Below are 72,089 nucleotides of genomic sequence, written 5' to 3'. Positions count from 1 at the left end.
TCGTTTATCGAAATTCAGCCCCGAAGTGCCCCTAAAAATAAATTCACAATTTCAAACAAGTGTTTCGTCCGAAAATATTTAAATAGGTTATTGCGCCATTAAATCCTAAATAATCAATTGAGTCTAATAACGTAGACTATAATATATTTTGACACTTCTAACTACCTTAAATAATAAAAACTGCACTTCTGATACCATATTGAGTGATAACACTAATTATGTAATCAGATTAAAACTTATGTGATTAGTTGATTCATGAAAATGAAAACTTAATAAGCCTATCAGATCTAAAACCTCAAATTTTATAGTCTGCAAAACCTGAAACCTAGTTTTGATGCTAGCTGTAATACCCCGATCCTAAATAGGTCAGAGAGTTACTTCTTGTCCCTTTAAATCATATCTCATCATATAGATATAAATTCTAAATTTCCAATTACACATAGATCTCAATGTTTTAAACTAACTATTCTAAAATAATTAACTAATAACACCACAAAATCTTAATATAAATGTCAACCTCTCAACATACCATGTCATCAAAACACGACAAAATTACTTAATAAAATTTACTAATACTTATAGAAACCTTCCATGCTTAATCCACCATGCTTATATCATCTTACCCACATTTTCTAATCTTGATCCTCAGTTGAAATATTCAGATTATCTAAAAAATATTGTGGAGATAAGGCATTAGTTATCAACAACTCAATAATCAAGGAACATATGCTAGTATGTAAATATGAGCATTTATAGAATTTAGAATGTAGAACAAAATATTTTAGTTTCAAAATGCAAATAAAACAAAAATGTTGTAAGGATATCATAGCAACATTTCAAAACTTTCATATTCAAAAGTGTCATTTAGCATAACATGACTCAACATCATCATCTTATCATATAATATCAAGGCATTATATCATAACATAGACTATATTTCACCCCCGTGATAGGGTTGTGCATTATGTGGAAAGCCAAATATTACATAAATCACTATGATACCAAAGTAATTGCACTCAAAACAGATGTCACTATTATATCACATGGCATAGCCAGAGGTCACTATTATATCCCGTAACAAGGCTAGAGTCACTATTATCACCTTTGACAGGGCCATAGGCCACTATTATCACCAGTGATAGGGTCATATATCAAAGGAAAACATAATCAAAATCATTAGATCATGACCAAAAACATAATCCGAAAGTCAAGCGAAAGGTTTTTTTTAGTTGCCACATCATATCAAAACAAAGTACTGAACAATTTCATATCATTTTCACATATTCAAAAAACGTTCAAAGCATCTTCACATAACATGTACAAATTTCCAGATTTCATATTCGCTCATTTTGCATAATCAGAAACAGAATGCAAAAATTTGTTCATGTGTAGACATGAATAAATTTTTGGATGCCACATCATATCAAAATAGAGTACTGAACAATTTCATATCATTTTCACATATTCAAAATAGGTTCAGACCATCTTCATATGACATGTACAAATTTTCAGATTGCATATTTGCTCTTTTTGCATAGTCAAAAACAGAATGCTAAAAATTTGCTCATGTCTACATTAGTCATGACAAAAATACTTTCGTCCATTATACAGATTTCATGAGTAATGCAGAATCAATAACTGGGGTTGTTTTAAATTTCTTTTCATAATAAAACATGCATATTTTTCAAAATCAACTTCGTTTCATTTTACTTTTTATATAAAGTCTAGTATAGGAATCCCGCTTACTTAGACTTCTTATATGAATTATCACCTACAGAAAAGTCATGTAACAACAAGTTTTTAATTGAATAGTTACTTCGTAATTGTACCTGAAATACTTAAATAACTTATTGTAAGTCTTCTAAAACCTAAAATTCTCATAATCCTAAAAGACCATCACTTTCTAAATTCATCAGTATCCACTAATTTATCCGACTAAAATAGTAAATTATAAATTATTTACTACTAAAATCTAACTATAAAAATTTAACACTAGATAATATAATTATATCAAAATCTATTAAAGCAAACAATAAAAGTTCATTTAATAAAATTAGACTAGTTCAAATTTAAAGCGTCCAAAATAAAATTACACAGTTATCATTTCTTTCTCATATTAAATAGTAAAGATCTATACCTAATAACTTAATTTAAATCCTTTAAATATTTTCTGTTAAAAAAATAAAGTTTGTGAACTATTATGAATTAAAATAAAACCCACTTATAAATATTAAGCTCAATCTACTTAAATATTATAACAGTGTAACTAAGATACTACAGGCCAAAATGATTTACGACCAAAGTCCAATAACACGAGAGCTGAGTTTAGAAGAGAAATGCTTGGGATCTTGAGTGGGTATTTTTATTTTTTTATTAAGTGATTAAGAAAGTTTTTTTTTTTTATTGATGTTGTGAAATTTTTTAAAAAAATATTTAAGAATATCAAAAAAATAAACGAAAAAAATAAGAAAAAATTAAAAAAAAAATATTTCACCAGTTGATTCTCGGGCTATATCCCCGATGTGTAGGGATGTGAAAAAAATCGATAAACCGGCAAACCGGACCGGACAAAACCGGTGGAATCGGTCCGGTCTCGACTTTGGTTCGGTCCGGTACCGGTTTTATGTTTCTTAAAACCAATCAAATTCAATCTGATTCTATTTTTTTAAAAAAAAAAAAAAACTAGACCTCACTAGTTTATATATATATTTTAATTTTTTATATTATATATAATATTATTATATAGTACATATTAATAGTTATACTAATACTATATCACTATATATTATAATATATTAAAATATATCATTATATTATAGACTATAATCATATTTATATTATATATTATTATAGTCTATAATATAATTATAATATATTATATTATATATATTAATATGTAATATATTACATTAAAATCAAAAAATCAGTACGTAATCAATTTTAAAAAATATAAATTTAGTATATATTAATTTAATTTTAAATTTTTTATAAAATTAAATCAAACTGTACCAAGATTAATGTGACACTACGCGGACTTAGAAATACCCATCCGAGATCAAAGCTGGCCCACTAGAAGAAATAAGCCCAACTTAGTAGACACGGTTTACACCGAGACACCGAAGAAAACGAAAAGAAAGGGTAGCTGCTCACCGATCGAGGAAGCGGAGAGGCTGGGGTAGACGGCGACGGAGAGTAAAAAGGAATCGGCGCCGTTAAAAGAAGAAAATGCTAGGAAGGGGAGAGGGGATCGGAGGGAAACTCGGGCTTACCAAGAGAGAGTACTCTTGCGACCGATCTGGCCTGGTGGGAGGCTTCCGGCGTCACTTCCTGTTGTTGATTCAGGCGGGGTGGTGGTTTGTGGCCCACGGTGGGGGAAGCAGGTGCTGTGTTTTGAAGAGCAAAAACAGAGCCTGCCATGTGTGGCAGTTGTTGGCGTGGAGGAAGGGGCTGTGCGACGGTAGTTTTCTTGGCTTCGGGGTGCTAGTGCTCGGTTAGTGGTGTGGGCTAGTGGTGCAGGGCAGTGCGGTGGAGGATTATGGGTCGATGGATGTGGGGCTGGGGGGTTGGTTCCGTGCGTTTGGGTGGCTACAGTTTGTGGAAGAGAGTCAAGGTGGCTGCCGGTTTCACGTGGGGCGGGCAATGGCTAGTGGCTTCCGTCGTGCAGGGGGAAATCTCCGCACTAGGGGTGGTTTCCGTTCGGCAATTGCTGCGTTGGACGGGAGACTGAGCCGTGGGTTGCCTCCTTTTTTCTCGGTCCGTCCAGGTGAAGCGACGGAGGGGTTAACCGCAACTTGTGGCTGGTGGTTTGTGCAGGTGCAGGAAGGAAGAGGTGGGGAAGTGGCTGGCGACAGTGGGCGGTTTCTGAAATATATGAGAGGGATATGTGTATTTATAGATGAGGGAAGGAGCCAAGACTATGTAGCTCAGATTTCATGAGATTTGGTCTCAGAGGTCTTAGATTCCCTCCCCAATTCTTAATATTAAAAAAAAAGAAATAGATGAGAGAAGGAGAAACGTGCATGTGCATTGGGTGGAGTGTCGTGCGTGGTGGGCGGTTTCTAAAAGTTTTGGACGTTGGGTCTGATTAGAGCACGGGGGTCTCGGTTTTAAAAATGAGTTTTGCTATTTATCTTATTTTATATATATATATATATTATATATCATATTTATTTTTATTTTTTTAAATTAATTAGATTCTTTTACTCAACATTTATAATCTACATATTTAATAAAAGAAAAAAAAATATGATTTGTAATATATAGAAATGATAAATAAAATTTTCAAAAATAATCTTGGATCGATTAAAATAGTCCACGTAATCAATTGCTAAAATTACCCAACTAATCCCATAAATTTTTCAAATCAAGTTTTAAATAAAAAATCTCACCTGGTCCATTAAAAATTCTAGCCTAAATTATCAATCTCAATAAAAATCTATATTCCTTGCCCAATTTTCTTTTTTGCTCCTAGCTTATATAGAAATATTCTCTAAATTCAGTTTTCCAAATATATTAACCTAAATTGAAAAGTAAATATATTGGAACGTAATCTTCGTGCCGGACCCGGGTGTTACATATCTCCTCTCCATCAGTTTTTTTCTCGCCATTAATACTTTTTCTCTATAAGCCAAGCATAGTTGTTGTACAATGACCTGCACCACCAGCACATAGCCAATGGCAGAGCCACATTATAATCATATAAATTATAATTCTGTAAATTTTGTAAATATAGAAAATGGCACCCCAAAAAATTATAATCTGCATATGTTTTCTATTTTTTTTTTTAATTTTAATATGCCTAGAAATATTTCTTTACTTTTTTTATAGTCCTAAAATTTTATTTAATTTTTATATATTATCTGTTTATATATATTTAATTTTATTTAATTTTAAAAAAATAATAAAAAATATTTTCTAATAGTCTAACTCCAGTTTTCATTTTTAAAAAAAAGTGTGCATAGAGCTTAAAACTATTTAGTATTTTACCTTTTACGTAAATATCAGTAGAAAATTTGGCTCCTTCAGCATAATTGGGGGTTGCGCCACTGACGATAGCCGCACCGCTTCAACCCTTCGGTTCCCCCACCAATGCCAACACTCAACCCCCATCTCGCAGAACAACAGCCCCGTAGGAAACCAGCGCAACACTCAACCCCACCCACACGACCGTAAACCAATAAAACCAGCCCCACGAGTTACCAACGCAACCTCTGCTATTGCCCTCCTGAAATAGAGCACGACTCTTCCTCCAAGCACGCTAAACAGAAAACGACCTGAATAAACCTCCACCGCCACACGTTTTCCACACCAACTGCGTTCCTACACCCATAACACGAACACGGAAGCCTCTGTTTTTAAGCATGAAGAACACAGCATGGCCCACTGTCGACTACACCCATGGGCCATGCCCACGTACACCGTCCTTGATTCTGCCATCGCCACACCGTGGAAGCTAGCCTCACCTTGTATGCTTCAACACTACCGCTCCTAGCACCCGTCCTGGTCGGTAACCACCATACTCAACCACAAGGAAGTCCCCTGTAAAGCCCAGGCCCGAGGCCAGTTTAGAGTAGCCCAGCCATTAAGACCATATTTTGGCATCGTTTTGGTAAGATTTATTTTTATTTTTTTCACTTTTAAAGTTTCTTCTCCCCCGATTTTTCCTCCCTGATATGATTGATGTACGGTTTCCCCTGTCTTCTTTCAGTTCTCTCTCTCTCTCTCTCTCTCTCTCTCTCTCTCTCTCTCTGTGCTTTTGGCTTCCGCACTTCACTCTCCCGTCTCCTCGTTTTCTCAACGGCATCCCCTTTTGTTTTCCCTCATTTTTTTTTTCAGATTTTTCACTCTCATCAGACTCTCTCTCTCCCTCTCTTGCGCTTTCATTTCCCCTGCATTTTTTTTACCTTGCTGCGATTCTGAGAGTTTCCTACTTTCAAAGTTTGGTTTCGTCATCCACTACACACGTTGGTAATCTCTCTGAATCTGGTTTTTTTTTTCTTTTCTTTTTTCTTTCCTCTCTCATCTTTTCAGTTACCACTCGGTTTCATCTTTCCCTTGTATTTTTTTTTTTTCTATAAAGTTATATTTTTTTTATTTATGTGCAACCAGTGATTCTGTTGTGTTTTTCCTTGAGCTTTGAGTGCTGCAATTTGGATGGATTTTTCATTTGAGTAGCTGGTTTTTGTTTGGGTATAAACAATAGAGAATATTCAATAGGTGTGGAGTAGAATTTAAGAAGTTTTGGACATTTTCTGTGGAGTTGTAAATGAAGAAAAACTTGACGTGTGTTTTGCTTATTTGGTTGAAATGGTGGTTGCGTTGAGATATGGGCTGCTGTGTTGGTGTGGATATGTTGATTAATTGAGTTCGACGTTGGTTGGTGGATATATAGGATAGTTTTGAAATTGGTTTATTTGAAGCGTGGGTTGACCAGGTTTTTATGTGGTTATTTGAGTTGTGTTAATGTACTGAAATATGATTTGAAATTATGGATTTTAATTAATTAGATTGAAGTGGTGATTTTTGGTCTTTAACACTTAGTGTATATTTATTATGAATAGGTGACGAGACTAATAGAGGTCGAATTCAAGGCATAGATAATATGCTGTAGGAGTCAAGTAAGCGGGGTTGCTATGCTAGATTTGCATAAAAATAAATAAATGAACTGAGGTTGGTTTGTAAAAATGTGCATGTTATATTTTGAAAAAAATAAACGTCAAAACAACCTCGGTTATATGTTTTGCATTCACCCATGAAATCTATATGAAAGAGAAAATATTTTTTGACATGAAAAGTGTAAACATGAGCAATATTTGACATGTTTATAAAACGCGCAAAAGAGCTAATATGAAAATTGAGATTTTTATACATGTTATATGGAATGTGTTGGATATGTTGTTGATCATTAGAAAATGATATGAATGTGTTCATTACGTGCTTTGATTTAATATAAATATGTAAAACCTTTGGCATATTTATCTATTTTTATTCTGATTCTGAATATAGTTCTAATATGATGATACTGGTTCACGTGATATGGTTGGTACCAATATGATATGATATGAGTGCAACCACTTTGGAAACAAAGTGGTCTTTTATTTGTTCTTCCCTGTATGCAGACTCAGGGCTCCAAGATTGAAAAAGGGAAATTTTCACAATATGATACTGCCTGGTTTGGTAACGGGGGATAACACAATCCTACCACGGGGGTTAAACATGGTATATGATATGATACGATTCGATATGTTATGACAAGTTGAGAATGCTCAGTTATGTTATGCCAAAGTATTTTTTTTATTTATTTATGAATTGTTGTTTTATTCTGAAAATGAAAAAATTGAAATATCGTTTCGTTTTTCTTTCCTGAAAGCAAGCTTTGAGTTTTGCATTTGAAAATGAAATGATTCTTTATCCTGCATATGAAACTTTATGAAAATGCTCATGTTGTACACACTAGTATATGCGCTTTGCTTACTAAGTTTTTGATAACTCACCCTCTTATCTCCAAATATTTTTCAGATCATGAGGATGGTTGAGCTGAGGATCAAGAATAGAAATTTGTGAATGTGGATGTGGATGATTCAGATGATGGGAATAGAGTATTGGATACTTTAGGGTACTGTTAATAGAAGGACGTTCTGTTGTTTCTTAGATTTGTTATTGTTTTTTGGACTTAGTAAGACTGAAGGATGTTTCAATTATTTTTGTTGGGACTAATGGGAAATTGTGGACCCTTTGATTTATGTTATTCATGGAAATGACTATATGGACATCATTATTCGTTAATTGTGGAAAATATGATATTGTTTATTGTTTTCAAAGTCGTGAAGATTTTAGATTTGATGAGAGACAAGTTTATAAGTGGAAGGTAGAAATTCTCCGACCCCTACGGGACCGGAGCGTTACATCCCCTATTTCACTTCACGAAAATAGCGAAAACACCTCCCCGTAAGGCTTCTCCACAAGTTGCCCAACCACCACAAGCATTTCACCGTTAAGCCACTGCCACCACTACCTTGAGCCGCCAAAATCAAACCTCCCATGTCGCACCAGCTACTGCGGCCATGTCCCTCCGTGTCGCACGACCTAAGCCCCTCGATAAGGCTCTCTCTCTCTACATGGAACACTCTCTCTGCCGTGAGTAATAGTTCTCTCTCTCTCTCTCTCTCTCTCTCTCAATGCTTTGTCGCCGGGCTCACCACCTTCGATCTCATCCCAGCCACCTTTTCGTCGCTCTCTGCCTCTCTCTCGGCAAGTTGTCACACAGCGCCTTCGTGCCTAAGTGAGCATTTCATTATTCATGAACATAATGGTTGGTTTTGTTAGTCTTTGGCTTTCCTGTAGTGCATCTACAACTTTAGAGTTATTACACAAATTCCGTTTTAAATCCTTCACTATGTAGTGTTTCGTGAAGCATCTTGAAGACTTGGTAAAATATAATTACGCTTGTGCCCTTAAGCGAACAAGACAGATTATGGCTATGTTTGGATGTTGTATAAAATTCAACTTATCTCAAATTAATTATTATTAGAATTTACTACTTTTTCAATTTTTCATAAAATAGATAAATCCGTTTAAACCTACTTCATATATTTTAACCTAAAATATTAAATTTATTTCAATAAAATCTACAAAATATTACTATTTAAAACTGATATAAGTTAGGTAATGTATTTGAGTTGGATGGTATGTTAAGAGATTATTAAGTTAGGCAATGTATTTTGATTTTTTAATTTTTTTTATAACTGATATACTTTCATTACATGAAACATGACAGTGCTTTTAGGCATTACAAGGTACTGTATATAAGGATTGACATTATCAATGTCTATTATCTCATTACAAAGTATAGTAACTTCTTTTACTAATATATCTGCTATAGTATTAGCTTACCTTTTGACATGTTTATTTTATTTTATATAGAAATCTGGAAAAGTTTTAATGATGAAATGAGTTAAGATGGCTTATGAAAACAAACCTTGCAAAAGAAAGCAGTTGAAATCAGTCCTCTTGCTTATGCTATTGTAGGATGTGCACAGAATTTTAGTGGCTACATTAAAGTCACAATTACTTCCCCTTCTTGATCCCGTATCAAGATTCCAACAACAATCTTATTAGCCTCAAGTCTGACAACAACATCCAAATTTAGTTTAAGCCAATTTGTTGGTGAAGCTTCCTATTGTAAAACCATTTGTTGATTTGAAGAAAATGAATACCATTTCATTAGAATGTTTGTTTGCCTCTAGAAAATATTCATATGCATGTCTAGCTCAATTGAAAAGGGCAGAGGGATGCAAAAAAGTACATTTAAATACCAATTTATTTCTCCTAATCCATAAGTTCCTTGTTATTTATGCAAACAGAGCTATTTCCTTGTGGCTTTTTGGATGCTATGCAGAAGGACAATCCAAAAAACCTTTAACATGGATGATGATTTTGGAACTATAATTATGCAAATACTTCAAATACTTAGGCATGTATTTTAAGGTTTTTTTTTTTTTTTTTTGATAGCAAAAACACATCTTTATTCATAATAGAAGTATTACAAAGATGAGTCAACCCAAATAGCTTGGGATATACACTCTGGAATAGCTTGGCATGTATTTTAAGTTGGGCTGGAGTTATATGTTATATATATGTACCTTAAACAGGACGCTTTATGATGGGTTAATTTTTTTTTAAAGTTGGATTGATTTTAATTGTGGCAGACAAGCACTATAATATTTTGCAATGGGCTAGGTTGAAAAAAGAATTTTAGGTTCAGAATATATGGATTATTTAAGCATTTTAGATATTTTTTTAATTGTAAAGTATGTGCTTAATTAGAGAGTCACATATGATTGAAAATTGATGTAAGTTATGTCCTTATTTAAAGGCTATGACAACTAATATTTGATTGGCACTGTTGTGAGAAAATTCAAAGAAGTTAAAAATTTCAGGTAAGTGAGCTCTTATGCTAAATTTTGCATAAAAAGAAATGTACTGAGATTGATTTTATGAAAAATATGCATATTTTGCTATGAAAAGAAGCTTGTAAAAAAATCGGTCATTCTATCTATATTACTCATGAAATCTATATAAGAAGAGAAAAATATTTTTTGTCATGATTGGTGTAGACATGAACTATTTTTGGCACTCTGTTCTTAGTTGTATAAAAAAGGTGAATATAAAAATTTGTGCATGATTACAAGAAGATGATATGAATTTGTTGTGATCTGAATCTATTCAGTACTCTGTTATGATATGATGTGACATCTGAAAAACTTTGCAATGATATTCTATTTCTATTATATTCTAACCTTACCATGTGTGTAAAACTATGGCCTATTTGGGTTTATACCAACTTTCTCTGCTTCTAGTGCACCCACTTTTGAAACAAATAGGTTTTCCACTTGGTCTTTCTTGTGTGCACACTTGAAATTTCGAGAATAACAAGGGGAAGATTTCACATTTTGTTCTTGCTAAGTTGGCCTCTGCAGTTTATATAACCCTACCATGGGAGTTAAACATGAAATTATTTTCTAATGTGATGTTTTAGTTATGCTAAAAGAACTTTTGAATATGAATATTTTTGAACTGTTACTCTAATAATTTTGATAACATGTTTTATTTTGCATTCTATTACTGGGTCGTGTTTACATACTAGTATATATTTTTTACTTGCTAAGTTATTGATAACTCACCATTTATCTCTACAATATTTTTTAGATATTTTGATGGTTCAGCTAAGGATCAGAAATAGGGAGCATGGATGAGATTATTTGAGCATAGTGGCTTAAGTACGAAGTAGGTAATTCGATTAGTGGAGAATTTTATTCAGTGGATTTGTTTTGTGCTGTTGACTTGATGTTTATTTCAAGACTTTGTGGCATCTTAGATTAATTATATTGGAGTACTTGATTTGAAATAAGGAGTTTTATGTGTTACTGAAACTCTAGAGTTTATATCTATACAGTGGGATGTGATTTTTAAGTGACAAGAAATAACTCTCTGATCCATCGGGATATGGGGCGTTATGGTTATTGGGGCTACTATTGCAATAATTACCATAAGCAAAACAAAGACAACTGATGTTGAGGCCATGTCTCGTACATTGATTACCAATGGAGTATTAGTAGTACTATAGTTACAGTGTCTTGCTCTAATATTACGAGTGACTTGCAGGAACTCTGCTTATCCATGCAACCATTTTATAGGATATGAGTGGCCAACTTGCAACCGATTTTCTGGCTTGAATCATAAATAGATAGCTACATTTGCATGCGTGGAGAAGGAAAAATACAATTTGGAGGATCCAAAAGGAATAGAATTGATAGGTATCAATACACTAATGCTCTGCTCATGGTGCAGAACCGACCTCTCTCAATTCACGGTATTGAGAATACCAAATGCAAAATTTTACTCAATGCCTTCTTCCAAAACATCTCATGGTTCCATATAGGCAACCATTTACAACCTCAAAAACATGTCCCATAATAATGGAAAACATTGATCAATAAAGGAAACAACCAAACAAAGAAACGTCCAATAAAAATAGTAAATGGTAATAAGGATTTAATTCTCTGAATTAAGCCACGTAGGCCGCCAACTTGACATTCAGTTTGCTGGTCCTTGTGCTTCTTCTACGTGGTGCCATGGTCCCTTCTATATTCATATCATTCGCTCCTCCAGTGAGAATAACCTTGTCCTCAAGGTTGAAATTTGGAAACTGCTCTCTGATAGTAGAAATTGGCTCCCAGGCAGCATCCACATCAGGTGGTGTAGTTCAGCAAATCAAGACCTCCCTAACTTTGCCACTCGTACTTTGAACCCATTGTTCACCCAAAATAGCGGCTGGTTGTAGTAATGGTAAACCATCATCAGCATACGGAGGTAAAGTGGGTTGCAAAACCCCATGGTTCCCAATACGACGCTTCAAGAGTGCAATGTGAAAAATGGGATGAATTTTTGCATCAGCAGGCAATTGGAGACGGTAAGCGACATTACCGATACATTCGAGAATTTGATAAGGGCCAAAAAACTTACTGGCCAGCTTCTGATATGGATGCTTGAGTATAGAATGTTGATGATACGGCTGTAATTTTAAATAAACCCAGTCTCCTACCGAAAAAACTTCATCACGTCAGCCTTTATCAGCCTGTTGCTTCATCTTGTTGCGAGTAATTTCCTGGTTAACTTTGAGTTGGCGCAGAATGCTTTCTCTAAGCTTCAGAGTACTATCAACCTCAGAAATAGCGGTGGAACCCGGAACATATGAGTCCAAAATGGGTGGTGGACGGCCATAAAGTGCTTCAAAGGGCGTCATCTGAATGGAACTATGGAAGGAAGTATTATACGAAAATTTAGCCCAAGCGAGATAAGCTTCCCAACGTTTTGGTGTAGCATGGACAAAGCAATGGAGATATTGCTCTAAGCACAGATTGACAACTTCAGTTTGGCCATCCATCTTGGGATGATAGGCCGAAGTGGTACGCAGCGTAATACCTTGCCATCTGGAAAATTCACGCCAAAAATGACTCATGAAGATGCGATCCCAGTCACAGACTATGGAAGTAGGTATGCCATGAAGTTTAATGACATTTCTAACAAAACATAGGCCACGTCCCGGGCACTATAAGGATGGGCAAGAGCAATGAATGAGCATATTTAGTGAGGTGATCAATGACTACAAAGATAGCATCCTTGCCGGCGGACCTAGGGAGGCTAACTATAAAATCCATAAACATATCGGTCCATACACCCGAAGGAAGGCTCAATGGCTTGAGGAGGCTGGTGGGGGAATGGGTATCATACTTGTTCTGCTGACAAGAATCGCACTGCTGAACATGTAGTTGAACATCTCATTTCATACCGCGCCAACTGAAAAGATGGGACAAACATTTATAGGTGCGAAGAAGGCCAGCATGCCCGCCCATTGGACTGTCATGAAACTGTTGTAAGAGAGATTTCTTGAGAGCTGGAGAATCAGGCACCAAGATTTACAGCCGTCTTTCAGCACATGGTCCTTGACAGATGAGGGATCATCCTTTAATTGCTGCACAAGAGGGCCTAAAATTGGATCACCTTCGGTAGTTGCCCTTAAGTCGTGCCAAACTTCCCAAATAGAGCCGAATATGGCAGTTAATTCAGGATCCCACCGACAGTGAGATAGTGCATCTGCAGTGCAATTTTCTCTTCCCGGTTTGTAGACAATCTCGTAATCAAATCCCAAAAGTTTAGATATCCATTTCTATTGCCCTGGGGTAGTGATATGCTGCTCAAGAAGATAACGCAAACTTCGTTGATTTGTGCAAATTTTAAACATTTGTCCTAGCAAATACGGCCTCCACAACTTAATTGCTTCTAGAATAGCCAACATTTCTTTTTCATATGTAGACCATGCAATTGGTTTTCCATTCTGCGAGAGTACCGCACCCACACCCATTCCAGAAGCATCAGTTTCAATTCTAAATTCTTCCAAAAATTAGGAAGGGCCAAAACTAGCGTAGAAGACATAGCACATTTCAGATTATTGAAAGCATCCTCGGCGTCGACATTCCATACAAATTGCCTCTTCTTTAAAAAATGAGTTAAAGGCTGAGCAATAAGATCATAATGTTGCCCTGTAACTATCTTCGGTCGTGGCCAATGGAGCATGGCTTCAATTTTTTTTTTGGTCGACTCTCACACTATTTGTAGTAATAATATGGCCGAGATACTTGACTTCTGTTTGGCCAAAAAGACACTTCGAAGGCTTGCGATAAAAAGAGTGTGCAACCAATATATTCAACATGATTTGAAGATGTACAAGTTGGTCAGCCCATGTTTTACTATTAAGCAAAATATCATCAAAGAAAACTAAGATAAAATGATGCAAGTGCACCTTAAAAATTGAGTTCATGGCAGCTTGAAACGTTGAAGGTGCATTACACAATCCGAAGGGCATCACCAAATATTCAAAGTGGCCATGATGGGTTTGGAACACCGTTTTATGAAGGGATGGATGATAACACACTCGTAAATCAAGTTTAGAAAAATGAGCTGCGCTAAACAATTCATCCAACATATCCTCAATGGTCGGAATAGGAAAGCGATCTTTGATAGTCGCTTCATTCAAAGCTCGATAGTCTGTACAAAACCTCCACGTTTCATCTTTTTTCTTAACAAGCAAAACTGGCAAAGAAAAAGGGCTCTTACTCAGACGTATCAACCCTATTGCTAGCATTTCTTCAACTTGGTGTTCGATCTCATTTTTTTGTAAATGGGCGTTATGATAAAGAGCCACAATCACTAGAGTGGACTCGTCCTTGCACAAAATTCGGTGATCACACTCACACAATGGAGGTAATGTTTCTGGAAGCTCCAAAATGTGAGAATATTCCTGCAACAAAAGTTTAATTTCGTCAACAACAACTGTTGTGCTAGACTGTTGGAATTCAGATTTGTCTTCAAGAGCCGTTAAACAAAACATCTCGGCCCCATGTTTCCATTTCTGCAAAATAGAATTGGCATCAACCACCCTAGAAGGCCCAACTGGTTCAACTTTGATGAGAAACTCTTGATTGCGCATTGTAAATTGCATGGACCATTGTGCATAGTTATGCCCCACATATCCCAATCCTTTACGCCATTGATAGACCAATTGTAACGCCCGTCCTTGTGGTGGGTCCTTTACAAAATGATTGTAATAAAAATCGACGGGAATTACAATTCCTTTTTAACTGTTCTTTTCCTTTCATGCCAGGATACAAAAGATTCCATGTTCATAAATAAAAATTTATTTTTCTTAATTAAAAGTTACAGTGAAAAATAGAAATTTTATAATTAAAGTTTCTCATACAAAATATCTTACCTAGGCTTTCGTGCTCTTCCCATTGGGTTGTGCCTGTCCTGACGTATCATGCTCATTTTGTCCTTGGAAGGGAAAACATAAAGCTAAAATGAGTCGATGACTCGTAAGCATTACTTCATACAATTAAGATATATTAACATATGTTTTCAATCATGCAATCATCACTCCATACATACGTATCGTACTTATCATGCATTGACATGTAGTTCATTTTAAAACGTTGCGAGGTGGCGTTTTTCTTTTAAAAATATGCTTTCTTTTCTTAAAATAGTTCCCCACGCATCGCTGCCTTCATTTCTTAAAGCATCTTTTCATGCATATATCTTTTTACATACAATCATGCATACATATATTCATGCATTCCTCTTTTCTTACATACATTCATGCATATGTCGTTTCATACATACATCCATTCTTTCTTAACATGCATACATTCTTTCTTTTCTTATCACTTTCATTGGCCGTTGCACACTTTTGCGTCCCGTATGTTGGGGTTAGTGATATTTTGGACCTGATTCCGCCTGTGGCCACGAGTTGGGAATCCATTCCATCAGGGTGCAGCACTGGGTGCACTACCAGTACTACTTATCTAGCATTGCAATCTTCCCAATCCAGTCCATTCGGTACCTTTTCCTTTCCATTCATATGGCCATTACGTATTTTCATACATCATGCATTCAGTCTATTCATTCCTTTTCAGTCCTTTCCTCTCCTTTACAGTCCTTTAGTCCTTTACAGTTTTTATAGTCATTTCTTATAGTTCTTATGGTTCTTTACAGTTCTTATAGTTCATAAAATTCATTTTTAAAAGAAAATGGTTTTCTTTCTTTTGATGAAAGTCGTGTAAAAAAAATAGTTTTCTTTCTTTTCTTGAAAGTTGTTTTAAAAAGCAGTTTTCTTTCTTTTTGTTTGAAAACGTCTGTTCTTACATCCTTTAAAGCTTCATTTTCTTTTCCTTTCGTGAACATACATACAATACGTACCACTTATAGCATCCATCCACATGCATACACATACGTACTTTGGGTGTGTGAAAAGGGGCTACCAAGGAGGGCCGCTACATACTTATATTTGAAAACTTATGCTTCATTTTCTTTTTCATAAATCGTGTTTCGTTGAGAAAAGTTTCATTTTCCTTTTGAAAGAAAAAGCTTTCGTTTTTTTTTTTCGTTTACATTGGAAAACTCTAGAAGAGTATGAATGCAATACTTACCTGGACTTCATGCCATACTGACCGGTGCAAAACTGCAAGTGCACAGTATCGTAGTTTTATAGTAAAGTAATAAGAAGAGTATCGTCCTCAGGGATTGGTACCTTACTCTTGCCAAATACCAAAATTATGCTAATCTCAATTTTATCTAGAGGAATCGCTAAGGTTTTTGTAGTAGCAAATAAAACTAGATCAACTCAAGAGAAGTAAGCAAAGAAAGTAAAACTGATGTTTGAAGATCAAATTCAATAGGGAAGAAAACTTCTAGGAAATCGATTTCACCATAATTCTTCACTATGCTTTTCTCATCCAGCTAATTTAACTTAAACCTCTTTTGTCTATTAGCAAATCTCTAATTCATCCAAAAGCCTCTTTCGATAGTCAATTGGAAGTGATTCTAGTTTATCAATTCACACAAGAATATGCAAATTAAATAATCAAGAACGCAATAAGACCAATGATTTAATTACTACACAGGTTCATACAAGTCTTTCGAGCTCTATACTTACCTATGCTGAAATATCCAAGATCTACCCTATGATTCCCTCTTTCGATAGCAAATCACAAGATTAATAATCATCTAATCAATGGCCAGTTAATTAGAAGCATTAAACTCAGAATAAATCAGATAAACAAAGAGAGAATTTGCATTAAATTAGCATGGACAAACAAGCATAGTTCGGAATTAGGTTACATCGTTTTCCTAGAAAGAAGAAAATTTAGCTCATGCTAGAATTGGAATTCAACATAAACGAATTCACCATAATTGTTCTGAGAAGATGGGAAGAAGAAAATAAACACTGAAAAATCCTCCTTGCAGCCTCAACTGGTCGTCAAAAGCTCAAGGGAACGATTCAACGCCTTTCTCCCGTCCGTGCTCGTGTATGAATCCAACGTACGTGCAATAGATTGGAATTCCGTCTCCAAAACAAATGAATTGAATCCCTCTAGCTGTGTTTTTCTCTCCCAAGAAGTGTTCTCCAGTCAAAACCCGCGGCTCTAGAGTGAAGAATGGCCTTTTATATGGTCCCACGGCGGAAAACCTAAAATCTGTCAAAATACGATGTTCGCTCGAGCGGGGTGTCGAGCGCGCGTCGAGCGTTCGACTCTGCCTGATTTCGCTCGAGCGTCCTATCGAGCGCACATCGAGCGTTCGACTCTGCCTGATTTCGCTCGAGCGGCCAATGTCTCCGCTCGAGCGATCTTCGTTTTTCAGCAACCTGCTCGAGCTCCCTGTCGAGCGGCAGTCGAGCGTTTGAATCTGCCTGAATTCGCTCGAGCGGCCAAAAGCCTCCGCTCGAGCGAACTTGTAAAATCTGCAATACGAAATTTTGCAAGCCATCACATACTCATTCCATGCAGTCCATTCGTGTGTGTGCCAGATGGCAACCTACATGCATACACAACCTTACATCATTCTCTATCTAATGCATAAACAACTACACTAGAATTAGAACTATGCTTCACTTGGAACACTCTCCTTCAATTCCACGTTTTTACGGGACACTTAGTATGCTAAAACCTTCGGGGTCTTATTCCTTAAAGTGAACCTCTGTGATTCGCCTTAGGGTTAAGACACTAAGACCTCCATCTCATTGTTCTATTTCCACATTCTGATGCATGATTCCGACCAACAGAGTCATGCGTTCCAACCTTAGACAACTTACCCATTATTACCTTCACATATCCTACTCGATACTAAATCCTCATTCCCATCCAAGTAGGCTACATAACTTTAAGCCAACTCTGGGACTAAAACACCATGTAACCATGCTCAGGATAGATTGCCCATTAGATACGGTAAATCCATCCAACACACGTGTCTTGCTAGAGGCACATGTATCTTACCCCTTTTATCACCTAAGACCAACAAACAGTTCGTTGGTAGCTTGCTTATATGAACAAGCACCATACTCTAATACCAACTTGCTCAGACCCGATCGATAGAAATCTTCCTACTTCCCTACCCTGTACAAGTTCCTATCAACACTTGACAGGAGAGAACTGCATCCACAAATGCACCTCTGTTATGTCACATAGCTCGAGATTAATCCCAAGTCACGTCACGACGCCTGTCATGCTTCCGCTGCACTCTCTGATACTTTTCCACCACTTCCATATACTCTCAGCCATAATTCAACCACAAGGTGATACTCGTCACCTTGGACTATAGGCCACATCACAGCTACTTCGGGACACTGTTACACAGTTTCCGACACTACTCACACACCCTACGCTTCTCACCCAAGCCATCCAACCCTTAGTGATATGTCGTCTGGTGTATCATGGAGTAGCACATAGTACACTCACATGAACTCTCTTCCATCCACACTATGCTACCCATCACTACGATGCACGCCTCATGGTGCATTGCTACAAAACGTGGAGCATACACTAAGCATACTCCTTTCGCTATATCACTTATTATCACGACGCACATCACACGGTACATCACTACACTACACGGAGTACACTCCACCCGTACTCCCTTCACAAAGTACGCCGCATCAAAACTGCGGCACACCTCACACCCAAACTTCAGAGCACTCTACACATTCAAGCCCAACACTTCACAACTACACTTTACAACAAACTCCACAATACTAACAGCACATTCCACAACTTTTTAACTAATATTAATATAAATATAGATGGATAGAGGGTTATACCATCGATGGGATAACCAGTGCGTTGCTCGTTGTCCGTCATGATCAAAGCTTGATCAAAGCATCAGAGGAGTCGTGCGTGGTGGTTAACGCCATGTACAGTGGCTGTCCACCATGTAAAGTGGTTGTTTTGGCTTTAGAATAGCTAGGCATGGTCTTGGAAAGGCTCATGGTGGTTTGAAGTGGAAGAGCACGGCAGCATCACGTCGTGAACAGTGCATTAGAGAGAGAGTGAGAGTGTTTAAGGTGGAGGAAGGCTATGGAACTTCATGGCAAGTTAGGGAGAGGTAGAGGAAGGTGTGATGGAGCTGTGGTAGAGAGGTGGTGGTTGGATGGTGGCTCATGGCGACAGATTGGCCATAAATGGTGTAATCTTTGCCTTGGAGAGTGAGGGAGAGTGAGGGCTATGTATAGCTCAGTTGGACATGAAAATTGTTGGGAAAGGTCTTGGTGGTGAGAGGAACAAGATGGTGGTGGTGAGGTGCCATGGGTAGCCATGCATGGTGGTGCAACCGAACGTGTGTGTTTGTAGAGACCCATCGAAGAAAGAGAGAGGTAGGAGGAAAGAAGACTATGGATAGGAAGCCCATGAGGTGGTGAAGCCGTTGGTGGTGCTTAGTGGCCATTTTGGCCATGTATGGCGGTGCTAGGAGGAGGAATGAGCGTTAAAACCCATTTGGTTAATTGGAGGGAGAAAAGGAGAGAGAGAGCCATTGGTGTAGCCCACCACCGGTGGGGTAGAGCTCGTCGGTGAGAGAGGAACATGCCGGTGGTAAAGGTGAGGCACGATGGCTGGAGGTGGTGCTAGCTGGTGGTGGTGCTAGCTGGTGGTGGAAGGAGTTGCATGGTGAAGAAGAGAGGGACATGCATCAAGCTGGAGGTGAGGGAGAGGAGAGAGAGAGGGAAAAGAGAAAAGTAAGGAGGAAAAGAGAGGGGCTTAAGTATTTAATCCAAGTTCTTTATTTCAGGATCTTCAAAATGATCTAATGATGAGTTTAAACACTGATTTGAAACAAGTAAGTGTTTTATTTCAATTAAAGTTTAAAATAAAACACTAAGAGGAATTAAGATAGAATATTATTTTAATATTCCTTCATCATTATTTAAAATGATGAAGTATCGTTAATTATTCAAAGAGAATAAAATCATTTAAATTAATTTAGAGTTTTCAATGTAAAGTTAAATCTCTTAATATTTTAAATGGCTAACATATTTAGTTTAAATAATTATCCACAATTATAATATATTTAGAGCTCATCAAAATATTATAATTGTATTACTTTAAGAACAATCTTATTGAATAATACTGGAAATATCCCATATAAATATTTCTAGAATATTTAAAATATCCGTAAGTTTTAAAATATCTATCTAGCTTTGAAATCCACTGGATAAGTTTTAAAGCATGCAATCGAAGATCGGCATGTAGAACGAGGCTCAACACATAGATCGAAACTCATAATTAAAAAAGAAAGAAGGAGCGGATATCACACCAATACTAAATCCAAACCCCGAATAGGGAGGCCAAATAAACAACAAACCCTTGGATGGAAACGGGAACCTTGTCATATCTCTCATGGTACTCCAATTTTTAACCATTGGCAATATGAACACAAAATGGAGTAATAGGAGTAACTACCAAATTCAACCGATTGACCACCGATTAGCTTATAAAATTGTGGCTGGAGCCACTATCAATCAATGCACTAAGTTCCTGGTGATGAATCACAGCTCGTACCCGCATGGTACGATTACCCAAGCTTCCCGACACAGCATGAAGAGAAATAAGTGGTTCAGTGGGAGGGTCTTTAGCCACAAAATCTTCCTCCTTTGCAACTTCGAATTCTAATAGAATTACTGCCTCAATCAAATAGGACTGGGCTTGACACCTATGACAGGGATGAATTTTTCATCACAATTGAAATAGAGATTCTTTTCACGCTTCAATCTCATCTCCTCAATGATAAGCGTTTCACTAATGCAATTGGTAAAGGCTTTGCATTAATGGGCATGGAGTTGGGATTAGTGGGAATTGTAGACCCCAAAATGTGATTAGTGGAACAAAAATTTTCCACGGCTTTTTTAGTTCTCTCCAACTTTTCATCTTGACGTTTAGCCAAATCAATGGCCCTTTGTAAGCTCTTTGGTCGAAACACGCACACATCAACCGCAATTTCGTCCTTCAGTCCACCCATAAAGGCACCCAGAAGGGCTTTCTCTGGCCACCCTGTCACACGATTAGCCAACTTCTCAAACTCCTACGAGTACGCCCGTAAAGGACCGGTCTGTGAAATTTTACTGAGTACCTCGTCGTAATCCTCAAGATCCGTTGGCCCAAAACGATGGAGGATTTCTTTCTCAAACTGCTGCCATGAAATAGTTTTCCCTTGACGAGAATGGTGATACCATTGTCACCACTGATTGGCCTCACCTTCCAAGTGAAAAGAACCTAGCACCACCTATTTCTTACCCTGGATCTCCTAAGTAGAAAAATACTGCTTCGCGTGATTGAGCCAAACTGTGGGGTCTTCATAAGCAAATCGTAGGAAGTCGAGTTTCACTTGAGAGTGCATTCATAAGTTCTTATCTCTTCCCTTGACGTTGCCATCCTCGGTACTTGTATCGAACGCTGGAGAGGAAGAAGACATTTCACTCTCACCGTCAACAAAATCATTGTGCTCGGATTCCTCTGAACTCAAGGAAGACGATCGTGTCAGTTTAGAAGACTTACAGGAGACATTCTTACAATGACGTTCATCCCAATTCAATGAACGGGAGTTGCATTTAGCCAACTCTTGGAGAATAGTCTGATTCGTCGCACTCAGCTCTTGCATCGTACAACATAGGTAAAAAGCAGTTCCTTCAAGTTGCTCCAAACGAACCTTGTTAGTCTTTGCAGGATCAGCCATTGACAATAGAAGGAATCAATCAGAGTGGCTCTGATACCAATTGATAGGTATCAATACCCTAATGCTCTACTCATGGTGTAGAACCGACCTCTCTCAATTCAAGGTATTGAGAATACCAAACGTAGTTTTGCAAAATTTTACTCAATGCCTTCATCCAAAACGTCTCACGGTTCCATATAGGCAACCATTTACAACGTCGAAAACATGTCCCATAATACTGGAAAACATTGATCAATAAAGGAAACAACCAAACAAAGAAAAGTCCAATAAAAACAGTAAATGGTAATAAGGATTTAATTCCTTGAATTAAGCCACGTAGGCCGCCAGCTTGACATTCGGTTTGCTAGTCCTTGTGCTTCTTCTACGTGGTGCCATGGTCCCTTCTATATTCATATCAAGAACTATATATTCTATTGTCACCTTTTCACTTCTAAAAATCAATTTTTTTCATAAAGCTAAGCTTCAACATGCACACCATCTTAATTAATTTGCACGCCATCAACATCCATTCTGTTCCTTGCCCCAAAATCGAGGTAACTCATTCCTTCCAAAAGTTTGTAGATGGGTCCATTGCTTTAAAGTGCGGATTGAAAACTCGTTACTTCAAAATGTTGTAGATAGGTTGATATATATATAATGCTAGAGCAAATCCACATTTTTGTCAACTTTTCTTTTTATCTCATGCTCAAATCACAACAAGTTGCTTTCGGTGCCTTCAGGCATACATAGACAGCAACAGGCCACTTGATGCGAGAGTACTTCCAGTACTAATACTTTTGATCAATATCATGACTTCTATAAGAATTGGTTGTTTGATCAACGAAATACATCATACAGTAAACATAATAGCAGTTGAGATTTGAGTTAACATTAATATTCTAGAAAAACATTACCTTATAGCACACATAAACATTAACCTCAAGGAATAAAGAAACATTTCTTTAACATCATCATTCCTTAACCACATATCCTTAATTATTACACACTATTATCCTCGTGTGTAAAGGTTAGTGACCCTTACAATCAATAGTTCTTTCCATAGCTAGCAGATAAAAGCCCAGTCTGAGGATGCAAACACTGTGCTCTCCCTATGAGAGTGAGAAAGAGGCTTGTAGTTCTGGAAAAGGACATCTTGTAGTGCAAAGGAGAGCAACATTCAAGGACAAGACTGATACAAACATGAGAGCTCTCTAAGATAACATGTCGGTGCATAGAGGAGGCATGTATTGTATACAGAGGCCCAAACTACATAAGAGATGTCACATGAGCTTGTGGAAAAAGGATTGTGAAGTTGTAAGCTATATTGTCTGATCATAGAGGTATGGTCCAGTGTCATGTGGGAGACCCTTATTACGGGACATATTATGGGATTTGACCAAAGGCAAACTGTAAAGGACGTGCACGCCTTGTTCCAGCCAGTCTCTACCATTCTGCAAGGATAGAGGGTAAATGAATGGATGAATCAAAGGTCTTCTCTTCAAGCATATATGGAGTAAGACGGATGTTAGAGATATGACTAATGGTCCCCTAGTTTAAAAGGCATTGGATAAAAGCCAAAATCTCACTTTTGTGACTGTTAAGTATTTACTCGTGCACCCCGTCCAAGTCTTTGAGAAAGTAAGAGACATCAAAGGGTACGATGGAAGGAGCAATGCCAGCACTAACGTAGTAATAGAAATACTATCCAGGTAAGCTAGCTCTTACAACCATGTTGGAAATTTAGGGTCAATATTATGAGTATGTCATAAAATTAGGCTTTGCATGTTGTATAACTCATGCATTTCTACATGAAGATAATATATATTTTTCTTTATGTCCTAATTTTGGGATAATGGGTTTGAATGGTGTGAATTGATGACATTGTGGTTTTCAAGTGTTAGTCTTACCATGTGTCGATCATCATGGATGACTTAAGGAATCCTCACGCCATTCTTGTGACACATAGTCACATGTTTCATATGGGTAGAGTGATTCCTTATGATCGATGATTGGGGTGGAACGTTTTCATATTATCCTAACTTGATAGCACATGCATAGAGATTCTTCAAGTCAGTTGGTTTGGATTGGTGAATGAGCACACGTGTTGGCTGAGTAGAGTTAGTCCCCGAGTTGAATGGGTGGAGCAAATTCGCACTATGAGTTACATAATGAGAAATTGTGAACTTTATGAGATTGACTGATCAAGAAGGTGATTCCTTGCCTTGGTAATGATATCGATACGTGAGTTTTTCTTAGAGGTTTATTCCTCACCATGCTTATATACTTGAGTTTTATTCAAAGAGTGATATCTCACCATAACCTATGATCAATACTTGTGTTTTTGGCTAGATGGTGATTCATCGCCATCCATAAATATGTGTTCATGATTCACTAATATGAAATTATGCATGCATATTCATCATCATTGTCTCTTGTTAATAGCATTGTCATGGGTTTAACCTTTTGAGATTTCTTACAAGTCTTGCTATGGTGGTCCCACCTGCGATTTCATTTACTGGAGCCATAGATCTTGATGTAGATGTAGCCCATGAAGTGTTCCCCTAGAAAGAATGATCGACCCCGCTTGAGTTGTAGATACAGAGGCTTGTCTCCGATGATAGTTATTTGTATTTGTTAAGATGTATATTTTAGTTAGGCAAAGAACCATGTTCCATTCATTGTATTTGGACCTATGTATAATATAATGGGTGAATTTCTTATTGGTATAAACCTTGGGTACAATTAGTATAATTAGTCTTTGACTAGTCTCCAAACTATTGATTGAGCTGAATTATTGCATTTTTAATGCTTTTGGAACCAATATATATTAATTCTTTCATTACTTTATTATTGGTTTTATATGGAAAAATGAATAAATCAAAGTTGTGATTTTAATTGATTAAAAGTATGAATTTCTGCTCTAATTTTATCAACTGTTGATTAATATAGTTATATGGAAGCCGCCGCTTGAGCGAAGTCAGGCAGATTCAAACACTCGACTTCTGCTCGACAGTGGGCTCAAGCGAGTTGCTGGAAAAGAGATCGCTCGAGCAGAGGCATTTGGCCGCTCGAGCGAATTCAGGCAGAGTCAAACGCTCGATGTTCGCTCGACAGGCCGCTCGAGCGAACTTAGGCAGAGTTGAACGCTCGATGTTCACTTGACAAGACGCTCGAGCGAACTTAGGCAAAATCGAACGCTCGATGTTCGCTCAACACTCCACTCGAGCGAATATCGTATTTTAGAGATCAGGGTTTATTCCACCGTTAGAGTATATAAATGATTTTTTACATCTTATGGCCGATTCTTGGCTGGGAAAACTCAGTTTTGAGTAGAGAAACACTTAGAATTCATTATTTTCCATTGATTTTCATTCAAATTCGGAGAGGAGGATTCATACAATCGATCATTCACGCAGCTACACAATTTCCACTGGATCATTCACTCACACTGCAGCAAATTGAAGAACTCCTTGAGGGGTCCAATTGCCACTACAGCTCAACCTCCTCCACCGCTTCGAATCTTCATCTCCATTCAATTAGCTTGACCTTTTCAATTCCATACTTGCTATTTCATTTCAGTTTTGAGTTTCTGAATTATTTTGGAGAATTTTGATTTAGACGTTTGAGTAATTTATTTGTTATTCATTTAATTCATGTTATTTATTTTTATCGTTTCGTTAAACTTTCATTTTAATAGTGATTACAATTACGGTGGTTTAATTTGAGAATTTGTGATTTGAATACAATGATGAACCCTAGAACATTGATTTTGGGGCTTTTCAATTTTCAGTGCATGTTTTGTCCATTACTTCCTAATTTAGTTTAATTCTTAATTTAGTTTTATTAATTTATGAGTTTAATCTATTAGTCGTTTACATTCCGATCCGACAATCAAAATCCAAAAATATGAATCTAGTTCAAGACTAGTGTCTTCTCCCATCCATTGCATATACCATCATTTTATTTTCTTTTTGTGAAGTTTTTCACCTTTTTCAATGAGTTTGATTTCTAAATAACTTTCCCTGAGGAGACGATGTAGGAATTTATTCCTAATTATTACACGACATCCTCCTGCACTTGGGATAGCTTTAGTGCTACTCATTTTTGAGTGAGTCAAGTTTTTGGTGCCGTTGTCGGGGAAAGTATTTTAGCTTAAATTTAAACTTGTTATTTTTGTTATGCTTTTTAAACTGATGTTTCATGTCATGGGTGAGGGACAATTCAAATAGGTTGCTTAGAGTCAGATCGAGTGTTGAGAGTAGTATACACAGTTTGGAGATAGATAGCTCTTCTGTCTTTTCTATTAGTGAGTCAAGTGAGGAAATTGAAATTGAACCAGAAAATATGGCTGCACCTGCACCACGCACTCTTAAGGATTATTTGCAACACACTCGCACCATTACACCTTCATGCATTGTTTTACCTGAAAATGCATCTAATTTCTCTATTAAGCATGGCATGATGTCAGTGATACCTCAGTTCCACGGGATGGATTCTGAGAGTCCTTACCAGCACTTGACAGATTTTGAGTTGGCTTGCACTACTTTTATCACTAGGGCTGTTACTGATTAATTCATTAGACTTTGTTTATTTCCTTTCTCTTTAAAGGATAAAGCGAAGATTTGGTTTAATTCTTTGAGGCCTAATTCTATTTCTAGTTGGTCTGATATGCAGCATGAATTCTTACAAAAATTTTTCCTTTTCAGAGAACTCAGTTTTTGCAAGAGCAAATCAGTCAGTTCAATTAGAGACCTGATGAGACCTTTCAGGCCAGTTGGGAAAAATTTAAGGATTTGATGAACATCTGTCCACATCATGGTTTTGAATCTTGGAGGTTGGTGAGTTATTTTTACACTGGTCTCACTCCAGAATGCAAATAGTTTGTTCAGACAATGTGCAATGGGGAGTTCTTTAGTAAGGAACCTGATGAAGCACTATCATTTTTTGACTACCTTGCTGAGAGTGCACAACAGTGGAACACTTGGACTGATCGAGTTCCATTAGCAGCACAACCACTGAGGGTAATTTCTGGAGGGGGTAGATATGAGCTTAAAGAAGACACTGATGTTGAAGCCCGAATAGCTGCATTGACTAGAAGACTAGAGGTCATGGAAATGGAAAAAGTGAAGGCTGTGAAAGTAGTAGAGGCATGTTCTATATGTGCTTATTCAAACCATAAGATTCAAGACTGCCCGATTATGCCAGTATTTCAAGAAGGTGGGTCTGAGCAGATGCAATCAGCTAACTGGGTTAATAGAGCACAGAATCAGCCTTTCTCCAGCACATATAATTCGGGGTGGAGGAATCACCCAAATTTTTCATGGAGAAATGATCAGCCTAGTCGGTCCCCACCACCTCAGCAGCAGCCATTTAATCAGGGTGCTCCTCAGCACCAGTATCCGCCATATCAGAATCCTCAAAGCTATCCTTATGTAGCTACTCCTGGATTTCAGCCTCATGTAGCTGCACAGAGTTCTCACCTTCATCATCTGCAAAGAAGACTCTAGATGACAGTATGGGTCAGATGGCCAATACAATTTAGTAATTCATGCAGATTCAGGCCACCACAAATAATCAAAACACTCAGGCCATAAATGAGTTGCGAGGCACTATTAATAAGATGAGCACAACCTTGAGCACCCTAGAGAAAGGGAAATTTCCAGCACAGCCTCAGCCTAATCCTCAAGTATACAGGCAGCAACAACAACAAGGGCATAATGTCTCAGGGGATGTTATTGAGACAGCGAAGACAGTTCTTACTTTGAGAAGTGGGAAGGAAGTTCTCCAACCAGAGATGCCTATAGACACAAAGGTAGTTGGTCCTACACCTGAAGATGTAATAGAGACTGATGAAGTTGAGAAAGAACTAGAGGTAGTGAGACCAGAGCTGAAGAAGCCTGTGAGTGCAGATGTCGAGACTAGTAAGGGATACCAACCTGTGGTTCCCTATCCTCAGAGATTGGCAACTGGCCAAAAGAACAAGTATCACACGGAGATTCAAGAGATTTTCAAGCAAGTGAAGATCAATATTCCACTCTTGGATGCCATACAACAAATGCCTTCATATGCAAAATTTTTGAAGGACTTGTGCACAGTGAAGAGGAAGCTGAATGTGAAGAAGAAAGCTTTCCTAACGGAGCAAGTTAGTGCATTGATATTGAGCGAGACTCCTCAGAAGTTTGGAGATCCTGGCTCTCCCAACATTTCCATTATGATTGGTGAATCACGCATTGGGAGAGCTTTACTTGATTTGGGGAGTAGTGTGAACTTGCTACCGTTCTCAGTATATGAGCAGTTGGGATTGGGTGAGCTGAAAAAGACCTCCATCATGCTACAGCTAGCTGACAGATCAGTTAAGGTACCTAGGGATATTGTAGAGGACGTGTTGGTCCAGGTGGACAAATTCTACTACCCAGTGGATTTTGTGGTTCTTGACATGCAGCAGCCGGTCTCCACTATTTACCAAGCTCCTGTCATTCTAGGAAGACCATTTCTAGCTACATCAAATGCATTGATCAATTGCAGAAGTGGAGTTTTGAAACTTACCTTTGGGAACATGGCACTTGAGTTGAACGTTTTCAACGCTTGCAAGATGCCAGCACATTTTGATGACACAAGTGATTTGAATGCTGTGGAGAGTTTGACACCAACATATTTTATTTGCTCAACTTCTCTCTTATCTGATGATGATTATATTTTTCAGACACCTGAATTTTTACTTGATGAGAAAATTGATCATATCAATGAAGATGACTTTGATTTTTTTGATTGTTTTGCAGATTCTTCGTTATCACTTGAAGTACAATTTGCGGGAGTAAGATGGAAACTCCAGTTTAAAGCTCTACCACCACCAGACATGCTTAAATCTTCAGAGGAAGAAGTTCCCCAGTTGGAACTGAAACCACTTCCTCAAGATTTAAAGTATGTGTTCCTTGGTCCTGAAGAAGGCATTTTTCCGGTGGTGATTTCCTCAAAGCTAAATCAGAAGGATGAAGCCCAGTTGATTGAAGTATTAAGGAAGCATCGAGGCGCAATTGGTTGGACAATAGCTGACATCAAAGGCATTGATGCCGCTGTATGTACCCACAGAATCCATCTTGAAGACGATGCTAGACCAGTTCATGATGCTCAACGTAGGCTCAATCCTACCATGAAGGAAGTTGTGAAAGAGGAGGTGCTTAAGCTACTCACAGTGGGTATCATTTATCCCATCTCAGACAGTAAGTGGGTAAGTCCAACTCAAGTGGTACCAAAAAAATCTGGTTTGACTGTCATAAAAAACGATAAAAATGAGTTGATTCAAACTAGAATGGTTACTGGCTGGAGAATATGCATTGACTATAGAAAACTTAATTCAGCCAGTAGGAATGATCATTTTCCTTTACCATTCTTGGATCAAATTTTGGAAAGAGTAGTTGGTAATGCATATTATTGTTTCTTGGATGGCTATTCTGGTTATTATCAAATTGCTGTAGCGCCTGAGGACCAAGAGAAAACTACTTTCACCTGTCCTTTTGGCACTTTTGCTTTTACTAGAATGTATTTTGGTTTGTGTAATGCTCTAGCTACTTTTCAGAGATGCATGATTAGTATTTTTTCTGATATGATTGATGATATTTGTGAAATATTCATGGATGATTTCTCTGTTTTTGGAAAATCCTTTGAGAGTTGTTTGCATAATTAGGCACGTATTCTCCAAAGATGTGAGGAAAAAAATCTTTTACTTAATTGGGAGAAATGCCAATTTATAGTCACTTAGAGCATTGTATTGGGGCATATTGTTTCTTCTAAGGGTATAAAGGTTGACAAGGCAAAGATTGAATTAATATCTAAACTTCCTATTCCTAGGACGGTTAGGGATATTCGTTCGTTTCTTGGTCATGATGGCTTTTATAGGTGGTTTATTCAAGGGTTTAGTTCTATTGCAAAACCTTTGTGCACTCTTTTACAAAATGATATTGAATTTGTTTGGACTGATGAGTGCCAAAAAGCTTTTGATACCCTAAAAAAGTCGCTTACCACTGCCCCTATTGTGCAACCTCCGCAGTGGGACCTTCCCTTTGAGATTATGATAGATGCTAGTGACTATGCCTTAGGAGCTGTTTTGGGGCAGCGGGTGGATAATAGGCCATTTGTGATTTATTATGCTAGTAGAACCTTGAATGATGCCCAGAAAAATTATACCACTACTGAAAAAGAATTGCTTGCAGTGGTTTCTGCACTTGATAAATTTCAGACTTATATTCTTGGTTCTCCTGTTACTATTTTCACTAACCACTCTGCTCTTAAGTATTTGTTGGCTAAGAAAGATGCAAAGCCATGCTTGATTCGCTGGATTCTATTACTTCAAGAGTTCAACATCAACATTAAGGACAAGAAGGGAGTTGAAAACGTGGTAGCTTACCACCTCTCTAGATTGTCATAATCTCCTTCTTCAAATGTCAGCCTTCCTCTTGATGATAGTTTCCCGGATGAGCAGCTGTTTGTGGTTGATAGAGCTCCCTGGTATGCTGACATAGTCAATTATATGGTGACTGAGCGAATGCCTTCTAAATGGTCCACCCAAGATAAACGTCGGTTTCTCTCTAAGGTACGATACTTTTATTTTTGATGATCCATATCTTTTTAAGTATTGTTCGGACCAATTGATTCGAAGATGCATTCCTGATGATGAGTTTTCTTCGGTTTTGAGATTTTGTCATATGGGTGCATGTGGTGGTCATTTTTCAGCAAAGAAAACAGTTTCAAAAATTTTGCAAAGCGGTTTTTACTGGCCTTCCATGTTTAAAGATGCTTATAATTTTTGCAAGACTTGTGAGCCTTGCCAAAAATTGGGATCCATTAGCAAAAGAGACATGATGCCTCTTTCCCCTATTTTGACTTTAGAAATTTTTTATTGTTGGGGAATAGACTTCATGGGACCTTTTCCGGTTTCTTTTGGAAACACATATATTCTTTTAGCTGTGGATTATGTTTCAAAATAGGTGGATGCCATTGCTTGCAAAACAAATGATCATCATGTTGTCCTGAAATTTTTGCAATCTTTGTTTGCTCATTTTGGCATGCCAAAAGTTATTATAAGTGATGGGGGTTTTCATTTTTGCAACAAACCATTTTCTACACTTATGAAGAAATATGGTATTACACACAGAGTTTCTACCCCTTATCACCCTCAAACAAATGGGCAAGCTGAATTGGCAAACAGAGAGATAAAAATTATTTTAGAGAAAACCATCAAGCCTAATATGATAGATTGGTCGGTTAAACTTCTTGATGCTTTGTGGGCTTATAGGAAAGCTTTTAAAACAAATCTAGGGATGTGTCCTTATCAATTAGTTTATAGTAAAGCTTGTCATTTACCTGTGGATATTCAGCATCGAGCTCTTTGGGTCATAAAACATGTTAACATGTCACTTAATGAAGCTTCAGGGTTGAGAAAATTGCAGATCAATGAATTGGATGAAGCTCGTCGGAATGCTTATGACAACGCTCAGATTGTAAAGGAACGCATGAAAATTCTGCATGATCAGAAAATTCATCCAAAGCATTTCACACTTGGCCAGGAAGTTCTTCTTTACAACTCTCGCTTGCACATTTTTCCTGGAAAGTTGAAATCCCGATGGAGTGGGCCGTACATTGTAAAGACCGTTCATCCTCATGGTGCGGTAGACATTGTCAATCTGAAGAATGGTAATAGTTTCACTGTCAATGGACAACGTCTAAAGTCATTTCTGAAGGTCTTTGATCCACATGAAGAGATCTTGCTTGTGCAAGACCCCAGGGAAGTGTTTTGATTTGCTTCTCCTTCTTTACAGTTTTCTTTACTTGCTTTGTTTTTATTTGTTCTTTTGCTTTGATTTTATATTTCATGTTGATTGTTTGTTTTGCTTGCTTAGTTCTGTGCACTTTCTTTTCTTTCATTCGACTCATTGAGGACTATGTCTCTCACTAGTTGGGGGGTAGCATGTGTGTACAGTTTCAAAAAATAAATAAATAAGATTTGTGAAATTTGAGCATCTAGGTGGAGTAGTTGAGCGGGATCATTTGTGAAGATTTATTTTCAAGTTTAAACATAGAGCATGATTTTTGATGCATCATATTTTGTTAATATGTGGCTTGAAACACCGGGATGTTATGCTTATTGAGATGAAACTTGATAAAATTTTTGTAGAACGAAAGGCAAATTTTGAAGGATATTTTGCACATGCTTACGCTTGTAGTGTTCTTTATTTACCATTCATTGATTTAACACTGGAGAAGTAAACTGCAGGACTACCGAGCCATGCCAAAAAAAAAAAAAAAAAGGAAAAAGATTTGAAAAGATTAGAATGAAAAGAAAAGAAGAAAAGAAAAAAAAAAACAAAAAGAAAAGAAAAAAAAAAGAGAGAAAAGGAATAAAGGCAACTTAGTGAACTTTCCTAAGTAAAAAGGGTTAGAAACAGTTACCCAAGACTTTGGGGGTTGAGTGTCCAACCTTTAAAAATAGAGCTGGCGTGAAAACTGCTTGACCCTTGGGCTTTGAGGTAGTTAGAATCAACAATGATTAATCTTAAGGTTGAAAAATCCTATAGCAAATCATGGCTAGTAATGAGGAACACATAACCGGTCTAGCTCCACACACACATTTGAGTTCTGAGACATTTGCCTTAATTCTATGTGAAAGATTGTAGAGATAGTCTTGGTGGGTATAACCCTTGGGGGTTGAGTAGTAACGTGTCACTTTTGTGAGAATTCAGAATTGTGTTTGATTGTTTTTGTTTGAATTTCGATCTTTATGCAATATTCATCTCAATTAATTTTCACTATTTTGCTCAAGGATTAGCAAAATGCTAGTTGGGGGGTGTGATTGAGCTGAATTATTGCATTTTTAATGCTTTTGGAACCAATATATATTAATTCTTTCATTACTTTATCTTTTATATGCAAAAATGAATAAATCAAAGTTGTGATTTTAATTGATTAAAAGCATGAATTTCTGCTCTAATTTTATCAACTGTTGATTAATATAATTTTATCAAAGCCAGAAGCCGCCGCTCGAGCGAAGTCAAGCAGATTCAAACGCTCAACTTCCACTCGACAGTGGGCTCGAGCGAGTTGCGGGAAAAGAGATCGCTCGAGCGGAGGCTTTTGGCCGCTCGAGCGAATTCAGACAGAGTCGAACGCTCGATGTTCGCTCGACAGGCCACTCGAGCGAACTTAGGCAGAGCCGAACGCTCGATGTTCACTCGACAGGATGCTCGAGCGAACTTAGGCAGAATCGAACGCTCGATGTTCGCTCGACAGTCCGCTCGAGCGAATATCGTATTTTACAGATTAGGGTTTATTCTGCAGTCAGAGTATATAAATGATTTTTTACATCTTATGGCCGAATCTTGGTTGGAAAAACTCGGTTTTGAGTAGAGAAACACTTAGAATTCATTATTTTCCATTGATTTTCATTCAGATTCGGAGAGGAGGATTCATACAATTGATCATTCACGCCGCTACACAATTTCCATTGGATCATTCACTCACACTGCAGCAGATTGAAGAACTCCTTGAGGGGTCCAATTGCCACTGCAGCTCAGCCTCCTCCACCGCTCCGAATCTTCATCTCCATTCAATTGGTTTGATCTTTTCAATTCCCTACTTGCTATTTCATTTCAGTTTTGAGTTTCTGAATTATTTTGGAGAATTTTGATTTAGACGTTTGAGTAATTTATTTGTTATTCATTTAATTCATATTATTTATTTTTATTGTTTCGTTAATCTTTCATTTTAATAGTGATTACAATTACGGTGGTTTAATTTGAGAATTTGTGATTTGAATACAATGATGAACCCTAGAACATTGATTTTGGGGCTTTTCAATTTTCAGTGCATGTTTTTTCAATTACTTCCTAATTTAGTTTAATTCTTAATTTAGTTTTATTAATTTCTGAGTTTAATCTATTAGTCCTTTACATTCCGATCCGACAATCAAAATCCAAAAATATGAATCTAGTCCAAGACTAGTGTCTTCTCCCATCCATTGCACATACCATCATTTTATTTTCTTTTTGTGAAGTTTTTCACCTTTTTCAACGAGTTTGATTTCTAAGTAACTTTTCTTGAGGAGACGATGTAGGAATTTATTCCTAATTATTACACGACATCCTCCTGCACTTGGGATAGCTTTAGTGCTACTCATTTTTGAGTGAGTCAACTATAACTCCAAACTATGAGTCTTTCCTTGCCCAAATCTTACACAGTTATAACCGGAATACACATAAACTCAAGCACAATGCATCTTTGAGTCTCATACCCTTGTACCTCAATCATACTCACAACACTAGCACTGTCGTTCCCTGCTTCACTCCTCTCTCTCTCTCAAGCCTCTAAACTAGGGTCAACATGTGAGTGGTAGGAATATACGAGTTTGAGAAGATGGCTGAAAACTTAATGTGGTGGTGTGTGCGGACGGGGGGGTGAAGTGTGTGGTGGCTAGGTTGTACACACGTCAGTCGGTGATGTCCAAAAATAGAGGTGGCTCAAGTGTAATATGTGAATGTCACAAAAGCATATGTAGTGGTTTCCTACCGTTGTCTCGTGGGCTAGCTTAATTTGTGGTGGTGTAAAGGGCTACTCAGTGGTGCAACGGAAGTTTGGCAATGGTTAGTCTCACTTCCACAGTGGTTTTTAGGGGAAACAAGTAAAAACAAGTCATGATTTGTGTGTTATGCACGTGTAATGCATAGTACCACGACGTGAAGGCTTACTAATGCTTCTTGGGCGGTGTGTGGATGAGATCTAGAAATACTTGAAAGCACGATGACCTCACAATGAAAGTAGGGGTGTAAAAAAAATGACTGGATCGGATCAAATCGGTGGGATCGGTCTAGTCCCGAGTTTCGTTTAGTCTGGTACCGACTTTACTTTTCTTAAAACTGGTCAAAATCGGTCTAGTTCCGATTTTTCTTTTTCTAATAGTTATACTAATACTATATCACTATATATTATAATATACTATAATATATAATTATAGTCTATAATACAATTATAATATACTACAATATATTATAACTATAGTATTATATACTATAATATACAATATGATATATATAATAATATATAATATAGTATATTAAAACCGGAAAACCAGACCAAAAACGGGTAAAACTGGAGTACCAGTTTAGGAGGGTAATCGGTTTTGAAAAATGTAAAACTGGTGCATATCAGTTCGGTCCTAAATTTTGTCCAAAACCAAACCGAATCGGACCGGGGGGGTTACGCCATTAGGTACTGGGGCTTTCGGGGGGGGTTAACATAGGGCAAAAATCAGTAAACCCAAAACGGTGTCGTTTTCTGTTTACTGACTTAAGTAAAAAAAAAACACTCAGATGCCAAAACGACGCCGTTTTGGTCACCTGAGAGGCTTTTTTTTTTTTTTTTTTTTTTTTTTTTTTTTTTTTTTGTAAATATATTATATAATTATATATATGGGGCGGGGCGGGGGACCACCCCATACCGCCCCAGCCCACAACCCATGCTGCCCACCCCTAATTATAATATACTACTATATATTATAACTATAGTATTATATAATATAATATAGTATATTATATATAATAATATATAATATATAATATAGTATATTAAAACCAGATTGAAAATGGGTAAAACTAGAGCACAGGTTTAGGTGGGGAACTGGTTTTGAAAAATGCAAAACAGGTGCATATGATTGGTTCGGTCCTAAATTTTGTCCAAAAATTGACCGAATCAGACCGGTTACACCCGTAAGTGACAGTTGAAACAATACAAACTCTTTGTAAACCTCAAATTGTTGCTCTTCTCACGTTGTTGATTTGGCCTATAAGTTACAGTCGACGCACAGTTCCTAGGGACGCAAAGCAAAGAATAATAAGATGAATAATAAGATGACGAGAGGGAAAAATGGCTAGAAATTATTGGAACTGTTGAAAAAGAGAGAAAATATATATAAATGAGTAGTGCCATATGTAGTAACACTTTTATTTACAAGATTTTTCTTTTAAAATTTAAATTTTAAATTTCAAATTTCATGATTTTCAGCATATTAATAATTCACATGAGGAGAAGAAGTAAGTTGTTTATAATTTTTTCTTAAGAACGTTTAGCATTTTCTTTATAAGTTTGTATATATGGGTTGACTGATTGGTTGGACATACGGGCGTTACAACTTCGGTGCATTATGTTCGTCGTAATTGTTCTAGGAATCGGGTTGGGATGTCCATCAAAATTCATGTTTTACTTATGGCTTGGAACACAATTTGGGCCATCAAATAGAGTCACGGTTTAGGCCTTCCAACGGGTTTTAGGTTATAAGCTATATACCATAGCCCATTGTCATTTCTAACCCCACTCCAAACCCCAGAAATATACCCACCAAATTCCCTAAGGGTCCAAATTCGAGACTTCATCTAAGTAACCTCAATCAACAATTTGAATCTAAAAGAAACTTACGAACCCTATTTAGGATACAAATGTAACGCATTTAAAATAATTATTAAAATACATAATATAATATTATCAATCATAACAGACAATGACACAATAGAATAATCTAATAATATTACTTATAAATAATCTTAGGGGTTACAACATGAACGGTGAAGTCGACTTCATCACAAACGTGTTTTGGTTTCCAGAAAGTGTGCTTTCTTTTTTTTTTGTGAAGAAGTTAATAGCAAGAATAAATTAATGGCGATGGTATAAATGGTGAGGGAAGAGAGGTTCAACACATTAGGGTTATATGTGTGGAGCCTATCTGTGTTTGTAACAGTTTAGTTTGATAACCCATCCTGACAAAGATCCATTTTAACTCTTAATCCAACTCAACCCGATGGTTTACATTATATTATATTATTCGCTAGCATGCCCACTGCACTGTATCAGTTTATAGTTTGAAATTAGTTTCATGAACGTATGCTCATTGTCGAACCACGTAAATTTATGCCGTGGGTGATTGACTCCCATTTTTATTTTACTTTTTCTCTTTTATTGTTCTAATTAAACACAACACATACACCAAACAGATTAATAATACAATGAACTAAAAAAATAAATGGTAAATGACTATAAAACGTAGTCTCATATTTCTTGACATAGAACACAAAAAAATACTGCTAAGATATTTTTAGCAAAGTACAGTGTTGAATTTTTGTGAGAGTAGTGAGTACGATGTAAGAACTCCGTTGAAGAAGATATTATTAAGCACCAACCCACGCTGTTACAAAAGAGTAGCATATATAGCTAGAGTTACTGGAAAAGTAGGAGAGCAAAGGAGGAGTACTTCGCATGTCGGTAGCACATGTGCTAGTAGAGGTGGGGAATTTGGAAGAGAGATTGCCGATAAGGCACGTGGATGGTGAACGAGGGGGTAGGATATGGAGATAGGTATGAGCGCCAAAATAATGAAAACAAGCAAACAAAAACAAAAATAATAATAATAAAGAAAGGGAGAAAGCCATTTGAAAAGAGAAAAATAAAAAATAAGTGAAGAAGGCTATAGAAGTGATGGCATGTAATGACCCGTATATTACAAAAAAAGACAAAATTGTCAGCTCATCATATGAATTGGCGACATTGATTTAAATGTAACTAATAGTACATTAGCAGCGGCAAATTGAATAAATTAATGGCATTTATCTAAACACTGCCATTGATTAAAATAGCAACATTATCATAAACGCCACTGCTAGTACGTTGTCGGTGCATCATATAAATTGATAGTATTTATTTAAATATCTCCAATAGTATGTTGACGGCACATCAAATTTATTAATTGCATCTATCTAAATGCTACCATGAGTTTATTTTTTCCACATTTCATAAATTAATAACGTAATGTAAACAACGCCACTAGTTTGTTGGTAACACATTTTTTTAAATTAATGACATTAATTTAAACGCTACTGAGAATACATTGCCGGTGCATTGAATTAATTAATGATGTTTAAAACGCACTAATAATATGATATACCACAATAAAAAATATATATAATATATAAATTAATAATAAATATGATATAATGGGTAATTATTCATATAATAAAAAAAATTACAAATAAAATCTCATGAAAGTTCTTTATGGATATTTCTTCTTCTTCACTTTGTGTTTGTCATTAGCTTTAGGACCATTTCTTTCCTGGGTAGTTCTTCTTCTTCACATTTATCCAATAGTTCTTTGAAATTGTTATGCAATCGTTGAGCCTAGAAAAGATCAGAAAAGTCATATTAGATTAATAAAGAGAGTAATATATGTTGAAGGAATAATAGATGAAGTGACAAATGTGATTGGGAATGAAGCTCATATATATCATGTTAAAGGTTCTAAAGAGTAATATATGTTAAAGGAAATAAAGTAGATCTTGTGTTGCAAAAAGAAAACGAGAAATCAGTACATGAACGTGCAAGTACAAACTCTTGAATTGTCTTTTTTACTTTTGCCACAATATCATGCCTTATACAATCCTATATCGCAAGATGAAACTTGGATACTAAAATCTCAAAGTGAGGCATGACAAGGCAAATAAAGCATAGCAGGTTATATGTGTAAGTGTATGCTATATTTTCTTAGAATGTAGTCCTGGTGCTTGTACCTCAAGAATGGGCAATTTTCAAGTCTCCTCTCTTGTGCTTATAAGCTTCTTATACCCCAAGATGCTATATTTTCTTAGAAATATGATGCCTTAATAGTTTATTTACCTCAAGAATTTGGTTAGAGTTGGCCGGCATTTGTTCAAACGATATAAACGCCGAAAAACTCAATACTTTACTAGCATAAACTTTATCAATTGTCGGCATTTTATAAAACGCCGTTGACGCTATATATTATTACCGGCGTAATATTATAAACACCGGCAAATATGGTTAGTATAACGGCGTATAATTAATAAATTATTGGGGTTTATTGAAACGCCACAAAGAAACATATATTATTACCAGCATAACAATATAAATGTCGGGAAATTACTAATTTCTTGGCGCATAAGTACTATATTGGCGGCGTTGTTATAAATGCTGCCAAAGCTATATATTATTACTAGCGTAACAATTTGAACGTCAGGAATCTCAATAATTTACCTGCAAAAATATTAAGCACCGGTAAATTTATATATCTACCGGCGCATAAACAAACGCCGCGCATATAAACGCCGCCAATTTTATCTTTTTTTGTAGTGAATTAATTTGTTATACAACAAATTAAAAAAGATGGGGGTTAGAAACATTGAGGATTTTAATTTTGCTGTATTAGATCAACATATCTGGTTGTGTTTTCTAATAATGTAAAAATAAAAGTAACACAAAAAGTTAAACAAAATGACAAAGGTTAATGTAAGCACCCGATCTTCCTCCCACTTACATTCTTTGGTTCAGCAACAAAAGATTAAATGGGAAAAAATGATACAATACTGCTACAAGTACCCGCCGCTGGGTACCCATTGCGGAACTGTCAGCCAATATATTTAAAAAAAAAATTGAAACCAGTTCGTGCGAAACCCATTTCAAAACTGCACCTGTAGCAGTATTGATTGAAACCAGGTCGTGCGAAACCCATTTCAAAACCACACCTTCACGCTGCAGAAGCTTTGCCTCCATTGTTGCACACTGCAGAAGCTTTGCGTCCATTGTTGAGGTACGCATTTAGAACTTCCTCTTCCTACTGTTTAGAACTTCATCTGCTTTTGCATTTCGAGAATCCCAGTAGATTGTTGAAGGTGCAGGGCTCCAAAAATGTTAAACTCGGGAAACGATTTGAGTGTGGTCTGTATTGTCCACATTATTCTAGAAATCACTAGATTTGCGTTTGGGTCTCTGTACAAAATCTAGTGGGTCTCACGTTTGGGTCAAATTTTATTTCATGTTGAAAATCCTCTATATAGAATGTGTAGTTAACATAATTTCGGACTTAAAAACTTATTGCTTGTGTATTTGCATGGCTCCAACGATGGCCATTGATTTTCGGGTTGTGCTAGCCTTATCTCTGGTTGAACAATCTGGGAGAGATGGTATTCTAAGTTTGATGAATGAAAATGAATAGGAAATTCATCTGTAGGCTAAGAGGTAAGAGGAGAAAATGAATAGGAAATATTCATTTGTTGACTAAGTAAGAAGAGTCATTGTGAAAGAAATGAAATTACAAAGTCGTTAACATATCTTGAACAACTAATTTAAGTTAAGTTAGTATATGTTTCCCTTTTTGTTTTTTTTTTTAAAAAAAAAGGGCAAAAAGGTTAATAATAATACTTACTTGAATGAATTTTTCTGACTGCTTAACCAAAACTTTTTTAAAATCATCAGCATATTTGAAAGATTCTCATCATCCCACTTTAGCATAACTTCTTCATGTATAATATCTTTATCATAAAGATGCCATAGAATCTAAATAATAAAACAACAATGAGTTGAATCAACAAAATAAAATAAAATCTAACTCATCGACTTCACTTGGGTTTGATGGAACTAAATGATTCATCAACTTTTGCTTAACCTTTTGGCGGCATGTTGATGATCTTGATAATCAGTCATCAGCTTGAAAATCTGGGTCTGTAAGAAATTTCCTGGTGCTAAACTGTTCAAACTTTTTTTTTTTTAAGGATAAGTATCTTTGCATTTTCACTTCATGCTGGTTTATGGAAAATGTACCAAAATAAATAAATAGTTTAATTGAATTCAATAGTTTTTGCTATGTTAAATTCGAATTAAAACATCGAATTACTGGTAATTTCAAGTGTTGTCGTTGGCTTTATATCTATCTCCATTTTAATGGAAAGCTAAAATCAGAGCTTATTTATATACATGGCAGTTACGTTTATTTATGTTAGAAACAAAAATTTGAAGTTTCATTCAAATTTGATGAAGGTAGAAATCTAGACAAAAATTTCAATACTTACAATGTTATGGCTGAATCGATTTTGATATTGTTAATTGAAATCAAAGGGTCAATTTGGTATTAATTTGGAAAACTTATGACACATATTTAATAACTTTTTAGACCAATTAAGTTAAGTATTACTAAATTTCGGCTCCAAGTTCGGTTGTGTTTATTTCCAAGTTTTTCATTAAAGATGTACTACTTGTAAGGCATATTTTATCTACTTTTGTGGAATTTTACAGTTCATCTCTTCTCATCATGGAAAAAGGGGAAGAACACTCATCTCCCCTAACACCATCTAGCTCAAATCTCCCAATCACGGTGTGTTATATTTTTAGTTAATTTGTTGGACTATGTTGGGTTGATATCCATGGATTTTGTACATGAATAACTTGTGTAATAACATGTTAGGGCATACTGTCAACTTCTCTAACATTCAGAAATTACATGCACATGCACGGTTACTATGGAGAACTTCCTACGTGGTCACCAGGTCTAATGCAACAGCCAGATGGCTACCAATATCCATGCAATATTCAAGAGGTGATACAATTGTATTCTTGAACTTTTGTAAATTTTTAGTTTTACTTTTAATATTAATGTCATATGTTATTAAAAAATTTTCCCTTTTCTTTTAGTACGATGCTGGTTACCCAACTTCTGTTATGACTACTAGATCCGTCGCAGACGAAAAAGGTGATATAGAAGACTTGTCTCCCGAAACTGATATCCCATGTACCTCCGCTAAAGTTGAAGAAAGCGGAAAAGATAGAGCATATTGTATGGAAATTGAGGATGTCGTTGCCGAGAAAACTCAGTTAGATGATGGAATTGGTAGTGACATGATTGAGGAGCCCAAGTTGAAGATGGGGTTTAATTATTTTGAAGAAGTAATGACTTATTACAAGCAGTATGCTAAGAATATTGGGTTTCGAGTGATGACAAGAAGGACTGAGAAGGGAGATGATGGGACTGTCATATATGCCACCCTTGGGTGTGCCCGTGGTGGGAAAGCCCATAATAGGACATTGAATGTTGCCAGGCCACGTCCGACAGGAAAAACGGAGTGTAAAGCGAAGATGAATGTCTTAAAAGTTGATGGAAAGTATCAGTTGACAACAGTTAATAACATTCATAACCACAGCCTCAGTCCAAAAAAATCCCGCTTCTTTTGATGTAATAGAGAAGTTTCTGACTCCATAAAAAGAGTCTTAGATACAAATGATCTGGCTGGTATCCGAATGAATAAGAGCTTCAGATCTCTTGTCGTTGGCGTGGGAGGTTTCAAAAACCTGCTGTTTTTGGAAAAGGATTGTCAGAATTACATCGATAAGGCCCGACATTTACGACTTAGTGCTAGTGGTGCTGGAGCACTTCGGGAATATTTTTTGCGGATGCAACACAAGAATACTGGGTTCTTTGCTTCCATGGATTTAGATGACGACAAGAGGTTAAAGAATGTCTTCTGGGCAGACCCCCATAGTAGGGCAGCCTATGAAGATTTCGGTGATGTGGTTACATTCGACATCACATATCTGACGAATAGATATGGGATGCCATTCGCACCATTTGTTGGTGTAAACCACCTCGGCCAGTCAATTCTTTTGGGAGCTGGATTGATATCCAGTGAGGATACGGCAACGTTTGTGTGGTTATTCAAGACCTGGTTACAGTGTATGGATGGTATAGCTCCTAGAGCTATTATCACTGATCAGGACAGAGCAATGAAGAATGCTATTACTCTTGTCTTTCCACAAAGTCGACATCGATTTTGTTTGTGGCATATCTTGAAAAAAGTCCCTGAAAAGCTTTCCTCCTATTCTGCCTACAAAAGTGGAATGAAAAATGCTTTGATGAAATGCGTGTATGACACCCAAAATGTTCAAGAGTTTGAAAGCGCTTGGGAGCAGTTAATTACCACTTACAAATTGGAGGAGAATAGTTGGCTGAAAATTTTATACACTGAGCGTCAGCATTGGGTACCGGCATTCTTGAAAGATTCTTTCTGGGCAGGGATGAGTACAACGCAGCAGAGCGAGAGCATGAATGCTTTTTTTGATGGTTATGTTCACGCGAAGACAAACTTGAAAGAGTTTGTCCACCAGTTTGACAACGTATTGAAGAAGAAAATTGAGAATGAAAATAACGCCGACTTTCACTCATTTAGCATCACAATTCCCTGCATATCTAGATCTCCGATCGAGAAGAAGTTTCAAGAATTATACATGAATGTAAAATTCAGGGAAGTTCAGCGAGAACTGCAATGTCTTATAGATTTGGCCCCAGAGTTACTAAAGAGAGATGGTAGTGTAAAGACATATCATGTAGAGATGAAGTTCATGTGGAAGACTTCACTAAGCTAGTTACATATTCAGTGGACTTTAGTGAGGTGGATACAGTTGCAAAGTGTTCGTGTGGGCTATTTCAGATGAGGGGCATATTGTGCAGGCATATTTTGATTGTATTTAAGTCTAATGGTATAAAAGATTTGCCAAATCAGTATATTTTGGACAGATGGAGGAAGGACATTAAGAGGAGGTACACGTTAATCAGCAGCTATGATGTAGGGGTTCAGCGAGCAGATGCTAACAGATATTCTACTTTGTTGAATATCTGTTATAAGATGATTACTTACGCTGCGGGTTCAAAAAAATATACCGAGGATGCAACACAAAAGTTGTATAAGATGATTGAGTTATATAGTGAGAACCAAGAACCTCCATCAAGAACATGCACGGGTTCCAATGTTATTCCTTCGATACCGGAGACAGCTACATGTGCTGGTTCACAGAAAGTACTCAGTCCGCTAGTAGTAAGAGGGAAAGGCAGACCACCATCTCTGAGGAGAGCATCGATAATGGAAAAAGAGATGCAAAAAGTTAAAGCGAAGGCAAAGAATGCAACAGTCAAGGGAAAACGGAAACAGGTACTTCACTATGATACTTACAGTCCAAATATACACATATATAATTGGTTTTATAAGTTTTTAATGCATTCCATATATAACATCCACGGATTACTTGTTTTATTTTAGAGGGATGGAGGAGATACACCATTGCTGGATATGCGTAGGAATTTATTTGGCTCGTCTGAAAAAGATATGTGTGAAGTTGGATTGTCGCAGGTATATCAACTTTAGAAAGGTTTTTTTTTTTTTTTGTGCTAGCTTATTTGCGAGAAAAATGATCTTTGGGTTGTATTATATTTTTGCCTTTGTTATGTTATGACTAGCTTGTTGAAGACAGCTCAATTGTTGAAAAATGTCGAAGGCAACGCCAAGAATCAATGATCGCGAGTCAAGAAATAGTAATATTCTATTTCTTTTTTAGCGAGAACTGTAATATTTACATTACACTAAGAAACTGCTATTACTGCTTGCAGATGTTCTTTGGGTTGGATGGATCACAACCCGTAGATGGTCAGTGACTTTTAAGTTTATTATTGGTAATGTGGTTATTTTGAGTATTTGAATGGATTGATACTTTGGTAATCTTGTCAGTAATGGAATGAATAGTCATATAAAAATCTCACAAAGTGATGGGTTTCAACCTATAATAAATATAGCCACGCACAGTGTTGATACTTTGGTAATCTTGGTATTAGAGTATTTGAATTATTAGTAATAGTCATTGAAGTTGCTTGGCCTAATTAGTTGTAGAGCTACAGGAGCTATGAATGAATGCACTAATGTTAAATGAAATTATATCACCAATGTGAAATTTCCAGTAAATATGAGCAATATTTGAACAATTTATTTTTGTAATTTATCTAACACAAAATTCGGATTGTGTTGTGTAGGTACTCATTAATGAATACTTTAGCATGCTGACCCCTGGATCCGAGCATTCTACAGCATATAATCCGAATGTCTTCCTAACAGAAAGTATATTGAAGGGGCACGGGTTGGATTGTACGTGATTAGCTAGCTACGTGTAGTGAATTAAAGGTCCTCAATTGAGTGCGTACGGGCTATTGCAAATGTTGGATGTATTTAGTGTTCAACCAGAGGTCGGGATGAATTTGAGTCAGTCAAAGGTTTTGAGTATTGTTTGTATTTTGTAATGCAGGCTACACAAGTTGTGCAATAGCCTTCAGAAGGTCTTTCACTAACTAAATGAATGAAAAAATGTGGGTTGATTATTTGGGTGCTAAACCAATACTCTTGCTGATCCGTTTCCTCCTATTCTAACAGTTAGATTATTTAAATTCTTTGGATTTCTATCTTGTGCTAGCAGGCTTCTTATTTACAGGATAATAGACAATAAGGCAAGACATAATAGAAGTTATTTACAGGCTTCTTATACGCAGGATGCATGGAACTTGTAATAAAATACAAGTTGGCGTTTTTCAGCCATATAATTTACCAAAACTGAATGCAAAATATTACATGTTTTGATATTAAATTCCCACTGGCCACATGAATTATTTCCGAGCAACTCTGTCATTTAGTAATACAAAATAATTTCAGTTTTGACATAACTAAAACATCCATCCCATTAATCATTTCCATTCCAGCAAGAAATGGATGACAAAAAATGCATGCGCGTGGTAATTGTAGACGTTTCAGCTGCAAATAGAAACATGGTTCACAAGTTTCACTAATATATAGAGAACATTATATATACAGAAGCAACTAAATTCTTACACTAATCTGAAATTACTTATGCACCACCAAGTAATATGCTACAACAAATGCTAAAGCCCAAAACCCACGGACAAATGTGCGTGAACGTCTTATTTCTACTTCATGTACAACAGCCACCAACTCCTTCAGTAACTCCTCATTTCTATTGGATAATATGAACTCGAATTCATCTACTCTTTTACGCAAATCAATAATGATCTTTTCAATATCGACCAGTTTTTTCTTCAGCTCCTTCTCCTTGCTGGAAAATTTAGTGTGAGTTTCACTTGGGTCCGACAATGGGTATTCATGGCCATCTACCCATTTGAAATACTTACAATATGGTAATCCCTGTGATTTTATACACATTTGAAGCAAAAATTTTAGATGAACATCAAAAAAATAATTTAACTAAATATGAATTTAGTTACCTCTTTGTTGTACTTTGGACAACTTAAGAAGGGTCGTCCTGGATTATTTTGAGTATTTGAGTATCTCAGTTGGGCTTCAATCTCATAGAAGCATAATGGATGACCCCTCTTTTGTTTGGCAAAAGAGGAAGAAGACGTTGTCGTCGATGATGAAATATTCTTAGACTTTTAACAATGATGCCAGAACTCTAGTAGAGATCAAACCAGGGCAATCAGCTTCTGTTGTAAATCCCGATTATGAACTTCGAAAACTTAGGCTCAGTTTTGAGGCATGGAAAAAAGAATACAAAATTAGGTTACGGGAGACAAAGGCAAAGCTTCATAAACTAAGGCCTTCGGAAGGTCGACGAACATGGTGGGAGAAACTAAGCTCAAGAGCATCACAGTAAATATTCTTTCTACATAATCTCTAACCATGTATAGACTGATGAATGCTTAAAAAATGGTGGAGAAAGAAATTAGTTTCGCATGACCTGGTTTCAAATGGGTGTTTTCTGCAGTGTGAAGGTGCAGTTTTGAAATGGGTTTAAAATTAACTCATCATAAACTCATTTCCCTATAATATTTTTTAAAAATTTATCTCGGTCAATCTATCATTTTGTTAAACTTATGATGGAAATGCATACTTCTCACACGTTTAAAGGACACATGAATTTCTTCCAATCTAGTACACAGAAAATATTTGTTTTTTGTTTTGACCCTTTTAACCCATAAATGAAATGCTTGAATTGTTCAAAGTTACAGGGAACGATCGCCCAAGCCAAATCACAGATTCAGGAATCACATAATAAAAATTTAGGAATTTAGAATGCATGGGTAGAAGTTGAACTTAATGTCAATGTTGAGTCACTTAAAAAAATGAGTAATGTTACTCATCATTCAAATTCTCATTATCCAATAATGTGGCATTTGATGATTGGAGACTATTTATTATATTTTACTTTTAATCTCCACTAATGCGAAATCATGAGATGATGCATAAAATTTTTTCTAAACAAATAGCAATTATTTCTATTGTTAACTATGAAGGCTCTGTCCCCCAACTTTATAACCTTTATTGCAAGTAAAATTCTAATCTCACTCTCGATAGTGCAAGAAGTTTTTGAAAAGTACTTATAAAAAAAGAAGAAGAAGTTTTTGAAAAGCTCAATCAAGTTGAAATTTCACATATAGCCTGACACATTTCTTGTGCTCTTGTAATATAATGTGTACCCAAATCTACCCCAAATCTTAAAATCATCCAAACCATCAGGCTAGGATTCAAGGACAACTTGACTTTGTGTCATCAAAATTCTGAAGTTGATAAGTTCTAACAAGGCATTCAACAAGATTATTCTTCTTCCAATAAAGCCAAACCTACTAATCACGAGCAAACCATATAGCAAATTGTTTTTGTGACCTCTTCAGCCAAGCAATATAATGCTTCAACTAGGCCCAAATTCTTTTTCTTGGGACAAGATCTAGTGATTTCCAGAATAATGTGGACAATACAGACCACACTCAAATCATTTCCTGAGTTCAACATTTTCGGAACCCTACACCTTCAACAATCTACTAGGATTCTCGAAATGCAAAAGCAGATGAACTTCTAAAGAGTAGGAAGAAGAAGTTCTAAATGTGTACATCAACAATGGACGCAAAGCTTCTAGAATCGACAACGACAGAAGTGCGAAGGTGCAGGAAATTTCTTCCCTCGCTGAACAATCAGTTTCGCACAACCTGGTTTCAAATGAGTGTTTTCTGCAGCGCAAAGGTGCAGGAAAGTTCGTGTGGTTTTGAAATGGGTTTCGCACGACCTGGTTTCAATGGTGAAATTTCTGATTTTGAAATGGGTTTCGCATGACCTGGTTTCAATTTTGAAATTTCTAGTTTTGAAATGGGTTTCGCACGACTTGGTTTTCAAATGGGTTTTGCTGAACAATCGTTTACCTGGAAATTTCTGGAATCGACGACGAGAGAAGTGTGGAGGCAACCGTCGTCTAGCCCTAATTTCATCCGGCAGCTATAACATGAAGGAAGAGGGGAGGCAGAACGATAAGGCCTTGGGGAATCCTCGATGCGGTTCAAAAATGCTATTTGCACAGAAAGGGCTTAATGAAATGCAACGCACCATTTCATTAACTAAGCCATGTGGATGCGTGTACGCGAAGGGTACGCCACGCCGTGTGCAAATAGCATTTTTGAAAATGATATGATTAAAACTGAATGAGACAAAAGTTAATCCTGTGAGCACTAACTTGCAATAAATAGTCTTTCTCATCTTAATAACAAATAGATTAAACATTTTTCTTTTAGTGATCTTTTATGTATAATCTTTATTCGAGATTATGGCTCTATAAATGTCTAGTTTACAATAGTAATTTTCCTTGTCATTCTAGCTATATCTACATTTTACACATTTAGAGCTCGTTTGAATTAGAGAGAGTATTTTATCTCAACTCATATCATCTATAAAAAAAATTTAGATTTTCACTTATAATATATTAAACAATTCAACTTTTTCAAATTTCAAAACAATAATAATATTAAATTACAAATATTCTAACAATATTTTATTAAATTTTCAACTTTATCTAAAACCATAATTATCTCATTAGCGCACACCCTTATTAAGATTTGAATTACAAAATTATTTTTCATTAATTTTAATAGTCAAAATTTGATAGTTTCCAAGATGGCATGCACCTTCGAGAGACCGCATTACACATCAAAGTTTAGAAGTTCACTTGCCCAATGTGGTGAGAATGTAAAAGAACACAATAATATCAACAACCATTTTCAAAAGAAAGAAGTACGGAATAAAGAAGAAGAGGGTGGTTGATTAAAAGATAGGAATCAAAGCAGATGAAGGGTGTATAAGAGCACTCACGAGGAAACATCAACATTATTAATGTAAGGAAAGAGTACGATTTCCAGCGTAACTACATTTATTATTATTATTATTGAAATAATGTTAGCATTAAAATAAAATCAAAGATGCAAGAGGAGAGTATGTGGAACACACCGAACAAAAAGCCATTGTATATATAGACAACACAATGTGTATAGAAAGAAAATTGAATAAAAAATCGTATAACATACAGGCAAAAGGTTAGAACCCATGTTCCTTAACATAGTCGAGGAATCAACATTTTCAATCGTCCGTTGGATAGATTGAGGAGCTGTGGCTGGGAATCGAGAACACGAAAACTTTTGTCAAAGTGAACAAAGGGGTGCGTGTTTTGAGGATGTCAATATGTTTATTGCATCATTAAAAAATGAGAGACCTATATTACTTTTAAGTCAATGATATATAGTTTAGTTCACACGAGAAAACAATTGCATGCATGTACTCTCAAGTTTTTATTTTATTTTATTTTATTTTTATTTTTGGTATTTTGCTTAATTCAACTTGCACCCTAAAATTAATCACATGTCCATGATTGATTAATTGTTGACCATCCTTACAATTAATCAAAAGGTTGGATTCTAGATATATGAAAAGCAAGGTACTTGATTACTTAATTGGTATGTGTAAAAAATTAGTATCTATCTATATTGAAAGAAAGAGTTTAGACCCTACCCCATAAGACATCAAGACATTGCTACATTTTGATCCAACTGAAATGTCCCTCTCCAGATCACTTGGGTCAAAATGACCCTCTATAGATCCCATGTTGGACTGAAATGACCTTGCTACACATAATGATCTAACCAATGTGCCCCTACAAGCGACCCGAGTTAGGCTCAAATGCCCCTGCCACATATCCAAATTGACTAAAGTTTCCCTATAACATATTGAATTAGATAGAAATATCCTAGATCCATATCACAAACAAAAGATTGATGAGTTTGAGACATAGACAGATCCTTAAGCAGAGGGATTTCTTCACCTTGGATTGTAATGGGTGATTTTAATACAATTTGGCCAAACACCTTTCACCTAAAATTTTCACCGAAATGGCATTTGACAGCTTTTTAGTAACTTGTTGGAACCAATTAAATGAAGAGCTAAAGCTCACAAGATGGCTGGTTTTTGTCCCTTGTTTTGAATAGTTTTCATACAAGCAAATTATATTCGTTGAGCAAAATGAGGATGAAGTGGACTAGTTGAAGCCCTTCAACATAGTGCATGGTAGAGTTTTTGGCACACTGCTGAACAGCTAGCAGCTTTAGTACATTCATGCTCTTAAACATCCCTCATTTAACCACAATCTCATCTACATAAACCAATCATACTAGATTTGAAGAAAACTTGAGAAGAAACATCAAGCCTTTTGTGAAAGCATAGCATAAACAGCAAGAGTGACTCTCGGCAAACCAGAAAATTAAAATCAAACCTACTAGTTTGAATAAAATCCTTGGTTGCTTACTTAGGCTATTAATCTTGAATAAAAGTGTTCAAAAAAATACATTCTCATCTCCACTAGTTTAACACATTGTCATAAAGGGTTAAACATTGTCAAAAAAAAAAAAGATTCAAACTTAATATTAAAAACAGAAGATCTTCTCATTATTAAAAAGAGTAGAAATAAATATCAATATTCAATAAGCCTACATTTAACATGACAGCAACCAACTACCCCAACATGAAAAAAACCAAGTGCCATGGTATTTGGACACAAATTTCTTTTATATCTAAGGTTATATTATTAGAATATGAATGAATGCATGCATACAACCATATCCATGTAATTCGTCAAAATCTAATATATTTTCCTTTCCTTAATCGCACTACTCCAATCAAACATGAGTGTATGGAAAAGACACCATAGCCTCATGACACAGATTATTTTTTACCTGTGTTAATACTTTACTCAGATTTTAAAAATTGGTACTATGATCTATTGAGATTTTTATTCTTTTATTTTCTTACTCTTTCTTTGACTTGATGTATGTACGACTTTGAATTCTTAAAAGTATGTTATTATTTTCTTATGGAGCTGTGAAGTAGTTGTGAATTAATTTGTATTTCAATTCTCTTTTTAAAATATTACTAATTGGGGCCAAAATTGAGTCAATTAATGCAGATTTACGAGAAACGAAGTTACATTGAATGTTTCATTGACCCAAAAGGAAGATATTGCATGCGAAGACCAATTTCTATTTATAGTTATGATTGATGTAAATAGGGATATTAGATCTTCAAGCTGCATGGAGAGGGATTCAGAGGTTCGAGTTTTGTTTCTGGAGGGCTCAATCACTACCAAGAGACATGATTAATATACTGACATCATGATCTAAAATAGTCACCCAAAACTTTAATTAAACACCTTTATTACAAGACTTTTTCTTGGTATTGTTGTTCAATGAGTAGGTTTTGGTTCAGCAAAAAGAAGTTCTATTTGGTGAATACTCAAATTATCTAATACCCACAACTGATTGAGCAATCCAAACATAAGAGGCAGATACACAACCAATATACCTCAAATAAAGGCACGTGCAAATCAGTTTCACAGAGGAAGAAAAAATTTGTGTACATCTAAAAACAACAACTTCTGTAACGCAACCTACTCGTAAAGGGGAGAAGATAAATTCAATGGCAATAGGAGATACCTGGAGCCTTGATTGATCATTCTTGAAAACAGATGACTGATATCTTCAGATTAGAAATGGAGGCACGGAATTGTCTAGGGTAAGCGGAGGTTGAAACATAGGACCTAGCTTCCCAAACGAAGACAATATTCAATTTGAGAGAAGGTTGTGCTCACACTAGGGGTTACGATTGGGAGATTAAAATCTTCTTTGAATTTGGTGAACCAGAAACGGCTCTAGAGAAGGTAAGTGTAGGGAAATGGGAATGGGAGAATCGGTAACCCAGGCAAGAAGAGGAGGAGCTCAAGCCATCGTTGCACCCTGGGAAGGGTTTTCATTGCAGGGATTGAGAATGGACTTGGAGTTTGTTGGTGGGAATGGGTCGAAGTGCAGAAGAGCTCGAGTCTCGGTCGAAGTGGGCAAACATAGGGAAAAAAAAGTTGGGGGGAAATTAAAAGTGAAATAAGGCGTTCGGCTTGGCACTTCAATCTTAGCAAAAATCACAGTGCTACAAAACAAGAATTTTACACACAACAAGAAAAATCATCGTAATAACACAAAAAGTCGTTGCAAATTTCGGCAATAAATAGGAATTTTATTTTGCAGTGATTTTTTTCGTTACAATAACTTAAAAACAGCCAAAAAATAAAATTACTGTTTTAAAAGTCTGCAGCGTATCAAAATCACTACTTTTGATAAGCTCTTGCAATGATTTTATTTCCAACAAAATTAAAATTGCTGCAAAAGGCCCAATTTCTTGTAGTGAATTATCACAAACAAAAAAAAAAAACCACAAGAGAGATACTAGGCCAAACTCGATGGCTTTGATGCCAAAATGCCAACGACAATTCATACAATCAATTGGTGATCTGATATGAGAAAAATTATCTTAAAAAAGGAACGTAACTAAGAAAATTTTGTAAAAAGTAAAGCTAGTGGAAGAACTTTTAAAATAAATAGTCCACATAATCGAGCTGGTTGTTCCCAAACTCAGCTGAGTTGCCTCTACTTTAGGTTCGGTTTTGTAAGTGAGAATTTTGAATTTTAAGATAAAATACTAAAATATCTTTTAATATTATTATTTTTTTGGGATTTGAAAAAGTTTAATTATTTATTATATTTTATATGAAAATTTGATAAAGTTATAATAATGAGATGAAAATTTTAAATTTACAATAAGAATTTTATAAGGCCAAACCGAACCTTAATCTCCTTCAACAATCCAAACACTACAAGCGAACTACTTTACAGATGAATTCGGTAAACTTGCAACTTTATTTTCTTTTTCAGCCGTAACTTTTTCAACAGTTTTACAGATGAATCCAAATACTAGGCCAATGCAAGTTTTTTTTTTTTTTTTTTTTTTTTAAATATCACTGCAGGTTGGAGTGTGGGGAGACAAGCACAGTTATGGGTCCCATAAATTTTACAAAACTCCATAAATATATCTAAACTCATCTAAATATCCAAATATATTTTAAATTATCTAAGTAGATGCTATAAAACTCATTCAATCATCTCAATTCATTACTATTCATACAGAACTCAAATCAACTCAACTCGTCTCGACATTCAAACGTAGCCTAACATTAGGTAAGAGCGCGGATACCCTATAGAAAATAGAACAAAATAGAAAAAAAATATGGATAAGAGAGGAGGAAGAGAGAGATGTAGAAAATAGAACAAAATAAAAAAGAAGATGGAGAGGAGAGGAGGAAGAGAAAGGTTTTGAAGACTACATCTTTACTATTGTCAATTGTTCTTCAGCACATAAAACACCTAGGTTCAAGCAAACAGGATTTTCAGCCCTCAAATGTGAAAGGAAGAATGATAAGAGGCGATGCGGTTTCGATGCTTTTCAAGAATAGATCAGAGGGTAAAGCATGACCTTAGAGTGAAGGCCAAGAAGGAAAGTGTATGGATTGAAGTAAGTCCAACTTATTAGACTTTCTATCTCTTCAAGTCCTAGCCATGAGGTTCCAGTCTTCAATCTCAGCTTCTGAAACGTTACAAACAAAAGCAAAACAAAAAAATTGAGAAAAAGGATCTTATAACGAAATTGAGGCCAATCATTAGCTCACCAATACGATTCAAATTTGAAAACAGCAATGCAAGAAGCAAAACATTGAATAGGCCAAGATAAAATCAATAAGAAATAGCCTCGTAAATTAAAATGAATACTCCAAAACTCAAAAGATGTTGACAGCACAAAGTAAGACAATCCCGAAAGAAAAATGAAACAGAACAAATAATAGCAATGAAAGCAATATTTTCTTATCCATCTAGCAAAAATGATTCCCAACAATTGCCTATCGTTCCACATTGTTCTTCAATTCTCTAATAAATGGTTTAACTGGTCTTCTTCTATCTATATATGTGCGTATAAATTCAACTCATATGGGGGCAAGGTGGGATGTCAAGGGTAGTTCCAGCTTGGATCTGACTCCAACCAATCAGACACCAATGCTTCTCAACTTGTCGACTGAGGGCAATCTTCTCCCCTCTACTGGTGCACACTGGAGATGTAAGTTGCAACTTTGCCAAATCATTCTTTATAGCTAGAACCCGTGCCCCCGTTGACATAGATCCTACATTCAACATCAAGATCTCTTGCTTGGTCAGCTTAGAGACCTTTCCCTGTCTCTACGTGCCCTTAGTCCGAACACCTAGAAGCCGCCACAACAAGAAAAAGTTCACCTACAAAATCACAGCAACACAAGTTCAAAAACATACTTGCCTAAGAGCACATGAAGGAGACAGCATTCAACATCAACGTTGACCAGATCTTTTACGAAAATGGTCCCCTAAAGCATATAGTGAATCAAAAAGGTCTAACAAAGTTTTAGGTGCAACTTTTTTTTCCAAGTGTTTTGGGTGTTACTTGAACTTAAGGAATGGGCACAAGAAAAGACAACCGTACACCTCTTGGAATATGGGGGAAAAATCTACACACTCGAGAAACTCTTTTTTTTTTTTTTAATGTTTGAATAAAAAGGGGCACAATTTATACATAGCAACAACGGCACAATTAATGCATAGCAATGGTGGTTTGTTTTTTCTTTTGAAAGAAGATGTACATAGTAGTCATTTTAATTAATATTATATACTCTGCAATGTTCAAAGCCTGAGCAAATCCATCTGACAGGAGTGAGGAAAGGGCGTGAGAAACACAAAGGGCAGTTGTAGATTACTTGCTAAATAGATTTTCATGAAAAAAAAAAAAAGCAAGCATTTGAACACATCAACAGGTGCCAAGTTCAAGCAGGTCAAGAGACAAGCAAAGAAGCTTCCAAACTATCCCCTTACCTAGGACTATTCATCCGAACTGAGTTTTACCCGGTGATGACCGGAACCAGTATAACTGGGTGTTCGGTTATGGGTTTCGGCCATGGTCAAGTCCAGGCCGAAACTCGCATTTTAAAACCCAGGTGAACCCGGGTTGTTTTAAAATCCACTTAACTAAGTGGGATACGGAACCCGGGTTAAGTCACTTAGTGACTTAAGGACCTAATGTCCCATACTCCAGTGATGATCATTGAGTGAGGGCAGTGGAACAACACGAGAGAGGTAGTGGAACGATAATGAGAGAGAGAGAGTTACATATACCATGCAATGTGTGGGAGCCGCGGGTGGGGGGGGGGGGGTTGCTGCATAGCTACTGACCTTCAATTGATTGGTGTCAAACGGTGGAGTCTCGTTCCCCGGCATCTTCTACTGGCGGTGACGACTTGAAAAGGGAGAAGTGATGACCGGCGTTATCTGTAGCTGAGAAAGGAAGCGTGGAGGGTTGCTGGACGTACGGTGGCTTCCAAGATGCAGTGGTGGCTGGTTTTCGGGGTAGAAGTATTTTGGTTTGGGTGTAGCAAAATGGAGCACTACCCTGGCGGTTTCTGGTGGCTGGGCAATAGTGGAGTCCAAGGTTGCCCTGTTTTCATGCTTAAAAACCAAGATTTTTGTATTGTGGGTGCAGGAACGTCGTGGTGTGGAAGACATGTGGTGGTGGAGGTTTCTTCTAGTGGTTTTCTGCTTGGCGTCTCGATGGCCCTCAATTTGTGTTTCGATGGTCTACTATAGTACACCAGTGGTTGTAAGTCTAAAAGAAAAATAGAAGAAGAACAAGATCTCACCAACGACTGTAACTTTGTAAGTTACAAAAAAAAAAACAAGAAGAACAAAACTGGGTACAACCCGAAACCCGGATTTCCAGGTTTAAGAAAACCCGAATGCACTTAGGTTCTGGATTGGGCCATAACCAAGTGTACCCAGGCTGAAACCTGGTCCAGATTTCAAACCTGGGTTTCGGGCCAAGTACACCCGGATACCCGGTCTGAAACCCGGATGAACAGTCCTACCCTTACCTCAAGCTCGACAAAAACTTTAGGGAGTGAGCCAGCTTCACCGAGAACCTGACCCACCAACCTATCCGCACGTGTTAAAGTGAGCTCCATTGTTGTTCCAACCCCAATGAGACCCCCAGGCACGGTAAATTGCAGCTCATTTTGCTTAGCATACAGTGAAACTATTCTGGAATATATGGGTGTGCATCTAATGTTGCCACTCTCATCTTTAACAACAATCCCGGGAGGAACCTCAATAAATTGATTTACCTTCAAAACACCCTACCAAAGAACAAAACTCTAAAATGAGTTACCATCATACAACTGATTTTCTATATATTTAAAAAAAAAAATTCACGTTTGAATATGGCAAAAAGTTTGCATTACATAGGTCAAATAGTCAGTGGTCCAAACCAACACTTACTTCAAGCGGTCAGAAACTCATACAAAATTGATGAATGGATTATAGAACAAAAATAAAATAGAAGAATTGACATTAGAAACCCAACCCTAAGGAATAGAAGAGATAAAGAAATGAGGTCCAGTCCTCATAAATTGGGTTACCAAATTGATCCAGCAAAAAGAATTTCAAAACTGTAACTTGAATAAAATAATTTAAACGCAATGACTAGCTAAAATAAAATAAAAAATAAAAATCCAACATAACACAATAATTTAAAGTCCAACAATAAACTAATTTAAATTAGAGAGCAATTTAAATGCAAAACAATAATTAATATTAAGAAAGCACATCAAATTAAATTTCAAAACTCAAAGATCATAAAATAAATCCAACGAGAAATCAAATAAATTTAAAACAAGAGAACCAATATTAAATTAAATAAAATAATCCTTCAATTAAAATACACTAAAATATGAGGTATCACATCCTCCACTCTTAAAATAAATTTCTTCCTCGAAATTTGTGAGCTCAAACATCATCGCCAAGCAAGATACAAAATACAACCCAAAACGTGCTTAGGAAAATCCTACAACCATCAATGCCCAAACGGATATGGGTACTGCTCTCTCAAGTCTACTCCCATAGGTGGTTCCATCATACTCACATTAGTCTCCCAATGGCAGACCACGTCTAGAACTCTTAGGGTGGTCATGCAATCCAAAATCTCCACTTCCACAAGAACCTTAATACAACACCTAATAAATTTCAATAATTATTATCTTCCTACTATAAACTGTGCTAACCTCAATCGACTTCTATGCTTTATCTTCCAAACGCTCACTGTATTCTACCTTTGGTAACCTAAAAGCCACTTCCCAAGTTAACCATCAATAAAAAAAATTAGCACAACCAAATGATTAATATCCTACTAAAACTTCAAGTCACCACTAATTTCTCAAAATCGGAACAAATTTGAACGCCTAACTATCACAAAATATCACGCTTATGCTACGCACTATTATAATTCGCCACATGCATAAAATTAAAATTAACACATACCAAAACAACTTCTTCCAAACCAAAATGGAACAAAGACCCGCACTCTTCAAATCCATACACTCACAACTATTACACATCCTTAGTCAAAACCAATACTTCTCCAACGTACAAGTGATCCATTCCTACCATTTTCATCATCCAGACCTATACCCTCAAAATCAACCAGAATCATCTCCTAAATCCACACCATCAATTATTCTTAAACTTGATATGGATCAATCCTAAGACCAACCCCTATAATCTTGAACTAATACCAATTATTTTCCCGAATTTGATCCAAATCTTCAATCCTTAGAGAAATACAAGAACTAAATCAATACCTTCAATTCCCAAAGAAATATTCTCCTTGAAAATTCCTATATCAATCATTCAACTATGATCAACCCCATTTTAATGATTACAGACCAATCAATCTCCAAAATAAATCAAGCTATGACACCAAGCATGTGTAACTAAAAACTCAAATCTTTTTACAATTCAATCCTTCAAATATGAAATTCTACATCCTTAAGTTATATAAGAATAATTTTCCAGAATCTGTAAGACCGAAGAACTTATATCCAATAATAAAACAATCGACTCCCGGAGCTTTCAAAATCTAAAACACTAAATGATAACAAATCATTTCCTAAAGTTTGCAAAACCTTAAACCTTTGGTCAAATCCTCATAAATCTATCCTTGAAGTTCGTTGAACCTACAGCCTCCTACTCTATAGACTATTTCGTAAACTCCACGAAACCTAAGACCTCAATTATCCTACTCCCCAAAGAGATCACCCAAACCATGCCATTCCCTTCAAGCCTTGATATTATAAAAGTTCAAGCCTACTACACTAAGCATTCATTCCTAACAATGGCATTCTTAGTCGTACCAACTTCCTGCCACAGCATAACCCTTAACCCACTTTTCAACTCTGGACAAAACAAAACAATGTAAAATAAAACCAAATAAAATAAAATAAGTTACATAAATAAGGTAACATAATTTCAAATCCATTAAAATTGAATCAAACTAAATAAAAACAATTCACATTAAATAAATAAAATAATTTCAACTTAAACCATTTAAAAATTTCTGGAGCTGCTCCCTATGGGACATATGGTTTACCTAGAGCCGAACTACTCTAATACCATCTATGATGCCCCCAACTCCCACATACGGACACATGAGAATCGAGACGTCGGGATGATGACAACACGGGTCACACACCTGAACGACAAGTGCTAAATGTGTGCACATGCAACACTTGTAAGACAAAAGACGCAGCAGATAAGTTAAAGTCAATCAACTAAGTACCAGAATTGTTAAATACAAATTCGCTTAAATACAAGCGTTTAAAAAATAATACACTTATCCAATGAAAACATAAATAAACCAAAATATAATAACCAAAAGCAGGAGACAAATCCCATACCACTAGAAGGTGATCCCTAATCACTCCTTCGGGGAAGCCACATCCTTAGGCTTTGCATCCTCATCTGCATCAAAATATACGACTCGAATAAACGGTACTGCAAGTAAGTAATAGACCAAATAGGCAAAAAGATAAAAATAATTCATGCAACCAGTGAAATGTGTGCATATGATAAAATATGCATGAAACCCAAAAAATCAGTTTTCCTAGAAAATGATTATTTTCCAATACACGCCAAAATCTCATTTTGGCCCAAAAACCAAATCCATTAAAAATGACATCCGCCATTTTCCCATAAAATGTCCCAGTATAAAAATCCACCATTTTTCCAAAAAATGTCTCACATAAATCCATTTATCCAAACCCTGCCATTTTCCCATAAAATTGCCCAAATATCCAATTAACACTGTAGGTGGGAATCACATGCAGGACTCTACCACCATCCCTACTGCATACACCGTAGGTGGGAATCACATGTCGGACTACCACCATCCCTACAGCTCCCACTGTAGGAGGGAATTGCAGGTAGGACTACCACTATCCCTATCGCATGCACCTTAGGCAAGAATCACAAGTGAGACTTTACCACTATTCCTGCTTACCATCATTCCTATAGTTCCTTTTACCTCTCTTTCAATCTATCAAAGCACTGTAGGTGGGAATCATAAATGGGACCCTACCACTATCCTTGCTTACCACCATCCCTATCGCATGCACCGTAGGGGGGAATCACAGGCAGGACTACCACCATCCATGCTTACCGCCATCCCTACAGCTCTCACTATAAGTGGGAATCCCATGCGAGACTACTACCATCCCTGCTTACTACCATCCCTACCGCATGCACCATAGGCAGGAATCACATACAAGGCTCTACCACCGTCCCTACTTACCACTATCCCTATAGTACCTCTCTCAAACCATTCAATCCATTCATTTCAAACATATCCAAAATCATTTCTCACATGAAAACCCAGTTTTCAAATATACACATGAGCATGTATGCAATTATGGGAAAACCTAGTTTTCAGAGCTTAATCATTCTATCTAGAGACAAATTCTCAGTGTTGGGAGGTAAGTCGTGGGCAGAGCTGGAGAAGGGTAGTTTGGCAAAGAGGATTTTGGAATCAGAGTTGGCAAAAATGGAGGAGGAGAGGTATTGGATGTTAAGCTTGGTGCTCCTTTGATAGGGCAAGGAATGGTATGAGGTCTTTGTGTGCCAGTGATAGACTTTGAGGAGAAATGTATATTTCTATATTTCCATTGATACAAAATAGAGATGTACAGGGTGCTATTTATAGATATACAGAAGGAATCTTTCCTAGGCATTTTTATAGACAACGAGTGTGCACTACCAAATTACATTGCATTAGACAGAGTTAGCTGAAATCCTTTGCCAAAATGGTTATAATAGTGTCCAGAGGACACACACTAAGATATCTATGTAACCTGAAGGTTTAGAGAGGTGGCTGATGTGTTTGATGCTTGCCATGTCACTTATGATTTGGAGTCCAACGTGGATGGCTCAATACGCCCCCCCGAGCAAAGCGTGGTGTCAACAATAGTAAGGCTCGTTATGAGAAGTTGAAACAAAGAAGCTGCAAGAGGATTTGTGAGAATATCAGCCAGCTAGTCTTTTGATGGTTGAAGAGTTTTGGCAGCAATTCTATCTCGAACACATTGAAATCAATTTCTATATGTTTGGTGTGGGAGTGAAGAACTAGATTAATGGACAAGTAGGTTGCACCAATTGCCAAACCATAGAAGAGCGGGTTTTAGTAATAAAAATGTGTAGCTCTTTTAAGAGATTTTGAATCCAAAGTAGCTCAGCAGTATTGTGGTGAGGGCCTTATATTCGGTCTCAGTATTGGAGTGAGCAATAGTTCATTGCTAGCAAGAAGACTAAGAGATCATATTTCTACCCAAAAAGATACAAAAGCCACCCATGGAACGAAGATCATTCAGGCAACCAACCCAATCCGTGTTTGAAAAGGCTTGAAGTTGAAGAGTAGAAGACTTGTGAATGAAGAGACCAAAATTTAGAGTTTGTTTAAGATATCTGAGTAGACGCTTGACAGCTTGCCAAACTGAGTGTTTTGGGTTATGCAAAAATTGATAGATTTTGTTAAATGTTAAGGAAAAATCTGGATGAGTGAGGGAGAGGTATTGAATGCTCCAAACAATACTACGATATAGAGCATGATTCCAAAAGGTTGGTGTGGCTAGAATAGAGAGGTGACAAGAGGCAGCCATTGGTGAAATAACTCTGTTTGCAGAGTGCATTTTGACTCGAGAAAGAATATCACAGATGTACTTCCGTTGGGATAGTAAAATGCCAGTTTTCCGATGACAAATTTCAACACCAAGAAAAAAAGATAATTGACCTAAATCTTTAACAGGAAAAATAGATGCTAGAAAAAAAAATAAGATGATTAGTTTGAGATAGATGAGAGCTTGTCACAATTATATCATCAATGTAGACCAATACAACAATAGGAAAGGATTTGCAGTAAATAAATAGAGACGGGTCTCTTTGGGAAGGAAGAAAACCATACTCACAGAGATGGGATGAAAGCTGCACGACCAAGCATGAGGTGCTTGTTTAAGGCCATAAATGACCTTGTGCAAGCAACAAATGTACTCAGGGTGTTCAGGATGAACGAAACCAATTGGCTAGGACATGTAGACATTTTCAATGAGATCTCCATGGACAAATGCACTTTGCATGTTGAGTTGCCAAGTTAGCACTGCAGTCACCTCAGGCAATACTTAAGGTGTCTATCCCGTTTCGGCAACCACGTGTGTTGATGGAGAGTACTTTGTCCAATTTTCTAAGGAGGAATTGGAAAGATCATCGGAATTGTTTAGATTTTCCATGGTTTTGAAGTTCTTAAGGCAGAGGCTACTTTTGGATCGCATTAGAGGTTTTATACAAAGTCAATGGGGCCTTATGAGTCAACTTGTGATTTATGCAGTGTGCAAGCGCAAAAACGTTTTTGTGAGATTCTCAAATGAAGGTGATTTTCTGAAATCCTTGTCCAGAGAAAGTTGTGATATTGATGGTGTTGCCTATAGACCCTTTCAATGGTTGATGGAATTCTCAAAGGAAAAGGAACTTGTTTTGGTTCCGATCTGGATTATGCTTCTCGGTTTGCCTCCCAATGTGTATGGGTTTTTCAGAACCCTCCTCCAGGTATCGACCTATCTCTTTTAAGTTCCAGCAAATGTGGACAACTCATGAGAATTTTTGAAGGTGTGTTTCTACTTCTTGGCAAACAGTAGTTGGTGGTTTAGGCTTATTGAAGCTTGCTGAAAATTTGAAATGTCTTAAAGTAGTGATGTGGACTTGGAATAAGGTGGTGTTTGGATGGATGGGGGATCATATTAAACATTTAGAAGCCAAAGTGGAGGATGGAGAGGATTGTTCAAAGGAAGTTTATTTTGAAGAGGTTGAAACTAATGTTTTAGCTTCTAAAATTGAGCTCGTCACCTGGTTACAAAGAAAGGAGTCCTGCCTCTCTCAACATGTTAAGCAATCTTGGGTTACTGATGGTGAGTTTTCGGCCTCTTTTTTTAAGGCTTTACAATCTTGAAAGCATAACGTGCTTCAGGAAATGAGAATGTTTGATGGCTGAGTGCTTTCTTCGCTAGAAGAAATTCATGGTATAGCTTGCTCTTATTTTGAAGATTTTCTGAAGAAGGTGCTGAGCAGTGGATTGTCGGATTTAGTAGAGTTTCTATAGAGGTGTTTGATGAGGAGAACCTCATTATTGGGGGCATTCCTTCAGTGGGTGAAATAAAAGATGCTTTGTTTTCTATTCTTGTGGATAGTACTCCTGGGTTTGATGGTTTTGGATCAGAGTTTTACCAGCATTGTTGTTCTATAGTGCAGGGGGACTTGACAGAAGCTGTATGTGATTTTTTCTAAGGCTCTTCTTTGCCCAGGTTTTATTATGCTTCCTACATTGTTCTTATTCCTAAAATCTAGCATCCTATGTCATTTGAGAATTTTAAGACCAATAAGTCTATGCTCAGTGGTCTACAAAATTTGCTCAAAACTTTTGGTAGCCAGACTTGCATCGGTTTTTTGAAGGTTTATTTCTTTGGAGCAAGAAGCTTTTCTACCAAGTAGAAGTATTTTTGAGAACATAAGTCTTACTCATGAGCTTGTTCATGATTTAAATAAGCCAGTTTAAGTTTGTAATATTATGCTGAAAATTGATATTGCAAAAGCTTATGATACTATTAATCGGGAATTTTTATTCCATGTGTTAAAAGCTTTTGGATTCTCTCCGCATCTTTGCCAGCTTATATCCCAATGTGTAACTAAACCTTGGTATTCTGTCGTGATGAATGGAATTGCAAAACGTTTTTTCAAAGGTGGAAGAGGACTTTGTTAAGGAGATTTCCTTTTGCCTTATTTATTCATTCTTCTAGAAGAGGTATTTTCTCGACTGCTGAAAGAAAATTTTCAAACAGGAAAAATAGGTTGCTTCACTCATCCGAGGCATGGACCTTTTATTTCTCATCTTTTTTATGTTGATGACATGTTGATTTTTTCCAATGGAGGGAAAGCTTCTATTACAGAAATTATTCGTACCCTTGGTATGTATGCTTTGTGATTGGGTCAAAAAGTGAATAAAGCTAAATCTTATATTTTTTTCTCAAAAAAAAATTACAACTGCTCCACGTTGTGATTTATTGTCCATTACTAATTTTATGGAAGCAAACTCTCTAGTGAAGTATTTATGGGTGTCGATTGTTGCTGTTAAATTGAAGATTACGTACTTTTAGGACCTTCTACAAAAAATTCAGCAAAAGATGGAAGCATAAAAAATTAATTTCCTTTTAATAGGGGCTTGCTTGACTTTATTGAAGCATGTATTGTTAAGTATGCCAGTGCACTTGTTAGCTGTGATATATGCAGGTTCTGAAATTGGTGATTAAGCATCTCCACAAAATTTTTAGTACTTTCATTTAGGGCTTAGTTAATGGGAGTCCTAAGAAGAAATAGATTAAATGGGGGGATAATATTTGTAAACTTGTGGACGAGGAAGGCGTCGGTTTGAGGTCTCCTTACATCTCAAGTTTGCTTGGAATTTGTTCTGTTCAAATTCTCTTTGGAAGATGTTTTTATGTGATAAATATATGCATGACCAGCAATCCTTTCAATATCTCTATCTCTAGAGGTGGTCAATTCTAGAAAGCAATCTCTAAGGAAATTCCAATTGTCTTAAGGCATTCAAAGCAGAAGATTATAGAAGGAAATGTGTCTTTTTGGAGAGATAAATGGTTGGATTCTGGGCCACTGAGTGAGCAGCTGTAGATTATGGGTGAGCCGAACCTATTGGTGAATCAGTGCTTCCTGAACAATAGTTGGGATGTAGAGAAGCTAGAGCAGTTGGTGGGGACCAATGTAGCGGAGGCAATTGTTTCTAATCTTGGGGGGTCGAAAGCTAGGTGATGACCGTCTTATATGGCTAGGTACGTCAGATGGCTCTTTCTCTACCAAGAGTGCTTGGTCATTTGTTCGAGTTACTACTCCTAAATCTCGATGGTCTCATTGGATTTGGCATGGTATTTTGCCAAAGAAATTTTCCATGCTTATGTAGAAGGCATTGAATAATAGCCTTTTTGTGCATGACCAGATTAGAAGAATTGGTGTCTCTCTACTTTCTAAGTGTGAATGCTGCCATGAAGGTGCTTTTGAGGATCTCAACCATGTTCTCTATGGAGGTAATATAACAGTGACTATATGGAAGTTTAGCTCACATTTGCTGGGCATTCCTTATGTCACTAGTTGATCATGGAATGCTACAGTTGAGGCTTGGTTTCATTGAGCTTCGAAGTCATCTCAGGTTGGTAATCTTATTGGCTTAATACCTATAATTATTACCTGGAACTTATGGAATTGGAGATGTAAGGCTTGGATGGAAGGAAAACAAGAGAAGGCTCATGCTTTACGGAGCTCGATTAAATATTGGATTAATTGGGTTGGCATTAAAATTCATTCAAATTCATGGTTGTCGAATTGTGATGCTGCTATATCAAGGTCTTTGGATCTCCCTATCTATCCCAGGAAAAAAGAACATCATATGGCAGCTATTTGGGAGAAACCAAGGAGAGGCTGGCTTAAACTAAATGTTGATGGAAGTAGCATTCATAATCCAAGGGTTTTGGGTGTTGGTGGGTTGATAAGAGATGAGTTTGATAATTTGAAATTTTCCTTTACACAGGCTATCAGAAGGGGTACTAATAATCTTGTGGAATTACTAGCTTTATGGATTGGAATTCAACATTGCAAGAGATTGGGTTTAAATAATATCATTATTGAAATGGATTCTCTTTTGGTTGTTAATTGGTTTGGTAAAGGTCAATGTAGCCTTTGGTACTTGGAGGATTTTTGGGAAGACATTGTTAGAATGTTGACTGAGATGCATTTTTTGATTCAGCATGTCTATCGGGAAGGTAATAAGGCTGTGGATATTTTTGGCACGAATGGGTAGCAATGGATGCTCATAGGAGTGGAACTTGTAGATTAATGTCCCTCATTTGTTAAAAGGTATTTTACATGCTATTAAATGTGATTTGCCTTATATCAGAAATCGTTGAAGTGCTGCACAGTCAAAAGAAACATCAAAACGTTAAGCAACATTGGTTTTTCGTATTGACGTAGAAGTGATTTTTCGTAAATGGCTTTGAAGTCTTTGTTGCGAGTCCTTCCTAGTTGGTTTTGTTTAATTGTTTTTACACAGGATTCTTGGTCTTGTATTAATGATTAATTTCAATTTCATAGAGTTTAAGTATTTTGGACACTTGGGTTTGGGTAGTTTTTTTCCTCTTATCTTTTAACCCCTTAAGTGTATTATTGTTTCCACAGTTTTCCTCTGCCATAAGTGATAGACTTATTAATAAAATTGGAGTAGGGGCCACTATTGGATATGTGGCTCTGACTTAAAAAAAAAAAAAAGAACAAAAAAGAAAAGAAAAGAGAGTGTTGATGCGTAATGCTGTGAGATTGAAGAAGATTGGTTAGGGGTTGAAATTCTCCACCCCAATCACTTTGAACAATTTTAATTTTGGTATTAAATAGACGTTCAACATTTTTTTGAAATAGAACAAAAGTTGATATGGCATCACCCTTAGAAGCAAGTGGATAAAACTAGGTATATCAGCTATAATCATCAGCAAAAGAAATGTAGTACCCAAAACCATCATGTGCAATATAAGGGGATGGTTGCCAAACATCTACAAAAATTAAGTGTAATGGTGCTAGGGACTAATTAACATTGAGATTGAATGGTAATTGTCTACAATTTGCAAGTGGACAAATAGAACAAAAGAAAGAAGACTGAGTGGGGATAAATGGTAAACACTTGGTGTGCAGAATATGAGACACAAGATGAAGAGATGGGTGACCAAGTCTACGATGCCATTGAGCAATTGAGGTTCTTTCATCGATAAAGGCATCAGGAGATGATTTTGTGATGGCTAGAGGACGAAAGAGGTAGGGCCCATTATGTGTTGGTCCTTGGAGAAGGGGAGTCCCGGTTTGCTTGTCCTTCATAGAGAAATGTGAATCATGAGAAACTCACAGAAAACACAATTATCTCAGCAAAATTGATGCACAGAAACTAATTTTTTGGTAATGTGATGGACATGCATTAAATTGTGAAGAACAGAGTTAGAGGATGAGGAAGAAAAGCAAGGAATATGAGTTATCGAAAAGGTCTTATCATCGCCAACAGTGATATACTCAAGACCAGAAAATGTTTGGGAGGAGATGTTTATGTTTTGAATGTTAGAAGTTATGTGGTTTGTGGCAACTAAGTCAGGATACCATTGTGAATAAGTATGAGATTGAGAAGAAGTGTAATGAGCCGAAGGAGGTTGTGGGGGGTTGTACTGATAGGCTTGGTTGAAGCAGTAGTAACATTGTAGAGCAACATCGCCAAGTTTATTACAAACTTGACGGGTTGGTTTGTTGGAAGTTTGGGAAGATGAAGGAAAAGGAGTGGTTGTTCAACCATCACGGTTTCGACCACCATGAGGACCATGTCGCCAACCACGAAAACCAATTCGGCCACCACGAGAGAAGGAGAAAGTAGTGATATTGGCTGATGGAGTTGGGAGAAGACATTGCTGAATAGAGTTGAGAGACATGCGACGTTCAAATGTTAGGAGAAGATTAAAAAGTTTAGATGAGTTTATTCAAGTCGCATGAGTGGTGACAGAAATGACAAAGGACTCAAATTCTAAGCTAAGGCCATTTAGGAGATAAGAAATGACCTCAAAGTCATGAAGTGGTTCTCCGGTAGGTATCATGTTATCGGAGAGAAGATGAACTTTTTGGTAGTAATTAGTGACAAAGAGAGAGCCCTTTTTCAGATTAGTGAGTTGGTGACGAATTTGAAAAATTTTGGCTTGGGATTGAGAAGTGAACGTAGTTTCAAGGGTGACCTAGAGTTTGAGGGAGGTGCGGGAAGTGATTGCTTGGGCAAGTATGGGTTCGGTAAGAGAGGAGAGCTTAGCACTAAGGAGAAGTTGGTCTATTCGTTTCCATTGAAGATATGTTGGACTGGTATGTGGGATTGAAGAAAGAGACGAGGAAGATGAGGCAGAGGGAAGAATCAGAGGGGAAGGAGGAGAGGACCCATCGATAAAGTGAAATAGCTCTTGGCCATGAAGATAGGGGATTATTTGGGCATGCCAAAGGAGGCAATTGTTAGAGCTTAGTTTGATGGAGACAATGTGGGAGAAGTTATTGGGAAGTTGGAAGGTGTTTGGAAGAAAGGCAGCTTTGTCTGAGGAAGAACCATCACTGGCCAAGGTGAAAAAGAAGGAGAAAAAAAAAAAGGAAGGGGAGGCTAGTCGCTTGGTGGCTCTTGATACCATGATAGACTTTGAGGAGAAATGTATATTTCTATATTTGCATTAGTACAAAATAGAGATGTACAGGGTGCTATTTATAGATATACAAATGCAATCTTACCTAGGCATTTTTACAAACATAGAATGTGCACTACCAATTTACATTGCATTACACAGAGTTTGTTGAATTCCTCTGCCAAAGCGGTTACAATAGTGTCCAGAGGATGGCTGATGTGTTTGATGCTTGCCATGTCTCTTGTGATTTGAAGTCCAAGGTGGATGGCTCAATAGCCAGGAGTGGTAGCATTACAATATGCTCCTGAAATTGAGAGTTGATCCTCATTATCCTTTGGTTTAGGACGTGAATAAAAATAAAAATGATGGGTTGCGGTAGTTTGATTCAATTTGGGAACACGAGTGGAATGTGAAGAGCGGGGCATCACTTTTATAAAACAGGCCAACCAAGTCTTTTAAGTAAGACACCATGGTCATTCATTTCGGCATTGGCAGCCGTTGTGCTGTTAGTGTTAACCTTTTTGCAAACCTACTACATCATCTACACTAATGTGAATCTTAATGGGCTTAATTTCTCGTACTCGATCCGTCTGTTACGTGCATGCAGTGCATGTCTTCCACGACCAACTACAAATTAGGTGTCCATATGGGAAGCTAGATCATGCTCAAGTTGTACGCGGTGTGCTGGATTAGCAGATAAGTTAGTTAGTTGTTTAGCCGTTTGATCATCATGATATAAGTGTTCTAGTGTGCTTGTTTTACTTTTACATCTTGTCGCTTGTTTGTTTTAAGGACTATTAATGTGTTATCTCTTTCAGCTAGCTGGCGCTCGTAATCAGGGTAGGAGTACATGTGTTTGTCTTTCCATTGATCAAGTCTTTATGTTGAAGCTAGCCTTTCATTATTGGGGGTACTTCAAATATCCTCAAAAACCTTGGCGTATTTCTCCATGGATTTTTAACAATTCTACGCCTAGGCTTTACTACTGTAAGGTTTCACGACATGTTAAGAAAAAGTCAGCCCGTTTGTTTTGATATCGTGGGATTTACCTGCCCAAAAATAAAATATGGGAGTTCCTTTGTGGGCATGATGCCCGGCTACTTGGGTAAGAAAGTTGCAAGAGGGCTTCGACCATTAATTTGTAGCTTGATTTTTTTTTCGTGTGCATGGATAAGTAGAGAGTTGTGGCTTGATTTGTTTCACTGCGGGTAGGTAAGCCAATGGTTGTGATGTGTGCATATGAATGACAAAGGAAATGACAGAAATCATACACAAATTCAATAATGCCTGAACCTTCCTCAGAGAATCACTTTCCGGCCCCTACTCGTCTCTCTCATAGAATCATTTTGAAGGAAGGCACTCAGCCCATTTCACCAAAACCATACCATTACCCACATTATCAAAAAGCTGAGATCGAAAAATTTATCTTAGACTTACTTCAAACAGGGGTTATACGACCTACCTCTAGTCCTTTTTCTCCCTGGTGTTATTGGTGAGAAAGTTAGATGTGTGTAGACTACTAGGCTCTTAACCAAGAGACAGTCAAAGCTAAATTTCCTATACCAATTATTGATGAACTGCTTGATGACTTATATAGTTCAGTGGTGTTCTCTAAATTGGAGCTAAGGTTGGAATACCATCAGATTAGGATGGTTCCAGAAGATGTGCCCAAAATAGCCTTTAGGACACATGAGGGTTACTATGAATTCCTCATGATGCCCTTTGGCCTTACCAACGCCTCGTCAACTTTTCAATGGTTGATGAACCATGTCTTTCACCATTTTTTGAGATAGTTTGTCTTGGTTTTTTTTTTTTTTAATTTTAATATGACATATTAATTTATAGCAGATCATGGGATGAGCACTTAATTCACATCAAGAAATTATTGGGGATTTTGCACAATCACAAGTTGTATGCAAAGTTATCAAAGTGCAAATTTGGTGTCTGAAATCGACTATATAGGCCACATAATTAGTTTCGAAGGGGTTAAGGCAGATCCTACCAAGGTGGCTACCATGTTAGATTGGCCAACACCAACCAATACCAAGTCATTAAGGGGTTTTCTTGGTTTAACCGGCTATTATTGTAAGTTTGTCAAAGGGTCTATTGCCGCACCCCTTACATAGTTACTTAGAAAGAATGCCTTTTTATGGACTCAAGAGGCTAACAAGGCATTTTTAGACCTAACTCAGCCAACAATTCTAAAGCTACTTTATTTTTCAAAGCCTTTCATAATTGGATGCGATGCAAATGGCAAGGGCAGAGGGGCAGTTTAATGCAGTGCAATCAATCCATAGCCTTTCTAAGTAAGGCTTTCAAGGGTAAAGCCCTATTATTATTGACATATGAAAAGGAGCTCTTGGCATTGGTAACATCAGTTCCAAACTGGAGGCTTATTTGTTAGGGTAGTCTTTTATAATTAAATAGATCAGCATGCCTTAAAATACCTCCTAGAATATAGAGTGGCTACGAGAGCTCAATAGAAGTGGCTTAGCAAGCTATTGGGCTATGATTTCACTTTTAACTACAAGAAGTCGTCAATACCTTCTTTTGTGGAGTAGAGGAGGAAGAAACTAATCAGGAGCTATTAGCAATGATATCCTTTCCTAATCCGGAGTGGATTGATGAACTAAAGGCTAGCTACGAAAGTTTAGCAGATATGAAAGAAATGATTTCTAGATTATCTCATAATTTAAATCCACCCAAGGGTTATAAGTTACACTAGGACTTGGTGCTAAAAAGGGCAAAATAGTTATTGTTCCAAATTCACAATACACAGCCAAAATACTTCATTATATTCATGATGACCCCTTAGTAGGCCACTTGGGCTATTTGAAGACAAATCAACTAGCAAAGAGAGATTTTATTTGGCAAGGCATGGAGAAAGATATCAAAAGATTGGTGTGAGTGCCAAGTGTGCCAAGCTGTGAAATATGAAACTACCCACCCAACGGGGTTGTTAAAACCCCTTCCAATTCCACAACAACCTTGGACAGATATTTCTATGGATTTCAAAGAAGGACTACCCAAGTCCAAGGGTCAAGATGTCATACTGGTAGTGCTTGATCACCTCACTAAATTTGGTCACTTAATTCCTCTATCCCACCCTTATACTAACTCTCGTGTGGCTGAATTGTTCATGACTAATGTTTTTAAACTATATGGATTACCTAAATCCATTAGGGACCCTGCGTTTCTTAGCTCCTTTTGGAAGACTCCCTTTACAATACAAGGATTTTCCCTTGACTACAGCTCAGCCTATTACCCTCAAAGTGATGGCCAAACTGAAGCTCTCAATAAATGTTTAGAGACGTATCTAAGATTTTATACAGGCGAAAAACCTTCTCTATGGGTCCAGTGACTAGCCTTAGCCGAATGGTGCTATAACACTTCTTATCACTCTGTGACTAAGCTAATCCCCTTTGAATCTGTGTATGGGTACCCCCACCCCCTCTTTTATCCTATCTCCCAGATACATACAAATGATATAGTTGACAAGCTCCTATGTACCAGAGAACAGACAATGAAACTACTCAAAGATAATCTATAGGCATCACAGAATCATATGAAGATATATGCAGACAAAAATAGAATGGAAAGAGAGTTTGATGTTGATGATTGGGTGTACGTGCAGCCATATAGGCTAGCATCCCTGGCAGTCCGACGCAACGTCAAGCTCTCACCTTGCTTCTATGGTCCCTTCTAGTTCAAGCAAAGGATAGGGAAGGTCTCCTACCACTTGGATTTACCCACCACCACCAAGATCCAACCCACCTTCCATGTCTCCCTTCTCAAGATCGAAGAAGATTGGCACACATATCCAACCTCTCCCCACTTTGCCTCCTATGGACCCCACGACGAACTCCTCCCTAAGCCTAAGTAGATCATCAACCGTCATGTGAGGCTCCAAGGAAATCAACCACTTGTAGAAGTTCTTGTCAAATGGGTTGGCACCTCTCCAGATGATAACATGTGTGAAGGCTTTTGGAAGCTTAGACACCTTTACCCTTACCTTGTGGGCAAGGTGCTTTAAAGAGGAGGCAATTGTTAGGGTCCTATGGTGAAAGGAAGAGGATGCGGCGAGGAACCCTAACTGACAAGAAGAAGGGTGAAGTGAAGGCCTATCTAAATCAAGAGTCAAACTCGCAGTAAGGAGTGAAGTGAACAAAGAGCACTCCCCAATGAGTCATGTAAAACTAAACTTTTTGTAAAATTTAAAGGAAAGAGTTCAAAATAACCCTCTAATGAATTATGTATTTCATCTTTAATATACAATTTGCTACAGTATCATCTCTATATTTAATAGATAGTACTGTTCACAAATATATAAATTTTTTGTTCATTTCTTTCTCTTACCTTCTCAAATAAACTTTATTTCCATTTCAGCCCTATTCCTTTAATTGTGTTGTTAGGATTTGCTCAGCTAGCGACTGACATTGAGCATTCAGAGCAATAAAAAGGGTACTTACGCAGGCTTTTTTTTTTCTTTTTTTCAGTTAACTGCATAATTTTTTTCTATTTTTTTATTATATTTTGAATCAATGTCAATTTTAGTTTGATTTAAAATAAAACACAATGATATGAGATTGTATATATTAGATTATTGTAAATATTAAAAAATATGAGAATATTATTGATAATTAGAGAAGATATTTGAAATGAATAAAAAATATTAAAAGGTATAATATTTAAATGATATAAAGAAAAAATAGATAAACTGATGTATGAGCCATTGTAAAAATCAGTATGTAAAATAGAAAAAGTGAGTTTTAATAATATATTTTAAAAGATAAGATGAAGGAACCATCAAGAGTGCTCTAGAGTTGGACAAGACCCTGTCAACTGCAAAGAAATTTGTGGGTTAGAGAGCGAGAAGAGGTTAGAATTTGACTTGTATTTTTCAAGTCAAAAGTTGTAATTGTCCGTTTTATGAATGAATGAAACAATGTTTC

At 36.8% G+C, this 72,089-nt stretch overlaps 1 protein-coding gene and 1 long non-coding RNA gene across 2 annotated transcripts; both read left to right on the top strand.

The window, feature by feature from the left end:
* The first annotated feature begins 4,997 nt into the window (after window positions 1-4,997).
* LOC122300206 lies at window positions 4,998-7,820 on the top strand. The gene is made up of 3 exons (XR_006239947.1): window positions 4,998-5,608; window positions 6,561-7,218; window positions 7,519-7,820. It is a non-coding gene; the product is annotated as an uncharacterized LOC122300206 (long non-coding RNA).
* A 31,164-nt stretch (window positions 7,821-38,984) lies between these two features.
* Window positions 38,985-44,582, top strand: LOC122301748 (protein FAR1-RELATED SEQUENCE 5-like). The gene is made up of 10 exons (XM_043113132.1): window positions 38,985-39,045; window positions 39,136-39,229; window positions 40,711-40,789; window positions 40,880-41,011; window positions 41,107-41,573; window positions 41,676-42,803; window positions 42,917-43,394; window positions 43,503-43,592; window positions 44,267-44,378; window positions 44,536-44,582. Exons 1-10 carry the CDS (start codon window positions 38,985-38,987, stop codon window positions 44,580-44,582), a joined length of 2,688 nt encoding a protein of 895 aa, XP_042969066.1.
* The last annotated feature ends 27,507 nt before the right edge of the window (window positions 44,583-72,089 follow it).

The sequence above is a fragment of the Carya illinoinensis genome, chromosome 2, assembly GCF_018687715.1.
Source record: "Carya illinoinensis cultivar Pawnee chromosome 2, C.illinoinensisPawnee_v1, whole genome shotgun sequence".
NCBI lineage: Eukaryota > Viridiplantae > Streptophyta > Magnoliopsida > Fagales > Juglandaceae > Carya > Carya illinoinensis.
The sequence above is the reverse complement of the archived record's forward strand: the minus strand, read 5'-3'. Positions and strand labels throughout refer to the sequence as shown.

Coding starts and splice junctions, on each gene's coding strand:
- LOC122301748 (XM_043113132.1), top strand. CDS start 38,985: ATGGGAAAAAATGATACAATACTGCTACAAGTACCCGCCGCTGGGTAC. Junction 39,046..39,135: donor TGGGTACCCATTGCGGAACT/GTCAGCCAATAT, acceptor GATTGAAACCAG/GTCGTGCGAAACCCATTTCA. Junction 41,012..41,106: donor ATCCATGCAATATTCAAGAG/GTGATACAATTG, acceptor CTTTTCTTTTAG/TACGATGCTGGTTACCCAAC.